This window comes from Epargyreus clarus, unplaced genomic scaffold (genome assembly GCF_041222505.1).
Source record: "Epargyreus clarus isolate Ecla_fem2 unplaced genomic scaffold, WU_Ecla_fem_2.2 ptg000017l, whole genome shotgun sequence".
In the NCBI taxonomy this organism is placed as follows: Eukaryota; Metazoa; Arthropoda; class Insecta; order Lepidoptera; family Hesperiidae; genus Epargyreus; species Epargyreus clarus.
The window spans coordinates 2,707,871-2,769,012 of record NW_027332225.1 but is presented as its reverse complement, the minus strand read 5'-3'; the positions used below and the strand labels follow the sequence as shown (position 1 = coordinate 2,769,012).

The 61,142-nt window shown below is 35.2% G+C and overlaps 1 protein-coding gene and 1 long non-coding RNA gene across 2 annotated transcripts; both read left to right on the top strand.

The window, feature by feature from the left end:
- Nucleotides 1-7,474: 7,474 nt before the first annotated feature.
- Nucleotides 7,475-43,580, top strand: LOC140748996 (organic cation transporter protein). Its single transcript, XM_073081994.1, has 7 exons — nucleotides 7,475-7,686; nucleotides 28,396-28,574; nucleotides 34,067-34,280; nucleotides 34,927-35,182; nucleotides 35,602-36,222; nucleotides 40,478-40,656; nucleotides 41,209-43,580. Exons 2-7 carry the CDS (start codon nucleotides 28,414-28,416, stop codon nucleotides 41,371-41,373), a joined length of 1,596 nt encoding a protein of 531 aa, XP_072938095.1. The 5' UTR covers nucleotides 7,475-7,686; nucleotides 28,396-28,413; the 3' UTR covers nucleotides 41,374-43,580.
- Nucleotides 43,581-44,473: 893 nt separating this feature from the next.
- LOC140748963 (uncharacterized) lies at nucleotides 44,474-48,610 on the top strand. The gene is made up of 2 exons (XR_012103008.1): nucleotides 44,474-47,174; nucleotides 47,468-48,610. It is a non-coding gene; the product is annotated as an uncharacterized LOC140748963 (long non-coding RNA).
- The last annotated feature ends 12,532 nt before the right edge of the window (nucleotides 48,611-61,142 follow it).

Sequence of the window (61,142 nt, the reverse complement as noted above, 5' to 3'; positions counted from 1 at the left end):
TATCTAATTATTTTATTGTGCGTATATTAAGCAAAATATATATGTCGGAGAAGGACGGCTCTCATCGACATCATTGATAGAATCTATGGGTTTTGTGGGCGTTGTCATAGGGTAGATGCAGGCACAAATACAGTAATCACAGTATTTATTGTTCTCTTAACATGATAACTTCGGATTTACAAAATAACTATACTATACTACTACTATTACTTTACAAACAAAGGATTTGAGCAGCAGGTTCAAGGTAGTGACTACACGCTCCAAAGCACAACGAAATAATGATCCACCTCGATCACTCACATCAGTTCTTATCAAAGTTTCCCCACCGCGCCGCCACATACCTCGACCCCACTAGAGACCTCTTAAAAGTCTCTGCTCTGATTCTAATACGAAAGCTATACAATGACTTCGATTGATCAAGTACCAATAACATTACTAAAATACTAAAGTAATCAGTATAGCTAAAGCTATATTAAATAACTCTGACTCTTCCTCCGACATATATTTCCAACAATAAATGCTATAACAATCTGAAAGTAGATGACAATATTATATTTTCATTAGTGCCCATGGGCTAAATGGGATGGGAGCTTCACCTGAGGTCGGCCACAGACGCATTCCCTTGAGAAAACTTTAGAACACCTCAACGGTGTTCATGCTCTCTAGAAATTATACAGCGCTAAACACTGCTGTTATAAAGCATGTCTCGAGAACCACCTCAGATGAGTAAAATACATAGATTGATCACTTCTTACAAGAAAGTGTAACCGGGTTTGAGAATTGAAATTGTGTGCGTAAATAAAGTGTTGCTGCTTGTCTCCGTTCTAATATGTCCCTAAAATGTTTGAAATACTAATTTATTTACATATATAATATTAGTTATTTATACGTAAAATGTCTCTAAAAATGCTCTTTATTTGTCAATAAACAATAAATGATAAAATCATTATTTTGTGGTTTCATTCAATTTCGAGTCGTTGAAGTACCTATCTTTCTATTTTACTTATCAAAGGCAATCACGAAAAAGTCTACTTTAAAAAAAGTTAAAGTTTAAATTAGGTATTTTGAAGTCCAACTAATTTCCATATACATACTGTAACATTCAGACTGGACGTATGCTCGTCAAGATAAACCGATATGAGTCAGAGTTGTGTTATATTTAGACAACACTGAATGGGTACTGATTATGGTACAGTGTACAATAGTGCAATCTACAGTAAATATTTATAAAGATAAATTTTGGGATTAATAATATTTTTTGTTTTTACATAGATTAGTACAGTACCCTTACCAGGAGCTTTTACGTTTCGAAAAATATGACTGTTTTGGTATTTGTTTACGTATTTGCCCATACAAATTCCAATCACCGCCCCTAGCGGATCGTGTCAGAACTAGAAAATCGTATGGGCCAATACGTAAACAAATACCAAAACAATCATATTTGTGGAAACGTAAAAACTCCTGGTAAGGGTACAGATTACTCGCTCCTAACAAGAAAATGTAACCTTTTGACAATTGTCATTGTCTATTATTTTCGTGTTTGAGAAATATTTAAAAAATAGTTTTTAGATCGTTTACGAATGAAACGATATTTCTTCGCACTTTTTCTTCGATTTCGTGTCTTAACTGCGCATGTCGGCAGTGTTCCGCGTAAATTACACCTTGACAACGGCTGACAGAATTGTCAGCTAATTAAGTCATTTAATGGCTTCCTTCAATTACAAGGCGAAGAGATATCTATACTTCTCTATGTTTTTTTTATTATGACATTACATAATGTATTTTGTTGAATCGTTAAAAGATTATCAAGACAAGTAAAAACAGATCACAATTTTTTGGAAATAAATTAAATAGATATCACATTTTGTTGTTAAAGAAATACCATTAAGAACTTAGAAACATATATTTGTAGTAGCGATTTTGTTGTTGGTTGGCAGAATGTTTATCGGAGTAAACAATTAACGGACTTCCGTTTTCATTGTTTTGCATCATCATCACAATTATCATTAGTGTCATAGGGGCATTATTAATTATGTGCTAGTAAAAAATAAGTAAACAACTTTTGACGACATAAATGTTTTTACCGCGTTTTTATGGTGTACATATATATATTTCGTATCAGCATTATTTTTATCGTAGCGCATCGTATCTTATTCGTATCGTGTCCTATATTATCTTAAAATCGATAACAATTAAATATTACTACCGTAACGTAGCGATCTAACGTAAGCACTTTACAAAAATCGTTCACTAATACTTTTCTCTTTAGGGCGCCTAAAGAAGTACTTATAACTTAAAAAAATAACCCAATTACTTATCATACAAATCCACAACACAAACTATAAGGACAGTTAAGTAAAGGGCCAGTTTTGTTAACGACAACGGCATTCATTCACAAGTGTACCTAAAGTAGAAGAGTGCCACCCTTGACCGAATTCACTCAAGAATTCCGAGCCCATATCGAGTAGGTTGTCCAAACTTGTTGTAAAGGTGGCCACTGACTTGTAGCGCTAAATGCGAATGTGGTTATTAACTAACTGAGCAATATTTTGTAGAAATAACTGCATTCCGTTATCGAAAAATAAGTTACTTTTTATCCAACAGCGTAGGGATACCTATGTACTTGTACAGTCAACCGGCTTGTCGAATTTAAGATAGTGTCATTGGATTCGTCTAAATTGAGAGAATAACACAGCCTGAGTTATTCGCAGAATTTTAAACAATAATTACCAAATAACAAAATGCTACGAGCCGCCAGTGGGAATTATTATAATAAGACCTGAACACTTAAACTACTTTGAACAGAAAATATCTCAATGTTTGCTTATTCATTTATTCACCTATTCACACCTAATTTAATTAGCTAATATTTTATATATTTTATGGAGTTAGAAAAAAGAACATAATCTGTGTTGCCGCTTTTTTATGGCTCATATCTAGATAAACTTAAAAAGTTAAACTTTATGTAGGTACGCATAACATTTAATCATCATCTAAATCCGAAATCATAATTCTTTCAGAAAAACCATTTACCATAATCACCAGTTGATGAGGTCACACTAGTGAAACCTAAAATAATTCTATTTTTACCACGCTTTTATTAGCTTGGGTTGTATGTATGTATGTATCTATGTAACAGAATCTTTGAACTCGATTTTTACCCACTTTGAACGGTCTGATTAATTCAAAATTTTGAACAATTATCAAGAACCGATGACAATACACAATTTTAATAATTGTATCCCATTCTCCACATCAGGATCGTCAGGAATCAGGATTAATGATTTTCCTTATGCGATTTTACCGTGGTTTTTAGTTTTTAAACTATGTATAATTATTAAACAAAAGTTCATTACTACAACTATAGTCTCTAAACACCTTTATACGTTTAGACGAACATATGGCGTAATAATGACAAATACATAGTTATCTGCCCTTATTTAGACGGAACAAGTAAACGTCAAACCACATCTATTCTTGTTTTAAATTTAAAACACCTTACCTACATGTGTCGTAGTAAATATTCATGAACTTCCGTACTTTGGAGGACACAATAGTCGTATACAGTTGTTCCTAGTAATTGTAGGTCTGTTACTAACCTATATGTATATTGTATACTTCTTAAATTCCTAAGCTCTGTGGAGTATAGTGTCTCACGCATGGATTTGAAGACAAAAGCATAAACTTCCGCGAAATGTAAATTGCATGCAATGCTAATAACGGTGTTAATGAGTTTAAATATGTAATAGAGTAGACAAGTTAATATGGTATCCAATTCTACATTATTAAATTTTAAATAGATGTAATTTTTTTAATAAAGTAAGCAAGCATAAGAATCAGACGACCATGCAGTCCACATGATGGTAAGTGGCTACAATAGGATAAAAACCCCAAATAGGATTAAATATTCCTACCTGAGGTCGGCCACAGATATAGCACAGCAGCGCTTAACACTGCTGTTATTAGGCAGGGTTAGGTCAAGCGTTCAGGACGGCCACCGGGGTGGTTTTAGTGCGGTAAAAATCCCACATAACCCGGCGTCGCTCCCACGTCGTCGGGTACCTTTTGAAGGTTTCCCCCTCGAGAAAAAAAAAGTGGTGCCGCCGGAGTCGAACTATAGAAGGTTCTACCTTCATATAATTCTACCTTTTCACGACAAAAAACGTATATAGACACAATACATATAGTGGTTTCATTTCTATTCTGAATGAATATGTGCACTTGTTTCAAGTGTGTTTATAACATCTACATCACAGAATTATTTATTATTACCTGTCAGTGTAGTCAGTGTGTTGAGCTACAAATCTGTTATTCTTAAAGTGGGCTTAAGTGCCCACACTCAATCAACCGCTGATCGACGTCATCGATCGTCGGTAGAATCGAACTTTGAGCCTCGTGTGTCGTTACAATATTATAGATCGACAAAAACATCGGAGTAGATTTTTAAAGACATCGTTTTTTTTTTTAAACTACCTTTAAACTCCGATCTAAATTACCACTGGTCAGAATTTGATGGATTATTGTAGTTGAAGGTAGAACCTTTTGTGGTTCGACAAAGGCGGCACCACCGCCACACCTATTTCTGCCTCATAACATCAGTGTTAAACGCTGCTGTGTTCTGGTTTGCAGGGTGTGGTAAGGGAGACTTACTTCTCCGAGGCGTCCCAGCTTAGTTCTTAGAGGTTAGCGGCGCATCTGTGGCCGTCCTCAGGTAGCAATATATAATCCTATCTAGTGTTGATTACAGATGTTCATGGGCGGCAGTAGCCACTTACCATCTAGACTGCATGCTGGTCTGCTACTCCTATATTATAAAAAAATCGACGTCGATCGGTTGGTTCATGAGCGTCCGTAGCTATCTAGTTAAGATTATAGTATTTTTATTTATTGCCACATATTAACGTGTCGTCAGAGAAAGTTTTAAGATAAGAATACATCGTCCGGTACAATATCTTTATCTTGGCGGTCAATGCTTTAAGAATACACGTACATATACATAATATACATTTTTGTTATTTATTAATTGTCAGATATCCCTGTGTCAATGCTTTCATGCATCCCCGTGCAAGGATTATTGATTTCAAATACCTAATATAATATGAACTACAATAAATGGAGAAAAAATACAAAATTTTATGCATTTATTTTATTTTTTAATCAGCATATGGAATTAGAAGTCGGTCACCAGCCTAACGCAGAGTTCAGGGTTCGGTCCTGGGCCAAACAGGTGTACCTATATTTAGGTTTAAAGATTATAGAAAAATCTAGATTTCTGCTAGGGGTTTGGGTCTGTGTCTCGCTATGTGTCTTTGTATGTCGATGACTCTAGGATATGTGTAGAAAGTATTCTATACTACCTATTTTAAACACATTTAAAAAAATGTATTTATTTATGTAAATAGCAGGTTTAGCGCATAAAGTAGGCACGTATGCGCCATAAATTGAATTAGTTAAACGGTCCTAATTGAATAAAAAACTTTTTAATTAACCAAAGAGCTTTCATGAACTCTCGCCAGTTCATAATGTAATTTTGAACATGTGCAAACAGGGACGTCTGGCTACTTCGGGGATTTGTATCTCCTATCATAATAAAGCTGTTACAGGGCTGTCTCTACTTGAATTTTGCAATAACTTTATCTAACTTTAATAAAACTTTTTATAATAAATAAATAAATAAATAAATAGCGTGAGTCAGAAGCGCCGCTACTTGATAAGTTTTTTTTTTTTATATAATATAAGAGTAGCAGACGAGCATGCAGTCCACCTGATGGTAAGTGGCTACTGCCGCCCATGGACATATGTAATCAACCCCAGATAGGATTAGATATTCCTACCTGAGGTCGGCCACAGATGCGCCGCTACCCCTGAGGACTAAGCTGGAACGCCTCGGAAAAGTCTGTCTCCCTTACCACACCCTTCAAACCGGAACACAGCAGCGCTTAACACTGCTGTTATTAGGTTGAAATAGGTGTGGCGGTGGTGCCACCGGAGTCGAACCACAAAGGGTTCTACCACCTTCAAAAAGAACCACCTTCAGTTGCAGAAAGTCGCCATAGCGTGCTTCAGAAGCGCCATCTGCTGACGAGTTATAGGACTATCTAGAATGGATTGCAACCCTCCATAAACGTCTATACTCTTACCCGTGAAATGCGTGCAAAATCTCAAAATATGTACATTCCAATTCAAATCCTTATTGCCCAATCTCTTTTCCACAAGTTACAAAGTTATAGACAATCTCAATTAAAATTTACCGTAATAGTTACTACGTATTTTTGGATCAAACGATGAAACTAACAATGTTAAAACAGTCTCGAGAACTTCGACGTTTATAAGAATTAAACTATCAGGTATTGTTTTAACAAGTATCTCGGTGGTATTTTTTACTGAGGAAACATAATACTTTTACGTAACAATGGTAGATCTATAGTATCTGATAGTTTAATACCAGTATAGAGTAGAAACATTATTGAGAAAATAGTAAAAAGTTGAGATTGTGTCACAGTGATTCTTTAAATAAAACAGTAATAGAGATTTCTATTGGATTTTGTCTAACCCTCTGTGGTTCGATTTTGGCGACACCACCGCCACACCTATTTGTACGTAATACTTAATAACAGTTAAGTGTTGCTGCTTGTGGTTTGAGGGCTGTGGTAAGGGAGAAATACTTTTGCGTAGCGTTCCAGCTTAGTGCTCAGCGATAGAGGCGTATTTGTTACTGACCACGGATAGTAGGTACTTACCGTATAGTTAATATAATCTTATCTGGGGTTGAAAACGGATGTCCACGGCGGCAGGAACAATTATCAGCGTATTGCAGCCTATCATGATTATTTTATTTTGCTAAATAAACTACTAGATTCCTAAATACTTCTATGTGTCTTTTAAAATTTTATCAACGAGCATTATTGTAAAAAACGATATTTCTAAAATATTTAAATAAAGTAATCTTGTGTAAAACTTGTTGTTAAGTAAGTACCACGACCGCCGATGGGATTCGCCCGTTGTACCTAAAACAAGCAAAAACGTATCATTATGCAGTATCGATCCACTAATACCAGTGGGGTTCACGGGTTTTACCGCTCACTGACACTTACCAATATTAGCAACCGCTCTCCAACAGAGTCGTTAGAAAATAACTTGACAGGTACTTACGATCGATAAAATAAAGCTTACATTGACTTATTAATAGTCCATCCATGTAGCACATTTAAATCCATCACCCGAAGCTTATCTCTAAACGCAACAAATGCGACATGTGGTGCATTCTCTTGCCAAGCGCATCGAATTTAAGCGAATAACAATAACAAATATAAAACAATAACCACTGAAGCTCGCAAACGAAATCTTGATCTTGCTATCCTACCAGAAACAGCAATGTACCCCGTATCATGAATCGTATCGTCATGGATAGCGGCGTACGCGCGTGGCGCGATAAATATGACGTTTCACGGTAGCGAGTTCGAAATGTTCGAATCGCGCGTCGTTCACTCAGCCAATGAGTGTGCTCGAACTCGCAAGTCACACGCGAAGTGGTCCCATGCCGGCCGGCTGTTCGAAATTCGATTTATAAATCGTGCAAGCTTTACTTTCCTCCAATTTCTTATTTTATTATCTGTGTTCTATACCACGTGTTTAGAAACTTTCGAGGTTACTAGTGCTGTGAATGGGATCGTGATTTACTAACACGTAAGTACACAATATGTATCAATTACAAGCTTTTCACTTAATCTGTAAGGAATGTTTAGTAAATATAAGAGTATGTTTATTAAAATAGCGGCCGAATGCTTCGATGTCATTAATTGGATTGCAATGTACACACGCCAACATGGTGGCTACTCCATATGTAAATCGTGTGTGCCATTTTTCGCTATAAGACTTTCACATATGAGCGAGATTCGCTTGAACATTCCCGACGTGCCGACTAACTGTGTCACTGAGTGTAAGGTACCCGACAGCCATCAGACCGAGTTCATAAGTCTTCTTCGAAAATATTATCTTTCTTTTCAATTATGATTTCTAAGAAAATTACATTATTGTCTCTGGGTCAATGTTAGATCGTAAATAGGATTATTGTAATGAATTACATCCAAATAAGAGGATAATTGTTTCAAGAAAAAATACTTCAATAAATAAAATTAGGCAAAAAGGATGTAAAAATGTGTCTAAAAGTAGGTAAAAATTATAAAAATATTAGTAGAAGAAAAGAGTTAAGTACTTTTTTAATGAAAATAACTTAAATGTCTGTAACCGCTAGTTCATAAAAATAAGTATCCAGGTAATGAAGAAAAGAACGCATTTTATGTTGAAATCTCTTAAAAATACAATATAATTACCTAATTTAAAATATGCGCATTTAAATGTGTATTTGGCAAAATTTTAAATATTTTATTTAAGGCCGCAAAATATTTGTTAAAATATTAAAATAAGGATTTGTTAAATTTCTTAGATTAAGGAGTATCGCCTATAGTTTAATATATCGCTTGAGCAACCGGTAGCTTTAACGATTTCTCAATAATCTCAACTCAATAATCAATAGTTGGTCAGAGACTACTTAGTACCTTATGCATATTAACCGACGATTACCCAATCGATGTTGATAAATAATTCGAATTAAAATAAACATGTGGCGCTCGGTAGCTCAAACAATAAATTGGTACCCCGAGCAGCAGCAGATTAAGCAACTGCTCAGTAGCTCAAGTTGCAAGATCGTAGCCCACGTAACTATCGCCCACACAATAGTAGCCAGCGGACGGTCAGCCTATTCTAATAATTAAGACCTTTCAGATATCGATTTATAATATTATTTATATTATGCTTACGTACTTGCTGAATGTAATGTCTGTGATCGCATCTTTCAATGAAAATTTAACGATACTGACGCCTTTTTGTTATGTCGAGTAGGTAATTAGTCATTACTCTTATTCTAAATTCAAATTTATTCCATAAATTTCAATGTTTTAAACGTTTACAAAGCTGTCACTAGATGGCGTTTTTGGCTCATAAAGAACGGTCATTCGTTCACAAATGTTGCAATATTCTGAAAAAAATGTTATAAAATTTTAACCTAATTTTTGCCTATTTTAAGTAGATTTTTAAAAGCTAACTTTAAACCCAACCGACGCGCCACATTTCCTCTACTTATTAAATATTGCTTATAATAATAGATTTCTCCTCATTTTTAGGCATCAAATAACTTTACCTACAAGCGAAATCAACATTATCCGTATGACAACTCCTCTTGACAGATCTAATAACCCTAAACACACCATCAGCTCGACTTATCAAGGAATGCACTCATCAATGTCTAATAAAATTGCACCATCAACGGTACTCTACTACTGATATGCCATAGAATTTGCCTAGTGCATCCATATTATCCGATATGTCAAGTGGAGGTATAACATCCGTTGTATGAATGAAATTCTTGAATCATCTTTAAAAAAATGAAAAGCTTGTTTGTACAGTCCGCGTAAAACTGATATAGTCGAACTTTTGGCGCGGACTATACTTGTGTTCTTATTTTTTTATTATTCAATTGTTTTGCTATAGTACAATATCATCATTGTGTCATACCTATAAATGTAACCTTGTACCGTAACAACTTCCGTTACAAACATTGTTTCATCAAAACGTTTTCCCTTATAACGCTAAAGATGTATAACTTCAAAAGCTAATTTTCAAAATGGGTTCAAATAGAAAAACCATAAAAAATAATAAAATATTATCCCCCTTTTCAATAAAAAAATTTGACACTGGTTACGCACAGGTTTTAGCTCACATTTTTGTGTCTATGGCACACAAGACATAGAGTATAGAATAAGTGTAGAAGTAATTTTATTATGCTAAACCATTAAAATAATGTATTCATCTAGACTCCACGTGGCTAGAAACTACCGCGAAAAATGACGTGATTTTTAATCGATATGCGCATGATAAATGCGTGTAATACGTGCATCACAATAAGTGAATACGTGTAAAGCCCACTCCACATTCTCACGAGAATCTCGCAAGAACGCGAGAATAACCCGTTTCGTATAGGCTCCACATTCCCGTTTCACGTGATTTTCTCGCGTTCTCCCGAGATTCTCGCGAGAATGTGGAGCGGGCTTAACACGTATGGTCTCTTAGGTATGACTGGCCCTACTGTGTTCACGTCTCGGTTCCGTAGGTCATCACTAGGAGGCTATGCCAAATAGAAATTCTACCTGAGAACACTCACAGATGCGTTGAATAAACAGGCACAAAACGGTTAAGAAATTCTTTTTAGTATGATAAATAAAAAAAAACTCAAATCTTTATTGATCATCATACATCAATCGATCACCAGATAAAAACTAGCGTTAGATAACCTTTGCAAATCATCATGACCACTACTTTCTTTCTACCTGTCTCTTTCTTTATATCTCTCCCTCTCTTTCTTTTTTTTTACTATACATTTTCTCTAGTTCTTTCTTTGTTCCATACTCTAACGAACTCTGCAGTTTGTATTCTAAAATTGAAACTGCATGGAGCCGTTGTAGCAGGATCGCCAAAATCTTTTTAAAATTATAATTAAAGTTAGCTTAGAGTTATTTATAACTCTTTTGTGGTGAATATCGTAAGATCTCAAGTTCGAGGTCAATGATCTCGTAAACCTTGGATTAAAGTGTTTAAGGCCAAAATTCTATTAATAAATTGGCTAAGTTTACTAATTTATAAACAATATTTTATAACTTTAGCTATCCAGATGGTTGATGTAATTTGAATTTGGTGAATTATAATTTCAAAATCGTTATAACTTGTGAAAATAAAAACCAACCAAGTTTGTGCAAGGACTGCAAGTACCAATTAGTAAGAAATTCTTACGTATCAATTTGATCGCAGTTTCTAGCAAATTTTTACCAAATATTTATTTTTGCGTTATAAAAACGCAATTCAGTCCCGTTTATATCTTATCAACATCAATATCAATTATTCAATAACAACAACAAAGGTATTTTTTTTCATATTTAACAGGTTTAGCCCAAGTTTGGGACGCTGTTGTAATTGCTCGACTTGACTTAATTTTTTATGACCCCAGAAACGTCAATACTCAATACATATTGTAAAGGAGATTACTTTTGTGTGCAACGGCACAATACATACACACTCAGATATAAATGAACCAAAGCCCGACATCAACTGCGTAAAACTGTATTCAAATTGCAACTCAACTGTAGCCTAAAAAACAACGATTTTATTGACTCTCTCTTTCTATTTTTTTACTCGCTAAGTTTACATAACATAAAAACATCCTGAGTATTATCTTTAATACAAAATACGACATAAAAATATCGAAGGAACCCTAAAAGTATTTATATGTTATGTGACCTGTTTAACTAAACAGCTGTCTTGAAATCCGTCAAAAGTATCGGTCGATTCTTTGTTCAAACTTTGTTACGTCGTTTTATTACAAGAGGTTTTAAGAAATATACAGGTTGATCATATATTGTATATATTACGCGTATGATATACCTAAACATTATGTTCCCTTTTATGTTTTACGTAGGGATAACATTTCTATAGTTTCTAAAGAATGCAAACATTTCCTATTAGGTCTTGCCTTTTCTTTAAATACATCCATCATTTCTTTATAACCCAAAAGGCGTTATTTTTACAAATAAGAATTATTTACATTGACGCGCAATCTTTGTAATGTAGCAAACAGGTGTGCCAATAAACCTTTATTTTTATTTAAATTCACAACCGAACATAATTAAATTAACAAACATTATAAACTAAGTAAATTCAAAGAAAAAAACACAAAATCTCTTTAGAACATCCTGTTTAATCTACTCTACTCACAAACAAAACATTTAAACATAAAATGTTCAAATAACATCACGCTGTATGCGTGTGTTGACAATGTATAAGGTTTAATTAATTCGTGTTGCCACATACATTACAATAATATCAAGGACGATTGAATTTACCTGCTCGATTCTACACCTTGCGTTTTCGTTTAAACTTTATTCGTAAAGAATTCTTAGCCCTTTGTTGCTCTATGTTGAATTAGTTTACATAATTATATGCATTATCTTAGTGACAAATGTTTCTTGAGTGCTAAATTCAAGAAAAAAACAATAATACGATAAAACACGATTACAATATGAATGTTTATACTTTTAGGCATACATCTTTTATCCTTTCTTTTATAATATAGGGAAAGCAGACGAGTATGGACCACATGATGGTAAGTGGCTACTGAAGCCCATGGACATCTGTAATCAACCCCGGATAAAATTAGATTATTTACTGAGGTCGGCCACAGTTGCGGCGTTACCCCTGAGGACTAAGCTGGAACGCCTCTGAAAAGTATTTCTCTTTTACCACACCGGTCAAACTAAAACAGCAGCGCTTAAAACTGCTGTTATTAGAAACAGGGGGCAGAAATAGGGGTGTCAGTAGTGCTGCCGAAGTCGAACCAGGGTTGTAACACCTTTAAAATATAACCTTTTGCTAATAACAAGTAATTATTTCCCTATAACTCATCGCTTATAGAAGTAGCTTTTTATAAGTGATTGCTTATAAAAGTCACAAAAAATTATCCGTCTGATATCTAAGCTTACAAATTCATTAAATAGAGAGATAATCACGTAAACCGTACTATTTTTAACAGCACCAGTATTCAACGTAAACAATAGCCCGATTATAATCGCAGGAAATATGAAATAACGTCTTACAATACGACTTGGGGACGAAGTAATATTATATTGTAAGAAAATAGATTCAGGGGTCACTGCACTCGAGTTAAAATGTCCGCCGAATGTCCAATAGAGTGACTTTTTAGTCAAAGCTCATAAAAAGTTGCCGCCAACTCTAAAGCATGCCGAAAACATTTACTATACATACAGATTGTATTTTACAAGAAACTATAGGAAATAGTTTAAATGCTTAAAAGAGTAACGGGGCTGACTTTTGTAAAAAAACTGCATCATTCATTTGTATTTTCCTAGCCGCAAACCCATTCACCGTTTTTAGGGTTCCGTACCCAAAGGGTAAAAACGGAACCCTATTACTAAGACTTCGCTGTCTGTCCGTCTGTCACAGGGTTATATCTCCGGAACCGTAATAGATAGAGACATGATTTTTTTACAGAGGATGCATAGTGGTTTTAATTTTATTATACGTTGTTTACGTATCATTCATCATCACTCCAACGCCATCTAGTTTTGTGTCATATAACTAAGTATTGTTGAAAATAATAAAATGAATAAAAATAATGAACATTTGGTGGTACGGAAGCCCCCATGTGCGAGTTCGACTCGTTCTTGACGAATTATTCTTATAGTTTTGGATATCAAGTTGCACTTTAAAAAATCACCCTGTAGATATATAATTTTATGTTTCCTTATGTTTTTGGCTAGTATGAAATCTATTTATACTTTCCAGAATTTGATCCTTAAAAGCGATGTTATTTTTTTCAAAATTAACTCGATTAATTCGCAGCAAGGGAAACGTATCTTTAAATCTAATGATGCTGTTTTGTGTTTTATTAAAATCGACCTCGTAAGTCGTTACTCCTTTCAGCATTTTATATTACATATTATAATTTTTGATTTCATCATTCACGGACATTTAAAAAAATAACCCTATAGAATGCAACAAATGTCATAGTTGAGTTGTAAATATCGAAAATACCCAAACAGTTACATTCAATTCATGTTAGCAACATGTTAACAGATATACCAATACATAAATATCGATACTATCACTCGTAAACAAGCCAGTTAATTTGAGATTGAAAATAAAGAGCTTATTTCAACCATGAATCGCCTATTTACCATATAAAATGATTTGCCTGAATAAAGCAATGATAACGGTTCAATCTCTCGATGTAATCGCTTCAATAATACGATCGTTTAATGCAATGTAGGGTTACCAAGCGCAAGGGTTAAATAGAAAAGCAGGACATTTTTTTACGCCTTACACACAGCCCAACTAAGATTGCTTGTGTGATATCATTGACACATAGAGACGAGCAAATAGACACCCAGACCCTAAATCTAAACAGAAATCTAAATTCATAATTAACACGCTTTTATTAGCTTGGGTTGTATCTATGTATGTATGTAACGGAATCTTTGAACTCGATGACAATACACGATTTTTATAATTTTATCCCATTGTCCTCATCGGGATCGTCAGGAATCAGGATTAACGATTTTAGCGTGGTTTTTAGTTTTTAAACGGTAATTATTTAGATTTTTAGCTGGCCGGGCATCGAACCTGGAATCATCTGCATGTCATTTAAAATTTTGCTTACACGTTGGGTTGGAATTTGAAAGACAATTCATGATTAGTTTAGTATCGTCATTTTGAATCCAATGTGGCGGACGCCCCAATTGGCCAATTATTATTCGTACCAATATTATCTACACTATAATATTATAAAGAGGAAAACTTTGTTTGTTTGTTTGGTTGTAATTAATAAGCTCAAAAACTACTGGGCCGATTTTAAAAATTCTTTTATCATTCGAAAGCTACATTATCCACGAGTAAAATAGGCTATATTTGATAGAGTATGTGATAGAATACGGAAAATAAATGTTTACATATCGTTTGTCTACGATGTCTTTTGTTGAAAACAGGTCTATGCTTTTGAATTTTATTTCTTTATTATTTACCTATGTCTACCTATACGATTTTCCATTTAGGTACATTATACTACATTCACCAAAAGAAACAAGATAAATGTATAACTATTTGATCCCCCGAAATTCATATACTTGGCAACCCTTATACCCCGTTATAAATGCTATAATATAGTTTTCTTTAAATTAAATACTAATGATATCAAATTTAATGCTACATTTATTTTATGAAAGTAATCTTTAATATCAACTTTATGAGTATGAAGTATTGTAGACAGTATGGAGTACGCTAAATACCTAATACGAGATGATGATAATGAAGAAAACATGTAGGGTTCTTATACTTTCATTTTATATCTATAATACCTATCATATAACTTGATGAGAGCTTATCACATGAAGAATTGTATTCTTAACTTGGTTTTTTAAAGATTTTGGTTCAAAATGACTACTTAGGTACTTTTTTATATGTTTTTGTTCACTTTATAGTTTTTTTAAAAACTTTTTAAGCTTTTAAATTTTCTGGTGATATGTTTGGTGAGGTGCGTACCGGGGATTCAAACCTCAGGCCTTCAGATTGAGAAGCCAAATTTCACAAGCCTAACACCTTTATCGCTTAATAGAGATCGCGCGAAATAAATAGAAAAGCCGCCATTTTGATTTCCAATCTTTATTGAACCAAGTTAAACGTTACGCCAGATGTAACAAGTGTTAAACAAAATATCGCCATTTTGCTGAACAATACGTATGAAGTGCAAATTGCCAGATTCAAGGAAACACTCGGCCTACTCTACATACTCTCTCACATGACTGACTATTGGAGCAGCATGGTGACAATGCTCCATCACTCCTTCAATAAAGGTAATTAAGAACTCGATGATATGAACTCTAGGTGACCTATAGTACAATGACATATTGTGATTAATTTTTCTACACGCAAGTTCCCAATCTAAAAGACAAAAGCTTAAGAACATTTTCCTGTCACGCATATATACGGATATGCAGGCACGCGCGTTCCACCCGTAAACGTGTCACTTACATGACATACATCCTATTGTTTAATACACAAACGAATCGCGAAGAGATTCCAGCGTGTATTCATGTATGCATGTGAGACGCGCGTGCGAGCGTAAATGTGCGCGACAGGAAAAGCACTTTTACGGTCCTTTTTCCTATCACGCCGGTCTTTACATGTGGGTCCATATGAGTGAATTTTCTGCTAAGCTGCAGTCTCGTCACGACCCTTCAAATCGAAAGATGCGTTGTTGAATTTGAGGACTACGCCTCGTGCTTTTCCTATCACGCGTGTCTGTGGGCTTATGCCCGCACGCGTGATAGCTTCTTAGCTGCGCTGCAGTCTCTTCGCGACCCTTCAAGATGCATTGTTGCCCTTGAGGACTACGCCTTGTCTCGTACTTACTAACTTTACCTTACAAACAGCAATTCTTTACACGGTTGTTATTCGGCAAACACAGACAGCGTTACTTGATACCTCGCAAGTGTCGCGTGATCCGACGAAATCGTGATCACAATCTACCGTGATCTTCATTATCACTCACGTGTTATCGAGGTTAATGCACCTGATTATTTTCCACCCAATTTCATCGATTGTGTTATCATTGACCCATTTTTTTTTGCCACTGCTAGGCAGATATTGTCCCATTATTCTATTTAACTTACCTCGTTAATATCTTGCACATAAATCTGAATTAATAATTTAAAGTTATAAAGCGAAGCGAATTTAAAGGTAGGAAGCGAGGGTGCTATTGGCCGACTTAGGGTAAGGTAAAAAATAATTTCGTATTGTTTTTATTGGTTTGTATTATTGTTTTACGGGACGATATGTTCACGCAGCAACAGTCTTTTAATAAATTAACCTACCTGAGCGGAGGGATCAAACCTGGGATCCGCCGTGTCAAACCGGTATGATGACCGCGTCGTTTTGCTCAAATCACTGCACATAAAAACCTAGATTCAAGGAAATTGTAATTTAATCGCATCCGAATCGGCCATGACCAAAGTTCAGGAGCAGTGCGCGTCAAATCAATTATTATCGAAACAGTGGCTGAGTGCTATAAATGAGTCAAATGAGTTGACCACGACGCATGTGTGTGATGCGTGTTATGACAGCTCTACACTCTCGCTCTTCTAAAATATAACTACGAGTAAAATAATCTGTGTCCCTCAACGGTGAAACTTAATGAGGAACAACGTGAACAAAGTGAAGAAAATTTCAACGAAAAAGCGCATTTAGGGATATTTTGTTTAGAAAAATAATTTTAATACGTGGAGTTAGAAATTAATAATTTATCTTGATATACAGGCTTAGTCCGCGTAAAACTGCTAGTCCGCTCTAAATATAGAAATTACTCGCGTCGCCATAGCAAATTCTATGATACACCTTCTCGCGACAACTTTAGAGCGGACTAGCAGTTTGGCGCGGGCTATACACGGTTCATTTTCTTTATTTGTGAGTTATGACTATCAAAACAGTGGTTGAGTGCTATACATGAGTCAAATGAGTTGTCCACGATATGTGTGATGTGTGTGTTACGACAGCTTTCCACTCTCGCTGTAAAATCATGTTTCAGTGATTTAGTACAGAGAGTGTGAAGATAGAGCGAAATAACACGTCGCAAAATCCTATGTATGATAATTTTTATTTTTTTTTATTACCGCCCAAGGACGTTAAAAACTCAAATGTTCACTGTTTTCATATTCATAGTATTTATCCACATGTTACTAGTGTCTACATTAACACACATGTTTCAATTTCATTAAAATACGATTTATATATGTGCTGATAAATTACATATCGATATGTGCAACAAAGTGTGAGTGAAACGCAAATACAGAAAACAGTTGGTCCTATTGATACATTTTATCTCGCTCACACCCCAACATACATGCAACTTCTTACGTGCGTACATAAGTACACACATGATTTTTAAGCATTACGTTAATATACTTCCTCGCTAGTCCGAGCGTTCGCTTGTAATATAACGACTAATGTTTCTAGTGAAAGAGCGCCCTTAAGTCATCTTACAAGAAAATACAATTGAAGTGTCTGTTTGTAATGTCAAAATAACAGCTGAATGCATATAACGTATATACAATATACATACGCCGGTACATATTGAACAATGATTAATTTTCTTGTCTGTCTGTATGTTTGTTCCGGCTAATCTCCGAAACGGCTTTACCTATTTTAACAAGACTTTCACTAACAATTAGCTAATGGTATAAGGAGTTTAGGTTTATTTTGTTTTAGAAAAAAAATAAAGGTGCCGCGCAAATCATGAAAAACTCAGCTATCTCCTCAATATTTGTCATTTAAACAGCAGTGTTAAGCGCTGTTGTGTTCTGCTTTGAAGGGTGTGGTAAAGGAGACATACTTTTCCGAGGCGATCCAGCTCATCAGCCAGTCCTCATGGCATCGGCGCATCAGTGGCCGACCGGTACGAATATCTATTCCTATCTGGAGTACAGATGTTCATGGGCGGTAGTAGCCACCTATCATCAAGTGGACTGCTTGTTTGTCTGCTACTCCATAGTATAAAAAAATGCGGTCGAAACCGCATGGCATAGCTCTTATAGAATATAAACAGTGTCATCATCAAACCATTAACGTCCCACTGCTGGGCACGGGTCTCCTGTCATAATGAGAAGGATTAGGCCATAGTCTACCGCGCTGGCCAAGTGCGTATTGGTAGACTTCACATACCTTTGAGATTTTTGTTTTTTTATAAATCTCTCAGGTATGCAGGTTTCCTCACGATGTTTTCCTTTACCGTTTAGCAAGTGATAATTAATTTCTAATACGCACATAACTTTGAAAAATCAGAGGTGCGTGCCTGGGATTTGAACCTCGGACCCCTCGATCGAGAGGACGAGTTTCTTAACCACTAGGCTATCACTGTACCTGTGGCTGTGTAACAATGATTAAAGATGGTGGGTGTCAAGGCATGCGATATGTAAATTTTATTTGCTCTAACACCGTATGAGGATTGTGACGAAGTAATCGAGGATTAAGTACACAAGAATGTCGTGAATATGGAGTTATTATATTTGTTTTAATAATAAAGATAACAAGACATACTTAAACATTATTTTGTACGTAAAATGACGTGACGAAAGAAATTACTTATTTACAGTTTGCTTTTAACACGCTTTTATTTGACTTGTCTTGTTTGTTCGTATGTATGTGAGGGTCAAATCTTGTACCTGAGTTTTAAATCAGATAACCCCAAGAGATAATTTTCACACCCTTTTGGCTTAGATGACAATGCATGATTAGTTTAGTAATTTTTATCTTAAAACAATATGGCAAACGCCCAAAAATGGAGAGCCATTATTTTTAGGTATACCCATGATACAGATTACAGATAGAACATATTTATTGTGCGAAGTAAAACAGTAACTTATATTTTTCATGTAAATTTTCTAAAAGACATAATAATTATCTATATGTAAATAACGAAAAAAAATCTATCTATACATAAAAAAGACTAAACATAGAACTTTTTTAATTATAAAAATAAACCATTTTGCATATACGGAGCGGATGGCAATATGATGAACAATAAAATAAGATTAATATTTTATTAATTTAAGTTATTTTTAAGATGTTACTTAATCACTATCGACAGTTTATCAGTCTGTTCCAATTTGTACAGACGGATGTTGCAATATAGTTACGTTGCAGCCCAGTTTTATAATAGGTCACTTTGCAATGTCCCTGTAGTCCCGGGACTAGAATAGGGCTACGGTATCCGCTGCCTATCGTAATAGGCGACTAAAAGGGGGCTTCCGGGGTTGCGGGCGGAAGAGTGGGAGCTCGATCCGTCCAGCAAGCGGCCCTGGAAAGGACGGTGGTATGTGTGGTCGCATCCCGTCGTAAACACCAGATGGTGTGGGAGGAGCGAATAGTACTCCCTCAGGGCAGAGCCCGATCGCGGAAGGGCATCGCGCTTGGAGGACTCCGGTTGTATTCCATCGGAGATCCCGGAGTTCTCCAACAAGCGTTGAGGACGGCCACCGGTGGGGTTTTAGTACGGTAAAAAACCCACATAGCCCGGCGTTGCGCCCCCGTCGTCGGGTACCTTTTGAAGGTTTCGCCCTTGTATAAAAATATCACTTTGCAAACCGTCTTGGTATTCTAGAAATATACGCTGAATCAAGACTAAATGACTGCATGCTCGTCTGCTACTCTTATATTATAAAAAAAAAAAACGATGGTCTGCATGTTACTTGAACCTTATCTATACTAATATTATAAAGAGGAAAACTTTGTTTGTTCGTTTGATTGTAATGAATAGGCTCAAAAACTACTGGACCGATTTTAAAAATTCTTTCACCATTGGAAAGCTACATTATCCACGAGTAACATAGTATATATTTTTATATGAAATATACTTGATAAATAATTTTTGAGGCGATACAAAGTTTGCCGGGTCAGTTAGTAAAAAATATTGGTCGACTTGTGTTTAAGCAACGTTTAGGTCGCTTGATCAATTACACTAGCTTTGCGTTCAATGCAATCTCAGCGTAAACGCTAATCACAGTCCGCCGATAGCAGTGACGTTAATTTGAGGTTTTTTACGTTTGATAGAGACAATCCTCAGTATAATTACCCTACGCCTACAACCAGCGTCTCATGCGAATCGTTTAGGAATAAAAAATTGGTAATATGCGTTTTAGACCGTTCTACCATCGACGCCCTATCGAAGCGCAAATAGTCGATTTAGTAGTATGAAATACAGATTTGATGTTTCTTATTTGAAAACTAATTTCATTATTGGTGTTGAATTTGTACGTTTCGATGGTGAATCAAGATCGACGATAACTCGATCAATCGAGGTGTCAACTCGATTGTATTGTATTGTCAACTGAATTGTAAACTGTAAACATACTAAAGGCACTAGTCGTTTTGCAGTTCACCCGATTGTACAACTCAATTGTAACATGTTTAACACGTGTAACAGACGTGTAGATATTCGCGTGATATGACATGTTTTTACAATTGTGCTACATTTGCGATAAATCGTGATTATCTCGAGATAGAGTGAATCTCTGGCTTATCTATTACTATTGGTATCTTAAACGTATTTGTATGGACTACACGGCTTAATCGACTTTTGCGTGGCTTTAACGCAAATATAGGGAGATCACAGAAGGGAAAGGGATGTAGATGATATTTCTGCCTTATTACCTGATTGTGGACGGTAATGTTTTTAGAGTGTATGTATGAATGAATGTATGTAAGGATGCCTTATTTCTTGGCATACAATACAGCTTAAACGGCTTGACGGATTTTAACATATGATATATCGTTAGATTCGTCTAAACAGTGAAAATTACATAGGCTACATTTCACCCGTTTTCAGGTAATTATTTTTAAGCGGTTGATTTTTTTGTTTTTGTTATAAATAATTACTATTATAAGAATTGTTAAGCGCTCTCTGTTCTGGCTTGAAGGATGTCGTAATAACAATAATGATGTGGAAAATAGGAATTCATATAATTCAGATCTTCTAAGATGCTTGTCATGTCATACAATAGCTTACTAGTACTCGTAAGAATGTAAACTGGACTAAATAAGTCATTTAAACCACAAGCAAAATCTTATTTATTTTATTGCGCACGACAAAATGTAAATATTTTATCTGTAACCACAACATATGATATAATTTAAAGTATCTACTTAACTACAATGTGTTCTTGTATGCCTATTTAATCTTATTTTTATGAATCGTGGCTAATAATATATTTTATGACCGTATCATATCGTAAAGTCATAACATGTTTCATTTATATTTAATTAAGTATTATTGATAGTATAGCAGTAATAGCTTGATGGCAAGAAATTGTGCTTCTCAGTCGGGAGGTCCGAGGATCGAGGCTCAGGCACGCATCTCTTATTTTTCAAAATTATTTAAGTAATATCAATCAATCAATCATCAAATCAATCGATCAATCAAGGAATCAATCGTTACCTATTTGCCATAACGGTGAAGGAAAACATCGTGAAAAAAACTAAATTTCTAAGCGTTCTTTAAAAAAAATAGAAATTGTCAATGTTGTCTGAAGTTTACCAATTCGCACATTAGTTTACCAAGCCCGTGACCAATAATGCAACAATGGGTTGACAACAACCATAACCCAATGATATAAATTTTGTCACACATTAGAATTCGGAGTTCGAATCCCAGATTCGCTTTTTGGAATTTTATCCCATACTATAAAATAATGTGTTACATCACCGTGCGTAAGCTACGCACGGTGATGTACCAATGTAATGTATACCTACGCTAAAAATATTATCTGTAGCACTACCATGAGTTGGCATAGAAACGCCACTATAGTAATTGTAAATAGAAAACTGTTGTCATTTTGCTAGTGAATAACATAACTACTATCGTTACGGTATTTCTTGACAACGTCTGTCAAATTAATGACTCATGGGACCGAATTTGTATGGCAATAGATCATAATGACATTCGCTAGCGATTTGATTTCGATAGGTTTTTTACGTATCGAGTTACGTCACTACGGATTTTAGTTCTACGAGTAACCACCAGAGGCGCTGTACAATTTTTCATACATTTATTTTACGCAGTCGCTAGCGAGTAATACTTTTGTAAACTCATGGTAGTCCTACTGATCTATTTACCGAAACGCTTACAGAAGTATACATATTATAATATAACAAAAAACACCGTATGTACCTATAAGGTATTTTATGGTAGTGTCTATAGGTCAGTAGTAACACATAGTAGTTATGACAAAGACAATAGTAGGAAACCAGTGGAGCGAAATTCCCCGATACAGTGGTGATCACTGTGAAGGTCATATCGCGTTACTGCGGTAAGGCATCGTATGGTGAGACTGATGACATACAGATGTAACACCAGAAGTAAATGGAACGACCACAGCGACACCTCATTTATATTGAGGTATCGAAAATTGTATTTTTTTATTATAATGGGAGGAGTAGCAGATGATCACCCAGTCCACCCGTAGGTAAGTGGCTACTGGCGCGGATGGACGACTGTAATCAACCTCAGATAGGATTATATTTTTACCTGAGGTCGGCCATAGATGCGGCGCTACCCCTGAGGACTCGGAAAAGTATAACACCAGAACACAGCATCGTTTAACACCGCGGTTATTACGCAGAAATATGTGTGACGGTGGTGCCGCCGGAGTCGAACCACAAAGAGTTCTACCACACTGGTGAAATACAGATGTAGAGAACCAGAAGTAAACGGAACCACAGCAACACCTTTTTTATAATATTTTAGTCAAACAAGCATATAGTCCAGAGATGGTAAGTGGCTACTGCCGCCCATGGACATCTGTAATGAACCCCAAATTAGATTAGAGTCCTACCTGAGGGCAGCCACAGATGCATTATTGACTGAGAACCGCGTGCATGAGTATATGCGTCACAGATCAATTTCCCAAAACAGGCTTTTGAATACTTTTAAGGGTTCCGCACCGAAAGGTAAAAACGGCAGATTTTTCGCATTGTCCATTGAACCATACTGTTGACATTTTCACAATTTACTTCTATATGTATTTTATGATGTTCATTTGTACCTATTTACACATGAAAGGTAAGGTAGGGAAACTCCTTTCAATATATTCGTACAATACCACAATAACTTGTGACCGTGACTTTGAAATTCCATACAAATTAGTTACACTAATTAACACGTGGCTGTAACCAATTGTTTATAACACCGTGTAGTGTTAACCGCCTTATAAACAGGGGTCGGCAATTAATTATTTTACTGGGCACTCATTCCTTCAGGTGGGTTGCACTGTAGGCCCGTTTAAAGTTTTCGTTAATGTTTACTATAATAACTTTGATAATAGCAATGGAACGTAACAAATGTGTGTTACCTACACCAAGTAAGTTGTCATTTAACCCAGAATAGTCATCATAATATGTCATAATAATAATAATTAATTATAACTAATTATTTGGTTGGACCACCACGACTTTTAGTCCACGTTGACAGATACAAAAATTGACAAAAACAATAACTTAAACCGACTAACATCGATTGGTTAACATTAAGTGTTAGTTATAACGTCATAATAACAGTAAACAAAATGGTTCAACCCACTATAATTAATTTACCGTAAATTGGCAGTTACTAATTTCAAGCAATTACTTTACCGTAGATATGTCGGCTGGTTAGGATTTGTTAACGTTACACGGTGCAACCCACCTAGCATGTGAAAATATAATCTGTGTTATCATTACCCTGATCAAGTGCGGATTACTCACTAAAGAATTTTTTTGAAATTTTAGAAATGTAGTTTTCTCATGTGTCCCTTTACAGTTAAAGCTTGATTATTAATTTTCGGACAAATAAGATATCCCTGGGTTTTAACCTAACTACTTGTGAGAGGTGGAAGTTAATAAAGTTAAGATTAAAACTACTTCGCAACAATCCGCTACAAATATGTATGATGGTATATATTTTAAACCATGCAGTATGTACCACCCTCCCTCCCTCAAATGATGCATGCAGATGCAAAAAATAAAAATATACACCATCATACTCGTACATGCCACCACCAACACGTGTTTCCCTCCAAAACGGAGCATCATCAGGGTAAGTTGACTCTACGACGGTTAACTTAGCGATTAATCGCTAAGTTATATTTTTAATTTTTGCATCTGCATGCATCCTTTAAGGGAGGGAGGGTGGTACATACTGCATGGTTTAAAATATATACCATCATACATATTTGTAGCGGATTCTCGCGAAGTAGTTTTAATCTTAACTTAGTAGCATGGATTTCCGCAAAGTAACGCCTGATACTATTAACTATGGAAGTTAATAGATCATTCTAATGTTTTATAGAGTCCCAAATCAAAACATGCGATATATATGTGTCGTTCTCGAGCTAGATATTTATTTGCCTAGCCTGGAATCAAACTCTGAAACGTCTACTTTCTATATGTCCGATCGATATAGAGACCGCTGCATACTATTTATTCACCGAAAGTGAATAAAGTAAAAAAAGTAAAATGGAAGCATTAAAAAAAGGAACATGATCAAATTAGCATTTTAAATACACAATCCAGATTATCTTGCTGCAATTCTGCTAATTCGATCTAGTAGGGTCAATTAAGAATTAACCGCTGGGTAGGTCGACCTTATAATCTCAATTGCAATAATTATGCAATTAGCTGAATTAATATAGAGATCTAAACGGTGGATATTTGCAATTACATGGGTGGTTTTCTCTTCCAATCGGTTTGAACCGGCTTAGGTATTTATTTTGATAAATTTTATGACACTAGGATTAACAATGACAGAAAAACTTAACAAAAATATGTAGGTCGCTGCTTGCAATTAACGTATATAAGGGCGGAAGGGGAAGGGTTCGGACCCCCAAAAATTTTTATTCTGGGTCTGGTTCTCAATATTATAAGAAATAATTATAGTTTAAACTAAAAACCACGCTAAAATCGCACAAGGAGAATCGTTAATCCTGATTCTTCGTTAATTCTGATCCTGATGGGATAATATTATTTTAATCGTGTATTGTCATCGAGTCTTGATAATTGTTCAAAATGTTTAATATATCGGGCCGTTTAAAGTGGGTGAAAATCGAGTTCAAAAATTCAACATACATACAATATACATACAGGTCAAGCTAATAAAAGCGTGGTAAAAATACTGTGGATTTCTACGGTCTGTGATTCTTCAGATTTGAAGAACCCTGTAGCTCGTCTCCGGCGGCACCACTGCCTCAACTATTGCCTCAGCTAATTCATTTGAAAGTCAGCTTACCGTCAGCGGAGAAAAAGCGGCGCTAGAAACTCCGTAAGAACGTTAATAAGCAACTGCTTTCCAAGCCTTAGAAACCAATTATCAATCGTATCAACGGCGAAGGAAAATATTGTAAGGAAACCTATACATGCTTTCCATGTTTTTAAATCAAATCAACATATTTTATTCAAAATAAGTTCTTTACAGAGCACTTTTTGAATGTCAATACAACTACCACCACTTCAGAAGGTGTTTCGTTATGGAAAAGAAGCGACGAAAGAAACTCCATAACACACATCATTTTAAAAAAATAAATGTTTTATACAATGGCACTTAACCTAATAGTACATGTGGAGCTGGAGCTACTTCGGACCACACCGTTTTATCAGTAAAATAGTCACTCAGACTATAGTACGCTTTTTACATAGCGTTTGTTTAAAGACAAGTTTGAACTTTTTTTATAAAGGAATGTGAAGCCTGTTAGCTCGCACTTAGACAGCTCGGTGGTCTATGACCTTATTGCTTATCATTCTAAAAGCCTTGATGCAGTACTTGGCTGATCATGAACGTCAACCAAACTTGATTTTTTATATAATATATGAGGAGCAGACGATTATGTAGTCCACTTGATAGTAAGTGGCTTTTACCGCACATGGACATCTGTAATACCACCAGATAAGATTAAATTGCGCCGTTACTTCTGAGGATTAATATGGAATGTCTCGGATGAGTATGCCTCCCTTACCACTTCAAACCAGAACACGGCAACGCTTAACACTGCTAGCAGGCAAAAATAATTGTGCCCAATAGTTACGTTTTACTTAGCCATAAAATGTTTTTTTTTTTTGTTGACGAGGGGGAAATCTTCAAAAGGTACCTGGTGCCATGGAAGTGAGACGGGGTTATGTGGGATTCTTACAGCACTAAAACTCCCCCGGTGACCGTCCTCGACGCTGCGTTGAGAACTCCGGGATCTCCAAAGGAACGCAACCGGAGTCTTCTAAGCATCTTGCTCCCGTCGGGCTCTATCCTGATGAGTATAAAACTCGCCAAACCATCAAGTGTATACGACGGTATGCGGCCACACATACCGCCGCCCTTCCTGGGGTCGCTAGCCGGGCGGTTCGAGCTCCCACTCTTACCACCCTCGACCCCGTAAGCCCCCTTTTAGTCGCCTCTTACTACAGGCAGGGGATACCGTAGTCCTATTCTGGTCCCGGAACTACAGGGACAAACCACGAAATATCCTAAAGACGTCCTAATCTTAAAATGTCCAAAAACATCCACGTTCTTATTAAAGTGTAAAATTGGCTGGTCACATAAGTACCGGTGTTTTATTTTATTGTCCCAGCGTTCCCACGGATGAGACAAACAATCGAGATTGCATTGTTGTCAGTTTCTCAGAAACACCTATTATTATAACTGTTGTGTATTTATAACTTAATGACTCACAGAATCACTATGGATTTATTGCGCAAACTTAGCACTGGGAGTTGAGTAAAAAACAATGATATTAAATAATGATAAATGCGACTAGGTAACGCGAAATTTGGGTGTGGTAAGGGAGGCATACTTATCCAAAACGTTCCAACCGGCCGATCAGTAGTAGGAGTCATATCTTGAGGTTGATGACAGATGTCCATGGACAACATTAGCCATTTACCAGGTGGACTGCATGCCTGTTTGCTACTTCTATATTATGAAAAAAGTTATAGAAGACTGTAATGCTATTTACAGACTACGGTGATTATAACCAGCTGATTGCCTTCAATGTTTCCTGATGAGGAATAAGTAACCAGTAGTAACTTATTGTTTATCAAAAAAGGCCTATTATCAATTGTGAGTTTAACTTTGTTTTGTTAAACGTTGTGACTTGTGAGATTCATTTTTAGTATACGTTTAAATGATGTTGTTCACACAAATAGATTTAAAGCGTTTATTAAAGATCTATAGTGAAGAATAATGAATATTAAAACTGAATTGAGTAGTTTACGTCCACACTCCACAGTTACGTGTAGCGGCCCTGACCCAAATAAACAATATGAATGAGTCAGATTTAAATAATGTATAGGAACTGGTTTTTCTTTACTAATGCAATATTTTACACTCATATTTGTTTATGTCCAACGCGAGATACAACGCATAGAATCCATCGTGACGACGTTTCTGTCACAAATTAGGATTCCATCATGATCATCATCATCATCAACTCATTACTGTCCCACTGCTGGGCACGGGTCTCCTCTCAGAATGAGAAGGATTAGGCCATAGTCCACCGCGCTGGCCAAGTGCGTGTTGGTAGACTTCACATACCTTTGAGGTTTTTTTTTTTAAACCTCTCAGGTATGCAGGTTTTTTCACGTTTTTTTTCCGTTTAGCAAGTGATAATTAACATCTAATACGTACATAACTTTGAAAAATCAGAGGTGCATGCCTGAGATTTGAACCTCGGATCCTCGATCGAGAGGCCGAGTTTCTTAACCACTAGGCTATCACTGCTTGATCTGCTGCTTGAATTCCATAATACTGTAGTTTTACGAGAAAAGCAACTAAATGATGCTGCGGGGGTTTCGTCAGATGTTACCTTTTCTCGAAAAACGAGATCAAAACCATTTTAAAGAAAAACATTTTAAAAGGGTTTTTTTAATTTTGACATATTAAAAAATACAATGAAATTTAATATGCTCTATTGAAGGATGTATGTAATCTAGTAATGTCTATACATTTTATTTAAAATGTGTGAAAATGATTGCATTCAAGTTCGTCCGCTTTACATACATAAACCCTACAATCTTACAAACACTGTTAGAATATAGACTCTACTTGTGAGAATATCCCCGATAGTGTATACACAAGATATACACAATATATACACAAAGAGGACGAAGAATATATACCCGATGTCAAATCACACTTTAAAATCGAATTTAGATTTAATTTTAAATTTCATAAAATGCAGCATGTTTAAAATCGACATAAATTTTCAGATATAAACGCTGTCCAAGATGGAAACGAAGAGAGAAATCAATTTAGACTCCGTGCTTGAGAGCTTGGGGCCGTATGGACGATACAATTTGCTGAATTTCGTCCTTCTCCTGTTCCCGGTGATGCTGAGTGCGTTCTACGAGTGTGGATTCATCTTTGAGGCGCAACAACAGACATATAGGTAAGTTTCTTAGGTTTAATTACGGTGGAAATGTTCGTCTTCATATGTATTGCATAAGAGATGTAGAAAATATGATGAAGAAATTTATTTGCTTGAGTGTTTGTAAGGATGTGTGATATCTGATAACTCTATAAACTAAAACCTCTCCCATGCTGATGGACTCGTGCCCACCAGAAGGATAGTAATGGTTTGACGACGGAATTTTCCACTTGATGGTTTGATTAACCTGGCGAAGAGATTCGTGGTTCGTCTGGTGGTAAGCAAATATTATTGTCAATTACCATTTGGAACATACAAATTTATTGCTGGTTTTTGGCAAAGAGACCTTTTTTTAAACCTTTGAAGAAACATGGTATCATGGAGTTACGAAAAGTAAGTTTTGTTCCACATATTAATTAGTAATTATTTTAATTCAATAACATTTTAATGGATTAAGAGTTTTAATCGATGTAAATGGCTATGGCATCAAAAGGATACCTGTCTCAAAATTCAAATCAAAAAATCCTACTCAAACTTTGACATTGCTGACCCTAAATATTTTATTTGACTCATAAATAAACATGTGTAACAAACTCCAAATAAATCAAAACACTTCGATTACTGAATTTACCCAATTTTCATCAAATACCGTAAGTATCAGACAGAACATGATCCACATAAACTAAAACTGAGTTACCATTTATCTTTTGAAATCCATATGACTAATCGCATAACCGATATTGATTTTGCTGATAAAGCTTGCCCGATAACGGCTTATCGATAATGATATCTTGAGATGAAGACATATTTAGTGGTATCATGTCCTCTCCAATAGAATTGATAACACATGTTCTGAAGATATGTCGGAAGAAGAAAGATTTCTGTAATCAACCCCAAAAAGCAGTGATAGCCTAGTGGTTAAGAAACTTGGCCTCTCGATCGAGAGGTCCGAGGTTCAAATCCCAGGCACGCACCTCTGATTTTTCAAAGTTATGTGCGTATTAGAAATTAATTATCACTTGCTAAATGGTGAAGGAAAACATCATGCATACCTGAGAGATTTATAAAATATCTCAAATGTATGTGAAGTTTACCAATACGCACTTGGCCAGCGCGGTAAACTATGGCCTAATCCTTGTCATTATGAGAGGAGACTCGCGCCCAGCAGTGGGACAGTAATGGATTGATCATGATGAATCAACCCCAGGTAGGATTAGATACCTGGGGTCGGCCACAGATGAGCCGCTACCCCTGAAGACTAAGCTGAGCACCAGAACATCAAACCACCCTTCAAACCAGAACACCAGAACCAGAGAATAGATAAAGAGGTATTTTAAATGTTGATGATTATGGAAGAAATATATTGTATGTTTGGAATCCCCTCTGAGCGTTTTAACACTAGTAATGGGCATTCTCACCAACCATTTTTATGTATTTATTTTTATTGTGTAAAGCATTTAGTACAATAGGACAATAACGATACATAAAGTTCACGTAAATGAAGCCTAAATGCTACCTTTACAGGTGTTACACATGTCAAAACTTAGTTAAAATGTTAGGATTAACAATAAAAGTATTAAAGGTAAATGATATTTAGATTAAGATGCAATCATGTCAAGTTAACAATCAATAATAATAATTAAGTCATTATATAATAATAGCAGGAAAATTATGTCAATTTTTATCACCAAAGTAATCGTATAGAAGCATTTTTTAGCTAGCCAATTTTTGACTAAATTTCTGAATTTTATATAGTTGTCGCTTTTAAAGTCCGGATTTTTATGATAAATGTTGATAGCCATATTAAAACTATTTTTGGCAGCCACTGATAGTTTTGTCATGGGTCGATATAATCTGTGGATTTTTTTTTATAATATGAGAGTAGCAGACGAGCATGCAGTCCACCTGATGGTAAGTGGCTACTGCCGCCCATGGACATCTGTAATCAACCCCAGATCGGATTAGATATTCCTACCTGAGGTCGGCCACAGATGCGCCGCTACCCCTGAGGACTAAGCTGCCTCGGAAAAGTCTATCTCCCTTACCACACCCTTCAAACCGGAACACAGCAGCGCCTAACACTGCTGTTATTAGGTAGAAATAGGTGTGGCGGTGGTGCCGCCGGAGTCGAACCACAAAGGGTTCTACCACCTTCAAGTTCCGATTGTTGGATGTTCCGATTACCGCAGGTTGAAAGATTATAACCCTGACCATGATTACCAAGTTAATAAATAAAGATTAGGAAGTGATACGGAATAGGTTTGCGGTAAGCGTGTAGCTTGCAAGGGAGCGCCAGCCTTAAATGCACCTTGACTTACGCACAGAAGGTTGTGGGTTCTCATTCTATTTATATAAGATTGCAGTGTGTGTAATTTTTTTTATAACCTCCATATTATATTTTTTTTTTGCACGCGTTTTATAAATAAAGCCAAGCGAGCAGACCGGCTACCTGATGGAAAGTTGCCCCTTTTTTTGAAGAGACCCATGTCACAGCCCTCCTGAAATTCCTCAGTGGGGAGTTCATTCCACTTGCACTTTCGTGGCAAAATCCCATTTTTATTATAGTATATTCGTATGATTTTTATGCAACAACTTATAGTTTGATTCATAATTAGGTGTCTAAAATGTAAACACAGGTTTTGTCCTATAAAGAAAATACGTTTCAAATGGTAGTTTCATATTTTTAACGATATTAAAGTAATACAACATAATAAAATAATAATCTAAATAAATTAAATTAAACTTCTAATATTTATATTACCTCAATTTCGTTCCATACAGTAATAATAGTAAAAACAAGGTTTATGGTAGAAAATTAAAATGGGATAATGGTAACACAAACGGGATCCAAAACATTTCTTGTGCAACCATTTTTAAGTTTCGTAGCTAATGTTATCTCGTTTTAATAACGCATTTGTTAAATTGTGTGTAGTTGTTAAAGTTTTTGTTTCTTGTTAATTTGTTAAGGTTTACAATACCTGTAATCGTATTTTGACAGTGACATTTCTTTGTTTACATTTATGACACCTAATTATGAATCAGACTATAGAGTCCTTTTTTACAATATAATAAATTACTTTTTATCCTAAAAGGATCTTTAACCTTTGTCTAAATATTTTGGCTTTCCAGCATTGCGTAAACTAAACTATTCCTACATCAATGACCGTAAGTGAATAGATCACTCCCAGTAATGCCTCCTCAGGGAACTGGGATGTGGTCGGGAATCTTTATTACCTAGTATGGGACCCATATGAGCACTTGGAGAAGTTCGGATGCAAGAAACAAGAAAGTGAGACACAAAATGTTTAATTAGTGACAAAAAGCTTTTAGCATTATGTTTTCATTAATGATAATATGGTGCTTATTCGTTTTTGTTAAGTGTAATATACGTTTGGAACGCGGGTTAGCTTTAACTGAGTCTTAAACTGCTGTTTAAGGTAATAAACAGAGTTAAAATACATCAAAGCTAAGTCATCAATGTCGCTCATCTCTAAAGACTAGGGCACATGTCACATGGGCACATGGGCTTTATAAGAGGGGAAGGAGATACTGCTTTGTTACCAAAACAGTAGCATAACGTGGGTCTGTATGGCCTGGGGTCGAAAATAAGAATCCCACATAACCCTGTCGCTCCCACGGTTTCCCCCTCATTTAAAAAAAGGTAAAATACAAGTTAATTAACTCTCCTCTGTTTACGTGTAGACGGTAAACAATATCTCGTTCCCCAGTAATGCGGCCCTTGGGAACATCGATGAACTCAGCAATCTTTATTGCCTCTATGTGCCCCAGGTGAGCGGTTAGGTCGAGCCGAGCCGAGCATTGGTTATGTAGACAGAGGCCAAGACGAAACAATAAACTATTCTACTAAAGGAAGAACCTTTCGTGGTTCAACTCCGGACGCACTGCACCTATTTTTCACTGATAAAAGCAGTGTTAAGTGCTACTGATTTGAAGGATGTGATAAGGGAGACATACGTATGCGAGGTGTTTCAGGTGCCCTCCGAAGCACGGAGCGCACATGACATTTAATCACTAGTGTTCGCCCATCCAGCTCCCGACCCCGCCTGACGTTGCTTAACTTTGTACGAGTAGATCAATTAAAATCTACGATATCTGTGCACATGACAACGATTATTACTGTATTTATTATGTCTTCTTTATTATAAATCCAGTTAAGTGTAAATGGTAATGATTACGTCATTTGCATGATAATATTACTTTAATATTATCCTGTATCATTTGCCGATTCTAAATAATTGACTAACCGTTGGATCTACTTATCGTATGAGGCATCACCTAATCGCCTAATGAATTTTAATTTGTTTCGACCGGAATGATCGATTGTCGATGATGAATTGTCGGTTCATTGATCTTTATTCGGTTCAAATTCAAATCAAAATTAGAATATTAAAGTGCCAAACCTTCATACAGGGATTCAGCTAATTTATTATTACCCATGTCTTGCATATTTATATACCCATTGGTTGTTTAAAGTTAGGGATCTTGAAACCGCCATTTAATTCAATATTTATTTATTCTCAATTTATTTATTCTCTCATTATACACCTCTAAAAAATGTGCAAAAGGGCAAACATAATGCCTGATGGCATTCTCTACCAGTCAACCCTGGGTGGATGTAGAGAATTTGCAGCAGGTGTTACAAAGCAAGAAAAAAAAAACGACAAACAATAATGAAAACAGCAGATATTATAAATATGTATTAGAAGTAAGAAAAAATACATATTAAAATGATTTAATAAGTATATATTATAATATATATATATATATATGTATGTATATATACCTATATATAAATACATATAAATAAACTAAATTATATAAACCAAATTTATTAAACATATAATTAAATAAATACACATAAATAGTAACGACAGGAGATTACGAGTAATATCTTAGATACCTAATAAAATTATCCCTTACGCACAATACGTTTGATGAATAAATATAATTTAAACTGTATCCTTTTCTATTTATTGATCGTTACTAATTAGTAATTTACAATTTCTATTACTTATTACTTATCACAGATGAATTCCAAGCAAACGGGGTCTTACTATATGCTCGGAATTTTGACGTTTTACGGGAATTCCATAATCATTCTAAAAAGCAGTGATGTCCTAGCGATTGAAACTCGACTTCTCGATCGAGGGGTCCGAGGTTTGAGTCCCAGACACTGATTTTTTGAGTTATGTGCATATTAGAAATTAATTATCGCTCTCTTTAAAGGCGAAAGTAAACATCGTGAGTAAGCCTGTATACTTAAGATATTTATAATTAAAAATCTCATAAGTATGTGATGTCTATCAATACGCACTTGGCTAGCGCGGTGGACCATGACCTACTCCTTCGCATTCCGAGAGGATACCGGTACCTTACACAATTTGCCACCGCGATGAACTATGGCAAAATTTTCTCATTCTGGAAGTAGACAATGCCCAACAATAAGACAGTAATGGGTTGAGGATGAAGACTAACGATAAACTTCTTTTCAGGTGCAAAGTCCACGGGTGTGAAGAGAGATTCAACGACACCTCTTGGGTGGAATACGCCATACCCCTAGCAGAGGACGGCGAGCGAGACCAGTGCAAAGTATACGTCCCTTTGAATGCTACTCGTGAATTCATGTGTGTCCCTGAAGACTTCTCCAACAAAACGAGGGAGTGCGACGAGTTTGTTTATGAGGAGGGCCAGTCGTTCATAAAAGAAGTGAGTATTCTTAATACTAGTAGTAAATGGTATGAGCAGCAGACGAGCATGCATTCCACCAGATGGTAAGTGGCTACTGCTGCCTATGGGCATCTGTAATCAACCCTAGATAAGATTAGATTCCTATCTGAGGTCAGCTACAGATGCGCCACTATCCTGAGGATTTGCTGGAATGCCTCATATAAGTATGTCCACATACCCCAACCTTCAAACCAGAACACTGCTCTTTTTACGCAGGTGTGTGGCGATGGTGCCGCCGTGAAACCACAGATGGTTCTACCTTCCAATGATGATGACAAAACAATGTGGTTGAAGTACCCTCTCGGTCGAGGGCTCTAAGTTTCGAATCCTAAGCCACTTCTCAGATTTTTCAAAGTTAATAGGTATTAGAAATTAATAATTAAAAGTAATATTATCACTTATTTAAACGGTAAAGAAAAACTTTGTCAGGAAACCTGCACGCCTGTGAGTCCTTTACAGAACTTCTTAAAAGTTTTTAAACTGTGAAGTCTAGGAAATCCCACTTGGATCCTCAAGGCTAGCAACAGTTACCTCTGGTAGCTCACATGTACTATTCGAGGTTGATTGATCCAGGTGTGTCAGCTGTGACCATTATCAGGAACTCATGTAATTTCCTCTATTCCAGTTCAACCTTGGCTGTCAGGAATGGAAGCGGGCTCTGGTCGGGACCATCCACAACACCGGTATGTTCGCTGCGATGCTGTTCACAGGAGCTATATCCGATCGATACGGTCGCAAAGTTGCTATCGGGATCGCGTCTTGTGCCAGCTTCATCTTTGGCATCTCGAGAGCATTCGCGCCAAACTACCTCACGTTCCTCGCTTTCCATTTCCTTGAAGCGGGCTTTGGGGGTGGGTTGTACCCGTCTGCATATGTTTTGGGTAAGCATCTTTTGTATTAAGTTAATTTGGCCCAGGGTTTCATTATTTTTGACTTCCATATTAGTGCTCTTATGATACTATGTTGCTCAAAAAACTAAGCTTTATTGAAGATCTGTTTAAACAAGTTACACGAATTCAATTTTCATCATTACATTAATCATTTCAATAGAAAAAATAATATTTGAAATAACATAGATAATATCTTTAGAATTCAAATATGTTGGAAGCTTAATAAATAATCTTTTTAGGATTAGTATAAGCCCGTTGTATTTTGCGTTGCTAATTAATAAAATAATAAACAGATATCTTAATCTATAAATCTTTTATATATTGTATCTCCCCGTTCTTATTTGATCTATCCTTCTGAGTAATTATTTCTGTATCTACTTCGTTAGTTCTAAAGTTCTTGTTTCTTACAGCCGTGGAGTTAGTTGGTTTGAAGCAGCGCGTCTTAGTCTCCGCTATGTGTAACATGACGTTTGTGGTCGGCGTTGTCCTCATAGCAGTAGTCGCTTGGTTCGTCGACAACTGGAGAACCTACATCCTCATCCTGTACGCACCAGCCATCATCGTTGGCGCTTACGTTTGGTTCATGAATGAGAGCTCGAGATGGCTTCTGAGTAAAGGAAGACGAGATGAAGCAATACGAATCCTGAAACGAGCTGCGAAGATCAACAAATTAGATCCAAGGTCGTTAGATTTAGACGCATTAGGAGATCCGTTGTTGAAGCCACAGAATCAAACGATGGACAAGAAATCACAGTTTTCGAAGGCGATACGATCGAGCATAATGTGGAAGAGGGTGTCAATATGCTCGTTCCTGTGGCTGACTTGCTCGCTAGTGTACTACGGGATGTCGATCAACTCGGTGATGTTGAGCAAGAACCGATATGTGAGCTTCATGCTGGTGGTGTTGGTGGAGATCCCGGCGTATGTGGTGGTAGTGATAGTGTTGGACAAGTATGGGAGGAAAAAGACGTTAATAGCAAATTACGTGACCTGTGCGGTGATGAGCCTCCTGTTTGCGTTTTTGCCGAGATGTAAGTATTATATTATTTTTGTTCTTGGTATGTTAAGTGCTTAACTTTTAGAATCTGTTTGACTTTTAGAACTGTTAGAGATACTGTCGCGCCTGTTTTATAAAATTTAAGTTGGAAATAAGCATACCTACGTGATAGGATTGGATTTCTGCCTGAAGTTGGACACTGGTACGTTGCTACCCCTAAAGTCTAAGATAGAACGCCACGTTAAAATATTTTTGCCTTAACACACCCTTCAAACAAGAACACAGCAGCGCTTAATACAGCTATTATAACGAAATAATATATTACACATATTTTTGCACTATTAGCTGTTGTGTAGTAAGACGAATTATTCCAATTAAGTAATCATAATACTAATTTAAAACGCATCCATCATCGATTCCAGGTAAAACTCAAGTTATATTAGTAGTTCATTACAGATGTCTATGAGCGGTATCGACTAGTTAAATCCAGTTAAAAATCTAAGAACCCGTAAATAATAGGAAGTACAGAAAGTTAATTTTGAATTTATTATCACTAATTTTATCTTCTGTGAAATTGTATATGATAAAGAACAATACCCCATGATAAATCTAGATGCGTGTTAAATCTGTATCGTTACAAATTCTTTATTATTGATGTATGAGTTTACGTAAAAGACGGTACTAATGTCATTTAAGTCGATAAACAAAATTCTTTATATTCAAGTTAACGGCCATTTTTATTTGATTTACTTGGATGGTTTGGTTAAAGCCCGTTTAATGTTTGCATTAAAGTTAAATATAACAATAACTTTGACGGTAGCAATGGAATGTAACCATTTCGTGTTGCACCTATTTATTTGTCACTAATGCCATTTGTGTCGCTGTCACCCATAGATTAGTAAAGATTACTCACTCCTAACAAGAAAATGTTCCCAGTTTTGAGAATTGAAATAGTTGCGTAAAAAAGTTTTGCCACGTCTCCGTGCTAAAATGTCCCTAAAATATTCGAAATAATTATTTATTTATTACGTAAATTACGTAATTATTACGTAAATTAGTTATTTATTTGTAAATTTTCTCTAAAAATGTTTTTATTAGTCAAGGATTCAAAAAAAGAACTTACTAAAATAAATGTTTGTGGCTTCATTCAATTTCAAGGCGGCGAAGTATCTTTACTAATCTATGCTGTCACCACAATTTTTAGTCGACGTTGACAGATGTTGACAGAAGTTGACAAATACAATAACTTTAACCGATCGAAATCGATCGTTATCTAAAGTAAAATGGTGCAACTAATTATTTTTAACCATGGATTTGACGGTTGGTTAGGCTTTCGTAAATGTTAAAGTTGCATGGTGCAACCCACCCTTTTTTCTGATAAATGATCTGTCTGTTGATCTAATTTTATAAACCCAAATGAAAAACTTTATAAACCCAATGTTTTGGATTCTGTCTGATAAACTGATTTTGGATACCACGCAATTCAGAAAAGATCAAAGTAAACACTTTTTGGAAGAGTAAAAACACAATCTGCTTTTATCTCGAAAATATTTTTGGTTTCTTGCGAACTAATCTAAAAAGTCACAGAATTGTGTTAGTAAATAAAAAAAAATATTGTCTGTGGCTGTATCGTCATAGATATACTAAAACAGTCTATAGTCTATGCGCGTGCTAAAACCATTTGTTCGTTTGGCGCCATTTGTCATTGTTTGTCGACATGTCGTGTGATGCAGACGTGTTATTGTCTGTTACTGTAATTAATTCAAGTATCACTGGGATTAATCACGATAATCTAGAGTAATTGTGTTATTGAGTGTTAACTATTAAACAATGATTCGCATTGACACACATGAGCTTAATAATATAAACAATATGAAATCTTTATATAGGTACTTTTTATGTGTTACAAATAGCAATGAGCATGCTATTAAATCAACCCATTTTAGTGTCCCACTGCTGGGAACAGACTCCTTTCAAAGCGGAAAGTAAAATGTCATAAATGCATGTATGTCATTTTACACTGGTCGAGAGCAAATTGGTAGATTTGACATACCCTGAATTACCCGAATTACCCTTATTTATTTGTTGAATAAATAAATACCCTTATTTATTAGTTAGAAACAACAGTGATATGATAGACCCTGATAGAGGTGTCCGAGGTTCAAATCCTAGGCACGCACCTCTGATTTTTCAAAATGATGTGTGTATTAAAAATTATTTGTCATATGCTTAATCGGTGAAGGAAAACATCGTGAGAAAACCTGCATACCTGAAAATTAAACAAAAACAATGGTATGTGAAGTCCACAAATACGCACTTGGCCAGCGCGATGAACTATGGCCTAATCCTTCTCATTCTGAGAGGAGACCCGTGCCCACCAGTGGGACAATAATGGGTTGATGATGATTTGTATAGATATAAATACATGTAATCATATTTGCTAACAAACAGCCCGCATGCTTGTTTACAACTAATACGTGTAAACTCCGTAGTACCATAGTAGTACGTAGGTGTAGTGTATACACGCGAGCTACTGAATGCGGGTTCGGTATATTTATTGCGTACTACTTTGAAATTAGGTCACGAATTGTCTTTTTTTGAGCGAATTCCGAACATTACTTTCAAATAGCTACTTATTAATTATTTATGAACATTTATTGGACTACTTATTTATTTTTAGTATTTATTTATTTCTAAAATGTATTTTTCAATGTTTTATACAACTGTCTTCTTATGAAAATAACGTAGCAAGCAAGCATGCAGTCAACCTAATGGTATGTGATAATTGCTAGTCATGGACATCAATAATCAATCCCAAATAGGATAGATATAAACACATCTAATCATATTTGCTTACAAGCAGCCCGTATGCTTGTTTACAACTAACACGTGTAAACTACGTAGTACGTAGGTGTAGTGTATACACGCGAGCTACTGAATGCGGGTTCAGTATATTTATTGCGTACTACTTTGAAATTAGGTCACGATTTGTCTTTTTTTACGTAAAAGTAACTTTATTTGCAAAATAAGTGAATTCCGAAAATTGGTTTCACCTGGACATCTGTAATCATCATCTCAGATCGGCATTGGATGCGTTGCTACCTATGACGACTAAATAACATTGCGTCTCTCTTACATCCTTCACCAAAACACAGCAGTAACACTGCTGTTACAAGGTAGAAATAGAATTCCGTCTGCGTCGAACCACGGAGTTCTAGCACCTGTATAAAAACACTTGTGACCTTCATAGTGATCGGTCAAGCGATATGTTATCTATAAATACAAGTATCATATGGTATACTAGCATCTATTTGTAAATATTAAAAGGTTGTCCGCGATATAGATTAATTCCCAAAACGTTATTTTAATTACTGTTTAAAAATTTGGCGTTTTTTAATAGATTGAAGCAGCAAACTAACATGCAGTCCATCTGATGATAAATGGACCTCTGTAACCAACTCTACAAAGAATTGGTCAGTTCTAGTTCACATAGTTCTACCTAAAATCACAAATGCGTCGCCACTCCTAAGGACTAAGAGGTCTTCTCTGATTGGTTTCATATAGAAATGTAGCTCATGGCTAACAGTGTGAGATCTAATGAAAAAAGTAGATGTTTCCGTCTTCAAAATAAATCGAATATTGAATAAATTAAAGAAAAAATACGTTATATTATTAGTTATTAAATTGTAACCATAATTAATGATAATAACGAATATGACGATGTTGATGATATTGATAATATGTCACAGCGGTCTGGTACTGGTGGTATAATGTGACGCTATCGTACAGTTCCGTCAACATTTACAGATAATAGATGTCCATGGGCAGTGACCACTTTCCATCAGGTGGAATACATAATCATTGACTACTTTAATCTTCAAAACAATTATGCTTCTTATGACCCACCATCAGAACTTTATGCTCGCTTATAAGACTTACAATAATTCGCCAAGTACGAGTCGAACTCGCACATGGAGGCTTCCGTACCGCCAAATGATTATTTTTTTACTTGTTTTTATTCATTTTATTCTTTTCAACAATACTTAGTTATATGAAACAACAATAATAAATAAATTTTCAATAATACCTAAGTATTTTTTGTCCCAACTCCATCCATTTTTGTGTGACATAACTATTTATGGTACAAACATATAGATGGTGTTGGGGTGATGATGAATGAAACACGATTATTATAAGATATGTGATTATTAGATTAGTGTGATTTTTGTAACAATGATGACCATCTAGACGATATTGATGATGATGATAATATTGATGATTTGTCACAGCGGACTGGTACTCAATCGCGTTATACCTGGTCGGCAAGTGGAGTGTGACGCTGGCGTACAGCTCCGTCTACATCTACGTGTCTGAGGTGTTCCCTACAAACATGAGGCAGACTCTCATCAGTGTGTGTTCTACGTCTGGGAGGATAGGATCACTGATCGCGCCGTTAACGCCGTTGCTGGTAAGTTTATTAATAACATGGTTAATTTCTGGCAGAAGCTGAGCTTAAAACCCTTAGAAACTCATTTTGGGATTAGCAAAAATTTAATAGTATAGTAATTTTAAAAACTTTTAAATTAAAAGGTTTATGTTGATTGTATGTAAAAGAATCGGGTAATAGTAAAAATATCCATTACAACTTGTTAAAAATGATAGTATTTAAAAAATAAAGTTAATTAAAATATAATTGGCGGGTCAAAACTCACAACAGACTGCGTATTTATGCGAATGATTGAAACCCTCGGTATAAGCTAAAACTTAAATCCATTTTGACACTAAATTATCTTTATCAATATGTCTAATTTTGATTACTTTTGTCACACTGAAAAAAAATATCAGTATCATTGTAATGTCTAATGTAGTTTTATTTTAGAACAACGTTCCAAATAACGTTATAACGTTATGCTGTAATATTTTATAAATATTAACAACGTTATAAATCACGTTACGTTATATATAGCGTTAGTACACTATAATATTTTTATCAATATGCTTAATCCAAACCATTTTGCAGTCACAGTACCACAAATCGATGCCAACAGTGATATTTGGAGGGATGTGCATCATCTCCAGTACATTGGTCCTCATGCTGCCGGAGACCCGGAATATGAGGCTTCCAGACACAATCGAGGAAGCAGAGGCACTCTCCAAAATGAAGAACAGGGCGGATATCTTGTAATTAGGTTAGGACAATGAAATTTAAATTAAAAATTGAAACTCCCGACGCGAAAGAGCTGACGATATTTTAATAGCTAACCGTATATTATACTTAATAGTATTAGTATTTCAGAAATACATCGAGTGAAATTATTATTTCACAATTATCCACTACCAACGTGTATGGTGGTATATACTCTTATTTTAAACCGTGCAGTATGCATCTATATACCAACACCATGATGTTTTTATTTAGTAATTGAATACATTTTGTACATACCCAAGAACATTTCATCAAGTTAGCTTTAAAACTAAATTATAACACACATGAATGTCCGATTTCTAGAAATCGTCAAATTTTGATCTTTGTAAAATATAACATCGCTCTTCTGGCGTCGGGGGTTAAAAAGATGGAAACTAAACCTTTAATCTCGTTTCTTAACCAAGACTGTATTAATATTGCTACTTAAACTTGTATAATATTGACACCCTAATTGTAAAATTACCAAATAAAATCATCTACAATTAGTCTTGATTATCCTGAGCAATTTTACTCGATAACAAAAATATTAAATTATTTTAAATAATTATCTTACAACTAAAATGTATAATATGTATATTATTATTATACGCACTCCTAATAGAACTGATTTTAATTATATTAAAATAAATAATAATATAATTTTGAAAAATGATAGCACTGTATTTATATTTAAATGTATGAATAATTGCACTTTATTGAAAAATAGGTTTCTTAAATTGAAGCTACTTAAGTAATAAAAATATTATTAATTCATTATTTTATAAATATGTGAAAAACATTAAAAATATCGTATGAATAAATAAAAAATGTCACGTTTTTTTATTGCAAAAGATATAGCTATAAATCTCAGTAAATTGAATTGTATTCTGTTACAATTAATTTTTTAAAGTATTTCATCATAATCCATCAATTATTATTCGTGTATTGTTCAATTTTCTTGCATTATTCTCCTAAATAGCAGATATTATACCTAGTGTAGAAATATAACGATATAGCAATTCAGACTCGAAGCAAATAGCAATATAGCATAATAAGCAGCAAATAGCAATAATAGCAGACCTGTTATAACGATGGTATTTAATATTTTATAACAAACTCTTTAGAATACTGAACGAGTTCAAAGTATTTGATCAAAGAATATCAGATATGAAGACCTTATTTATTATTGCGCTCAAAATAAATTAGTTTCAGCCATTATTATATATTAAAGGAGACGTTTACTTGTATAATAATTCGATAATGTTGCACTTTACAACCCTAAAAGACACTACTTGAAGCATCGATTCGCGTTTTAGCTTCGTGTTTTTGCGTCCAGTACCCTAAGTATGAGTTTTTACGTTCTTACAAAAATGACGTTTTGTTTCTGTTTACGTATTTCCTATATATTTCAAATCAGTTCTGACACAATCCTCTAGGGGCGCTGATTGGAAATGTATAATACGTAAACAAATACCCAAACAGACATTTTTGTAAGAACGTCAAAACTCATTCTAAGGGTACAGAAGTAGCTACGAAAAACAGCAATTTTTACGCCCCGCACATGACGGGGCGTAAAAATTGCATTATTACATTTAAATTCAGAAAAGCAGCTAAAGTCGGAAGCATAGTATTGAAACATCATATCCGATGAAGACATCAAGTCTACCTTGATAGCAAAATCCGAAACTATATGGATTAGTGAAAAATTCTGAAAGGAGTTTAGGGGCCGATTTTGATAAAAATTAAAAGCGCATTATTAGATTTCTAAATATGCCTTTTTAGGGTTTCGTACCCTAAGGGTAAAAACGGAACCCTATTACTAAGACTCCGCTGTCTGTCCGTCTGTCCGTCTGTCACAGGGCTCTATCTCTGGAACCGTAATAGATAGACACTTGAATTTTTACAGATAATGTATAACGGTGGCAGCTATAACACCAAATACTAAAAATACAAACAGTTGAATACAAAAAGGGGACCCCTTACAACAAACGGCTATTTCGATATTTATCGAACTAACTAATGATTCGTTATAGGTAGAAAGTTAACTTTTTACAATTTTTAGAATGTATGTACTTCAATGCCTGCTATAATAACAAATACTAGAATTTAATGAAAAATGAAAATTTGGTGGTACGGAACCCTCCGGGTGCGGGTTAGACTTGCACTTGGCCAATTATTCTTTGCCACTTACCTTTTTTCCAGAATGTGTAGGTTATAGATAGGATAGATAGGTTTAATCGGGTAATTTTGCTTTTGGAGTCCTTCAAGTATTACGTAAGCGTTTTTAGGGGGGCGGGGGGTCTTTGCTTTGCTTATTTTTAATGACATGGGGGGTAGGGGAGTCTAGATGATGATTACGTCATCGGTAGTTTGTTACTTGTTTACACGAATAGCAACCCTAACATTGCCTTTACTTGAAAACGAAACGCATTTTCGGGGATTCCCGCAAATCATGCATACGTTTAGGCAGTTTTAAAATTATAATTATAACATTATTATAATATATAAAAAAAAAATTAATTGAAAAATGTTTACGTAAGCATGGGGGAGGGGGTAAGAGCTTTTCTTATTTTTGCTGACAAGGGTGATCGCGGGGGGTAAATAATTGTAATAAATCTGCTTACGTAATACTTGAACGGTATCAACAGTAAGTTTCTGCCTTAAACCTTACTAATAATTTTGTGAAATATACTTTAAAAATCATCACCAATTATGTTATTACGATAAGCATTACATTTATACTATTTATGTTTAATTAAGTTCTACTTTACTGTATACAATTGTGTTGTCCTATCAAATGTGCTTTCGCCGTTTTTTAGTCTTTTAGATAATTGTGTTTAAGAGTTATATTTCACCTTGTAGATAACTAGACCACGGGCCTTCGAATATTTTTTATGATTAATAAAAAGTTTAAACTTCGCCTACTCTACAAACATTTCGCTTAATCAAAAGCTATGCTACAAATGTTTGCACACCTACAAAAACCAAGTCAAATGCAATCCATACGTTTAAATTTGAAAAAGTTTGGCAAGCATTCGAACGCGGCATATGTACGAGTATGTATGTCGATTTGGTTATTATCTAATACTTATACTTTACTTATACTTCAATCGTTATTTCTTTTTTTTTATTATATAAGAGTAGGAGACGAGCATGCAAACTGGAACACAGCAGCGCCTAACACTGCTGTTATTAGGTAGAAATAGGTGTGGCGGTGGTGCTGCCGGAGTTGAACCACAAAGGGTTCTACCACCTTCTTAATTAATCATAAAGAAATATTCGAGGGCCTATGGTCTATACCAAGTTCGATTCCCGATCAAATATTTCGAAATAACGAGCTTGATTTGATAACTTTCGACATACTATTTCTTAATTTCAACGACAAAATGGCGAACGTATATAATTACAAAAAGGCATTTTTCGTTCATATGCGAATAACGACAGTATTTTTAGCAACTAAGAGTCCTTTTCGAGTTAGAATAAGATTGTATTTATGGGACCAATGAAATCAAAAATACGGAAACATCAAATCCTAGCTGAAAGATGTGTTCGAGCTCTTAAGGAAATTAAAATGTTTTTGCCGGCAAAATGTTTTTGTTTTAAATATACACAATGGAGGAATATTTTTACGATATAGAAAAAGCAGCTGCCAGTGTTTTGCCAGCTTTGTGTTAAAAGTAAAAATGTTTAGAATATTTGAAAAATGTAATGAAAATGATAATCTTTATAAGTGTACAAAAATAATTTTCGATTATATGTATGTATTAGCATCTATTTTCTGACGTAATAAGGCAGTTTTTATACATACGCATAATTTATCATGTAAATGAGTAAAAAAGATATTTCTATAGACGAAATTGTATAGATTCTTAACAAGTCTTATACATATGTCTCATTTCCATTTTCACTACATGAAAGAGTATTTTGGTCACATAAATGAATACATAATTGTAATAGAACATAGGCATGCGCATTTTTTTATTTTGTACTTCTAGGACAAAATTCCTGAGATAAATATGAAATACCCATTAGAAGTTATAAAAGTTTAGATTCTTTAGTTTACCCGTCTCAAATGGCTATAAATGATAGCTATCCATTAGGCAACTCATTTGCCTGAACACAAAATTAAAAAAAAAAAGAACACTAAATATTATAAATAAAAAAACTTAGTTTTAATTAATTTACGGTATTGCCTAACTATTATACCGATTTTTGATAGTATGAAAAAGTGTAACTAACAGGAAATAAATGTATTATATGTCATTTACATCATTTTCAGATAATATTTCAAACAGTTTTCAGCGAAATTTTAGGAAATCAAAAACAGGTAATACAAAACGACATATTGGATTGTATTTTAGTTTAATTACAATGTGAAATACGTGGAATCCATGAAACATGATGAAACTAGCAGTTGCTTTAACTAATGGTCAATAAACCTTAAAATAGTAGACTTGAATACAATGTGCTTTGTTGTTTGTAACCACAGATCCAATGTCTAATAGAAATGGAACATTTGTTTTATATAATACTAGCTGACCCGGTAAACTTTGTACCGCCTCAAAATCTATTTATCAAATATATTTCATACAAAATATAGCCTATGTTACTCGTGGATAATGTAGCTTTCGAATGGTGAAAGAATTTTTAAAATCGGTCCAGTAGTTTTTGTCCATTACAATCAAACAAACAAAGTTTTCCTCTTTATAATATTAGTATAGATATCTATTATTATAAATAACTAGGTACATCCATAGTTTAAAAAGACATGGATATCTTAAAATATTGTGGTTAAGTTATCTTTAATGCAAAAAATCTTTGATAAAAATAATGAATAGAAACAAAAAATAAGATTTATGTTTTGTACATCACAATAAAAAATGCCATCGGAAATTTTACAATAATTTTACAAGTATGTATACAAAATTATTCAGTTGTCATTTCTGGTAGACATTTGCTCTGTGGCTTATATACATCTAGTATTAAGTGGTGTACGCACAGTTAATTCTGTTTCAACTATGTTATACACCTATGAGTATATTCGGATAGTGTAGAAACCGCTGTATCAATTTCCAATAATATCCTATAGTTATATTAATATTACGACTATATTTTACAACTTAATATATGCACATGTGTGATTATTTTGCTAACATTAGGTATTTAAAAGGTATTCAAGTACCTATTTTAAAACATAACTAATGATTTCAACTTAATGTGATTTGCCATTATCATACACACGTCTTTATTCGTCCAAACACGATCAAAAAATATAGACAAAGCCTCCCGAGTCATTGCATTTAAGCAATAATTATAAAACACTAATTAAAAACGAGTGACCATTAGTGCGATAAAAGAACAACGTTAGTAGTAGAATGTATTTTAACGCACAGAATACATGCATTTATATTTTTGATTTTATTATCATACAAGAAAGTAACTTCAAAGATTTTATATGGCATGACTGGAATGAGTATGTATGCGTCATTCGTTCGTTCAAATTGGCAAGTTAAAACATTTTGTTGGCTTTATCTTCTTTTTTTTATCTGAGTATTCTCAGACGGTTTTATTATTATGTCTTGGCACATCGTGACAAATGAGGTTCATAGAAATATAATTAACTTTTGTCGAGATACCTATAATTAAATACTTACCATAAAATCTGGTTAAAATAATCATACATATGCTATTATTAGACTCTCGTAATATTTATTATTAAATTTATATGGTAAATTAGACATAAGCAGTTCTATTTACAGTATTTTTACCATAGACTTATAGGAAAATATAAAAACCTACAGGCATAGATTAGTAAAGATACTTCGCCGCCTTGAAATTGAGTGAAGCCACAAACGACTTATTATAGTATAGTCTTTTTTTGAATTCTTGACAAATAAAATAATTTTTAGAGAAAATTTACGAATAAATAACTAATACTATGTAATTTACATAATAAATAAATAATTTCAAATATTTTAGGGACATTTTAGCACGGAGACGTGGCAAAACTTTTTTTACGCAACTATTTCAATTGTCAAAACTGGGTACATTTTCTTGTTAGGAGTGAGTAATCTTTACTAATCTATGCCTACAGGTAATAAATTAGTCACTTGGGTCATATAAGCCACACTTACGAATGTTATTTGTCAATTTTTGGCTTGTCAGAGACAAGTCATCTGCTTTTAATACCGAAAGTAGAAATACCTAAAATATATTAGTAAATTAATAAAAAATATTGTAACTAACAATTAGCTTAATAATATTAGTTGTTACTTTGTGCAAATTGTAAAGTTGAAACTACTATGACACATGCACAAGCAAATAATTGCGATAAACACCTAGGACATTTTTTATATTTATACTTAAAAATAATCACAAACAAATTTTATTGTGTCATTTTTCTATCTACTATGAATTCTTAATCGAAAATGAAATTATATTATTAATTTTGTATAGGCCCAAGGGCACCAAATTTTGTAAACATTATTTTGTGTTTAATGTACTACCGGATCCGAACACGGCCTAATAACATCTCGCAAAAAATGTGGTTCTTTTTTATAGTCATTATCGTTATTTTTAGTTCTACGTTTTAATTAATAATATCCGTAATCTACTTACCATATTATGTGGCATTACATTGATAAAAATAATTAATCTTGATTGAACAAACACGCCACACATATTTGAATTATTAATTCATTTATAGTGGTTAAAATCTGGATCTGAGGTTCAATCAGACAAAATCCTCTATTTTTTCTAATTATATTCATAGTAGTAAATAATATAAATTAAACGGTAAAGGAAAATGTCACTTAGATCTTTCAGTATCGGAACACTTAAAAAAGTTTACAAGAGTGTGAAGTTTATCAATCTATACTTAACCAGCGTGGCAGACTATGGCCTGAACCCTGAGAGAAGACCCGTGCCCAGAATGAGACAATAATTGACGATAAACTTATACTATATTGAATGAATGAAATAATATTATCTTTATAAGTCTATGGTAATTAGTAACCTTGTCTATGGTCGCTTATATTTTTTTTTTAAATTTTGTTTATCTTAATAATTTATGTTCACACCTATTACTTAAAATGCTACTTATTATGAACTCTAATTTGAGCAATTTACTGTAATAATGTTTTTGTCTACCTTTATTGTGCCCAAATATTCCTTGTCTACTATTTAGTACAAATACTTTTGTAAAATTCGCATTTTTTACAATAAACTTTTAAAATCATGTGTTTTATATTACCATATTTTACCCTTTTACGAAAGATGTTTTATTTCCACACTTAACACATTCCACTGCTAAACCTGGAGTTAAACCACTCTGCTCAAATGGATATTGGTGGAAAAAGGTATATAATATAGGAGTAGCAGACGAGCATGCAGTCCACCTGATGGTAAGAGGTTACTGCCGCCCATGGACGTCTGTAATCAACCCCAGAAAGAATTAGATATTCCTACCTAGGACGGGCACAGATGCGCCGCTATCCCCGAGGACTAAGCTGGAACGCCTCGGAAAAGTATGTCTCCCTTACACCTGTAATCAACCCCAGATACGATTAGTTCCCACTTGAGGTCAGCCACAGATGCGCCGTTATACTTAATGACTAGGCTGCAATGCCTCAAAAATGTATCTTACCACACTCTTCAAACCAGGACATAGCAGCGCTAACCACCGCTGTTATTAAGCAGAAATAGAGCCCTGTGAGAGTGGCAGACAGCGGAGGCTTAGTAGTAGGGTTCCGTTTTTACCCTTTGGGTACGGAACCCTAAGAACGAACACCTACTATATTAATTTACAGTGTTATTGATTTTCCCTACAAGTATGGTAATCGCACATAATGCTGGTGGAAGACCCTTGACAGATCATATTTTCTAATTAACAAAAAAATTGTGAGCCGTCACGGGACGCCTGGCAGATGTGAAACATCGACATTATTTTGTAAAAGTAATATGCAGAAAAGAACATATTGTGATAGGAACTAAATATGTCATAATGATAAAATAAAATATTACGATATTTTCCAGATAACGATGACTATTTATTGAATAAACATTTATTTTCATTAAATACAAAAAATTACGAATTTATTTCAAATCGTGACTACTTAATTCGCACAGTCGATTGCGCATGGCGACGCGTCGCCACACCGTACACACTACTGCATATAGACTGTATATACTCGTATTTACCATCGTATAGACGCATGCTGTGGCGCGTCGCCACGCCAGAAATCGGTTTTACGTGCGGCTATAGATGTTTCACATCAAAAAAAATACAGGTCCTGGTAAAGACTTCTGTTACTCAAATTTTTCTATTCCGTACAAAAGTTATTCGAAAACAAAATAGGGTGATTAATTTCGCGCCACCCTGTATTTGTAGGTACATACATAGAATAAGTAAGTAGGAACATCGGCAAGTGTTGAGGCGTAAAAATCGAAACATTTTTTGTGTATTGTTTGCTTTGCACGTGGAATATTTTTTATGGATACCTTCACGGAAATAACCCGAACACCATAACAAATTTCGTGAGAAATGTTATGTTCTTATAAGATATAATATACTGTACACTTAATACGTGAAACAAAGTATATTGTATAATGTTTAATAATTATTTGAAAGTTTTGTAGAAAAAATAAATATTTTAAGGTTTTTTTTTATAATATAAGAGTAGCAGACGAGCATGCAGTCCACCTGATGGTAAGTGGCTACTGCCGCCCATGGACATCTGTAATCAACCCCAGATAAGATAAGATATTCCTACCTGAGGTCGGCCACAGATGCGCCGCTACCCCTGAGGACTAAGCTGGAACGCCTCGGAAAAGTCTGTCTCCCTTACCACACCCTTCAAACCGGAACACAGCAGCGCCTAATACTGCCGTTATTAGGTAGGAATAGGTGTGGCGGTGGTGCCGCCGGAGTCGAACCACAAAGGGTTCTACCACGCTGAAACGTAAAGTTGAAGGTAAGGAACGATGGTATGTGAGGTCGCATACACTCGTGCATACCACACGGGGTAACGAGCGACGTGGTCACCCTATCCGGAAGGATACCTAGAATGATGAATAGAGGAATACCTACCTACCTACCTGAGGTCGGAATATCTAATCCTATCACAGCAGTGTTTTTAACTGTTGTTATTAGGCAGAAATAAGTGTGGTGGTGCCGCCGGAGTTGAACCACAAAGGATTCTACCACCATTGGAAAACATAATAATATCTTGCAATAAAGACAACGAAGTCATCTACTCTAGGTGTCTTTTCGTAACATGCTGTATCAATATTTCATACATATATAAATAAGGCTTAAATGCAGCATATACTTACCCACACGTTCGATACCCAGCACTAGTTGAGACAAAGTCACTTAACATTCATCTCGCTATCGTGTGAGCGTCTTAATAAATATAAATATTTAACTAAGCGTAAGTAACCATAATTATTCAGATATTCACAGGTAGGTAGGTATGTCTCATTTGTTACTCGATGAACTTGAGTGAGAACACTTAAGATACCTACTTCAGGGGATTTTACTATGTGCAACAGCTCTTTACACTTTAGTCGTCTTCCAAATATAAAAAAACACACTTTTCATTACTATATTGTACGTTATAGGTGCTAGAATTCTCTGTGATTCGACTCCGGCGGCACCACCACCACACCTCTTTCTGCCTAGTAACGGCAGCGTTAAGCGCTGCTGTGTTCTGGTTTGAAGGATGTGGGAAGGGAGACATACTTTTACGAGGCGTTCCTGTTTAGTCCTCAGGGATAGCGGCGCGTCTATGGCTGACCTCAAGTAGAAAAATAATCTTGTTGGGGTTGACTACAGATGTCCATGGGCGGCATTTGCCACTTACCTACCATCAGACGAACGAAAGAAAAAAAAAAAATTTTTGGCAAATTGCATAATAATTATATTATGCATTTTATCATGAAACCATTTCTGTACCACATGAGTTTTTCTGACTGTAAAAGTTTTATCCATGCACCAGACTGGTTAAGTGCGAATTGGTGGATTTCACACAATTTTTAGATTTACAAAGCTCAAGTTAGGTTTTCATGTTTTCCTTCCTTCATTACGTATATTAAGAAAACGTCATTTTGCAGTCATACTGTAGATTTAAACGATGTTTGCTAAAATAATAATCATAGAAGAACATGTTAACGAATTTCTGCGATTTTGAGTAATAAAATAAATAGAATATACCAACAACCAGGATTTTCCGCCTAAAAATCTACAACCGCATTGCAAAGGAAATATCCTATCTTTATTTTAAGGATTTAAAGATAGAAATGAAATCTTTAAAAGTTGAAAATCCGCAATCTCTTTGAACCCCGCAGAATCCAACTTAGTACTCAGTGTTTCGCGGAGATTGTAACAAAAATCGAAGCTCCCGCTAAAAACACAGATCCGCAATAAAACCAGCGGGAAATAACTTTTCAGATAGTGTTCTTGTGGACCAGTGCTTCCCAACCTGTGGTCCGTGGACCACCAGTGGTTTGTAGCAGCCAAAATATGGTCTGCGAACGATTTTAAATTTAAGAGGTGGTGTGCCGTTTCAATGTAAGTGATGATTTGCGTGTAGCTTTGAGTAACAATATAAGTCCTAGGATAGCCGAACTAGTGGAGAAGATGCAAGCTCAGAAATCATATATTTTATAAAAAAAATACTAAAGTTTATCCTATAATATGTTTAATTATTTTCATTTATGTCAGTATTGAGTTTTTAATTATTATTTTTTTAGTTTGATTATTAATTCCAATTTATTTTTATTACACCCACACAATGGTCTCTTCTGCTAACAAGAGTTACATAAAAGTGGTCCCTGATCAAGAAAAGGTTGGGAACCTGTTGTAGACGAACTGCAGCTACCTCTTTTGTGTTTAAGGAGTTAGGATTTTTAACTTTGCAGTAGTTATAGCGTTGTATTGTTTGCTAGTTACAGTGATGTTACAGAAGTGTGAAAATCTTGGTTATATTACCTGTAAATAGTTGCATTTTTTATGTTGTATGGTAGAATCAGTGATAGAAGGTGTTAGAACCCTTTGTGGTTCGACTCCAGCGGCACCGCCGCTACACCTATTTCTGCCTAATAACAGCAGTTTAAGCGCATCTGTTGTTATTATTTGAGGCGTGTGGTAAGAGAGATATACTTGTCCGAGGCGTTCCAGCTTAATCCTCAGGAGCAGCGGCGCGTCAGTGGCTGAGCTCAGGTAGAAATATCTAATCCTATCTAGGGTTGATTACAGATGTCCATGGGCGACAGTAGCAAATTGCCATCAGGTGGACAGCATCGTCTGCTTCTCCTAAATTATATTACAAAACAACACACATAGACACATTTATTTTCATTTGCAAAAGTGTCTATTTAGGTAAGTTATTATCGTTATAACAATATTTGTAACTAATGTTGAGTAATATGTATAATAGTAAAGTCTCTACGGAAGAGCCATCAAGAGCCAGTACTAAGCTAGTACCGCTAAGCTCTTGCTGTAGGGACGGGTCGCCGAAATATTGCTCTTACCTAAATCGTCCACTAGTGATGTACTAATGAAACATCGATAGATAATTTAACATACTTAAGTAAGAAATCCCCTTGAAATTACTGTTACTGGATACTTATTTGGATACTGTTAGTGTTGTGTGTCGTGATCGTGTTATGGAACCTAGAAAAGAAAAACGAACTAGACGTAGGGTAGATAGATTAATCTACCACTAGTACTTGTCAACCGTTTCTCCCCGCCACCTCAGCAATAAAAAACGGATATCGTGAGTACCCGTTACATAATAAAATGTCTCAATTCCGCGATAATTTTAGTCTAAAATCATATATTAATATAATGCTCGTGATGATAGTCTCATAAAAAAGTGTCTTAATTGTGTTATCATCGTTAATACGAAGCTTGAATATTAACGATATCGCATTTTTATATTAGTACTTTAAAATAATAAGTCACTCATTTGATTACTACAGTTCAAACATAGATGCAGTGGGGATGATATCATGGCGACGCCGAGTTAACAGAGAGCGACATTCTGGTCGGAGACTTCAGCAAGAACAGTTTAATAACGGGAATAGTTATAATACCTCTAATCACTAGTGTGTACTTACTTAAGTGTAATTGTAATATCGTTACTCTGTACCGTATATGTGACAATATTTATACATGACTACCTTCAAGAAGGCTTCGATCACAATTGCTACTTTAAAGGTTGTGGCCCTTTAACGTAACAATAATGATACAACAATAAAGAAATAACCCATTTTTACAATACTAAAGTTTATTACTTTCACCACACCACACATATTGTAAAAATGGGTCCACCTGATAGTGGGTGGTAACTGACTTCCATAAACATCTTTTAACTTCGTCACATAGAGAAGTAATGTTACAAGCCGATTACAGATGTGTTGTCTATACTAATATTATAAAGAGGAAAACTTTGTTTGTTTGTTTGTAATGAATAGGCTCAAAAACTACTGGACCGATTTTAAAAATTCTTTCACCATTTAAAAGCTACATTATCCACGAGTAACATAGGCTATATTTTATATGAAATATATTTGATAAATAGGTTTTGAGGCGGTACAAAGTTTGCCGGGTCAGCTAGTCACTTATAAGGACAGATGCGTTGCTCTCCGCCTAAATCACGTCTATCTCCTGTACTACAAGTTTTTAACCAAAACACAGCGTAAACACTGTCGTTATTAATGAGGAAATGGGTGTAATAGTGGTGTACCTTTGCAACTACATGGCTTCTACAATCTTTCAATAGCATTCAGTAGAATGAAATGCACGCTCATTTTTTGCTTGAATTTCTAAAAGAAAAATCATTTTACTTCCATACATGCTATAAAATTCTCTTTTCTTTTACAATTAGTTTTGTATTACATCACAAAGGAAAACTGTACTCACGACTATAATTCGATATCTTGTTAACTCTACGATTCCAAGAATTCTAGTGCTTTCAAATGAATATGAGATTTAGTATCTCGCATTTTACTTAAGGGCAAGATCAGACATGCTACTTTTAACATTTGAAAGGTGGTAAAATCTTTCGTGTTTCAACTTTCGAGGTACCACCGCCACACACATTTCTGCCTAATAGTAATAACTGCAATGTTAGAGCTTCGGTAAGGGGGATATTTTATTCGAGGCCTTCCAAGTTAGCCCTTAGGTAGAAATCTGATGTTGTCTGCATTGATTACATGAGCAGTATGTGGCCACTTAATTGGTAGACTGTAAATATCGTTTACAAGTTCAATATTAAAATAATAATTATAGTTTAAAAACTAAAAACCACGCTAAAATCGCACAAGGAAAATCGTTAATCCCGATTCCTGACGATCCTGATGAGGAGAATGGGTAAAAATTATTAGAATCGTGTATTGTCATCGGTTCGTGATAATTGTTCAATTAAGTTAATTTTAAATTAATCGGCCCGTTCAAAGTGGGTAAAAATCGAGTTCAAAGATTCCGTTACATACTCGTACATACATACAACCCAAGTACGTACGTACATACAACCCAACTCGTACGTACATACAACCAACAACTCGTACGTACATACAACTCGTACGTACTTACAACCCTAACTAATAAAAGGGTGGTAAAAAATCATCGGTGATCGAAAATAAAGCTGCCTTCGGAAGTTAGATGTAGCAATAAAACTCTGAACCCCTGCGCGATGAAAAAAGGCGATGCAGCATTAATGCAGTCGCTAAAACACGATTTTTCGATACTGCGACCGAACGCAGCTAGTAGCCAAAACGTGATGCAGTATCAATACAATCATCAAAACGCAAATCGCTGATAAAAATCGCCTGTCTGTTCCGGTCATAAATAGAAACTGTTCATGCACATTGTAATTTACAAAGGACCTACTTAGTTTGTACGCACTGCCTCATTAATTTATCTGTTAAAATTATATTAAATTTCAATTTAAGTTGCGAAGGCGTTGCAATATTGTAAAACAAAATCGAAATTGAAATTCGTCACGTACCTCCAATATAATCTACATAAGTAATTTATATTAATTTGACTACTCAAATAGTTTAGAAGTCGATCTTAATGTTAAAGGGCTATAAGATTTTAAAATTGAAGAACTTTTTGTTTCAACCTTTCAATTGTCGTGGAACCACAGAATCTTAAGTATTTGTTGCAGGGAAATGTTCTTACAAAGTTAAACTGCATTACGAACATTAGAATAAAGAAGGCAATAACAAACAGCCCCCTGTTTGTTAATGCCCCCTTTATTCTAATCTTAGTCCGACCTCAGTGATGACTCTTTCTTCCTAGGTTCACTATAGAATTGGCGAGTGCGACAAATTCTACTTACAATCAGATGGACTGCTAAGTTAGTTATTACAATTTATAGGATTATATTCAAATTATTTATTTTGTGTTATTTTTATAATTATAAATTCTCATTTAAATAGTCACTTGCTGGTACAATTGTGTTAATTAACATAAAAAATAATAAGAACGCGTCGGGCCGTTTGAATTGTATTTTAAATGGGAATAATAAGTATTGTTTTATTGTAAGTTAAATTTATTTTATTTACAGTTACAATATATTTATCGATATTGTGTAATATTGTGATGCACATCACTATCCGTTGACACGACATAAAGGATCTTTGTGTGATTGAAACGGCGCCGCTTCAAGATATCGCACAGAAACTGTAATCTACATCTCGCATTGCCACCGCTCTGCACTGAACCCGATGTAAGCATTGAACGAGCTTGCAGTCCATATGGTTTTCATGTCAAAAATCGTAAAATGACGCTTCATATAATCTTAACTACAAAAAGATTGAATGTGTCGAAGATACTTTGAAAACAAAAAATCTAGCCATCGCACAATGATCGAAATGGACTATAGTTAGTTATAAATTGTCGGATAATTTTAAACAAAAATCAAGCACGGCAATAGTTACATAACAAAAAAGGGAAAATGAGTAAATGATTAAACATAACAAGGCGTTAAGCTGTTTTTTGCCTATTTGTATGTCAATTTTGCAGGTTTAATAAATCGGCAGTCATATTGTAACTGCAATATGGCTATCGATATTGTGTATGCACATCACTATCCGTTGACACGACATAAAGGCTTTTTGTGTGATTGAAACGGTGCCGCTTCAAGATATCGCACAGAAACTGTAATCTACATCTCGTATTGCCATCGCTCTGCACTGAACCCGATGTTAGCATTGAACGAGCTTGCAGTCCATATGGCTTACATGTCAAAGATCGTGAAATGACGCTTCATATAACCTTAACTACAAAAAGATTGAATGTGTCGAAGATACTTTGAAAACAAAAATTCTAGTTATCGCAAAATGGTCGAAATGGACTATAGTCAGTTATAAATTGTCGGATAATTTTAAACAAAAATCAAGCACGCCAATAGTTACCTAACAAAAAAGGGAAATGAGTAAATGATTAAACAGAACAAGGCGTTAAGCTGTTTTTTGCCTATTTGTATGTCAATTTTGCAGGTTTAATAAATCGACAGTCATATTGTAACTGCAATATGACTATCGACATTGTGTACGCACATCACTATCCGTTGACACGACATAAAGGCTCTTTGTGTGATTGAAACGACGCCGCTTCAAGATATCGCACAGAAACTGTAATCTACATCTCGCATTGCCACCGCTCTGCACTGAACCCGATGTAAGCATTGAACGAGCTTGCAGTCCATATGGTTTTCATGTCAAAAATCGTAAAATGACGCTTCATATAAACTTAACTACAAAAAGATTGAATGTGTCGAAGGTACTTTGAAAACAAAAAATCTAGCCATCGCACACTGGTCAAAATGGACTATACTTAGTTATAAATTGTCCGACATTTTTAATTAAAAATCAAGCACGCCAATATTTATCTAACAAAAAAGGGAAAATGAGTAAATGATTAAACAGAACAAGGCGTTAAGCTTTTTTTTTGCCTATTTATATATAAAATTTGCAGGTTACTAAATCGACAGTCATATTGTAACTGCAATATGACTATCGATATTGTGTACGCACATCACTATCCGTTGACACGACATAAAGGCTCTTTGTGTGATTGAAACGGTGCCGCTTCAAGATATCGCTGCACAGAAACTGTAATCTACATCTCGCATTGCCACCGCTCTGCACCGAACCCGATGTTAGCATTGAACGAGCCTGCAGTCCACATGGCTTACATGTCAAAGATCGTGAAATGACGCTCCGTTTACACATTGGATAGATTAGTTATTAATAACAAGTAACATAACAGTGGCAGTGATAGCCTAGTGGTTAAGAAACGGCCTCTCGATCGAGCGGTCCGAGGTTCAAATTCCAGGCACGAACCTCTGATTTATCAAATTTATGTGCGTATTAGAAATTAATTATCACTTGCTAAACGGTGAAGGAAAATCGAGAGGAAACCTGCATACTGAGAGATTTATAAAAAAATCTCAAAGGTATTTGAAGTCTACCAATACGCACTTGGCCAACGAGGTGGGCTATGGCCTAATCCTTCTCATTATGAGAGGAGACCCGTGTCCAGCAGTGGGACATTAATAAGTTGATGAAGAAATAACTTAACAGGATACCAATTCTGTTGGTGTTTGAAGATGGTAGAACCCTCAGTGGTTCGACTCCGACGGCAGCACCGCCACATCTATTTCTGCCTCATAACAGCAGTGTTAAACGCTGCTATGTTCTGGTTTAGGAATTCTGGTGGAGGGAGGTGTTCTTGATGGTAAGGGATATATTTTCTGAGACGTTTCAGCTTAGTCTACCGAAGTAACAGCGCATCTGTGCCAAAGTCAGGTAGGATTCTAATCTTAATTGGGTTTGATTACAGATGAAAGCGGACGGCAGTGACCTTATCGTCAGATGGACTGCATTCTTTTCTCCTCTAGATTATTAGTACTTCAATCAACGTCTTTTACACATAAACAATATTCCCGCAAGATAAAATTACTTTATTTCACGAAAATCTCAGATAGAAAACGTGAAGAATAAATTACTCGCATGATGTCTAATTACCTCTGAGGCCTTCCCAAATTAATACAAGGCGCTGTGGCCACTACTGCCATTATATAACATTAATGCTGTAATAAATTAAGCAAGAACAACTGTAACTCTTCTGTAAATTATTACTAGATGTTCTTCTACTTTGTGTGTTCTATCTGTTTTATGATCAAATTGAACGTGATTTTGGAATAGAGATTTTAAATCTTCTGTATTCCTAAGAGAAGAAAGAAGAGATTTTTCTTATAGAAATAGTAGACGAGCACGCAGTCCACGATGCATGATGGTTATGGCTACTACCGCCCATGAACATCTGTAATTAACCCCAGATAAAATTACTTTCCTACCTGAGGTCAGCAACAAACGAGCCACTATCTCTGAGGACTAAACTGGAATACCTCGAAAAAGTATGTTTCTCTCACCACACCCTTCACACCAGAACACAGCAGCGCTTATCAGTGCTGTTATTAGGCCGAAATATGTGAGGCAGCGGTGCTGCCGGAGTCGAGCCACAAAAGGTTTTTCTACCACATTAGATCAGAGCAACATTTTTACAGTGTTGAAAGACAAACAGCCCGTAAAATACAATTAAAATCAAATTAATTACTTCGCTACAGAAAATCGTTTATTCGAATTTAAATGTCGTAAAATCCTTTATTGCAAATTCAACATAATCCAGTAGAACTGTATTAAAACCGCCATCAATTCCCCATCAATATGAAACCCGTATCAAGGAAATCTCTTTCTAATATCATTGAATATCGCTTTGTGGACGATGTGAACAGCTTGGCTTGGCTAGCTTGTAAACTCTGTATAGTATGTATTTATGTGTATACGACGACTTGTCTTTGTCATTCAAAAATCAGTATTAACGTTTAAAAATAATTCGCCAGGTACGAGTACGACCGTTTCGTAAATGTTCATTATTTTTTACTTATTTTTATTCATTTTATTATGTTCAACAATACTTAGTTATATGACACAACAATAGATGGCGTTAGGGTGATGATGAATCATAAACATCGTATAATAAAATTAAAATAACTATATTAAAACATGTTTTATGGCCCTTATTTATATTTATTATAATACCAGTTATAGTAGTAAACGGATTGTAAAAAATTCAACCGTCTTCCTAGTACGGTTTAACATTTAGATGAAAAAATGGAAAGATCCGGTTTGTTGTATCGAGACCCCCTTTAATATTCAACTTTATTTTATTTTTAGTATTTGTTGTTATAGCGACCACCGTTATGCATCTTCTGTAAAAAAACTGTCTCTGTGACAGACGGACTGACGGACAGACAGCGAAGTCTTAGTAATAGGGTTCCGTTTTTACCCTTTGGGTACGGGAACCCTAAAACGATGCAGGAAAATAATGTAAGAAAACCTAGACGCTTGGAGTTTAAAACTAGACAATTATGATAAAAGTAAAAACCCGACTGCTTAGAAACTGTCTACGTCACTCCCACAATTTAGAAGAATTTCATAAGAAAATACTTCATAAGTATGTTAAAATCCGACCACTTTGGACTGGATGACGTGCTATAGGATGAGATATAACTAGGTACATAAGCTCTAAATACATAACCCTTCGTAGTAAAAAGCCCTCAAAGGTGGTTGAAGTGTACAAATTTGTACCAGCGCAGTGGACTATGTTCTAAACCTAAGAAAGCTTCTGAAAGGAGACCCGTGCCCAGCAGTGGGACAGTAATGGGTTAAAGACGATGCCCATCATGTCAAAAAACACTAATATCATCATCAACAACCCATTACTGTCCCACTGCTGGGCACGGGTTTCCTCTTAGAATGAGAAGGATTGGGCCATGCCATAGTCTACCGCGCCAGCCGTGGTAGACTTCGCATACCTTTGAAAACTTATTTTTTTAGATTCCTCAAGTATGCAGGTTTCCCAACGATGTTTTCCTTCACTGTTTAAACAAGTGATACATAATTTCTAATACGCAAATAACTTTAAAAAAATAAGAGATGCGTGGACCTTGGGCCCTTCTATTAAGAGGTCGAGTTTCTTAACCACTTCTTAACACTTATTTAAAAAAAAATACTTGTTTTACATTTTGTGACGCAATTTAATTGTATTCAGTTGATAAAAGACAAAGCGAATCCGAGCATTTCACTGGCAGTACCAAACTAGTACTATTTAATTAAGGATGCTTAAATTAATTAATGTCCCGTACGGCACGACAGGACAGACGACTGGAATTTAATTGATTATTTTGCAGCTGTGATTATTGTTACGAATTTTTTGGAGCGAAAATAAAATTACTTTACATTAACTCTTATTTAGGACCCGAATGCGGATTTTTCTTCATAGTAAGTTTTGGTCCTATATGGTGGTGGTGACATGCTAGAACCCTCTGTGGTTTCACTCCGGCGGGACCACCGCCATACCTATTTCTGCTTAACAATAGCAGTGTTAAGCGCTTCTCTGTTCTAGTGCAGATAGGAAGGTTGTGGTAAGGGAGACATACTTTTCCGAGGCATTTCAGCTTAGTCCTCAGAGGTAGCGGCGCATCTTTGGCCGACCTCAGGTAGGAATCTAACCTTACCTCGTGTTCATGACAAATATCTATGAGCGACAGTAGCCACTTGCGGTAAGGTGGACTACATGATCCCCTGCTAATCCAACATTTTATAAAAACATGATCCTGATTTAAAAGTAATATGACCATAACTTGTAAACCTAAAGGAAACTAGATTCCCTCAAGTTAGCGCTTTCGAAT

What these genes read in the sequence shown, in the direction of transcription:
- LOC140748996 (XM_073081994.1), top strand. Translation starts at nt 28,414, where the DNA reads ATGGAAACGAAGAGAGAAATCAATTTAGACTCCGTGCTTGAGAGCTTG. An exon ending in GCCAGTCGTTCATAAAAGAA is followed by an intron (nt 34,281 to 34,926) that starts GTGAGTATTCTT and finishes CCTCTATTCCAG; the next exon opens with TTCAACCTTGGCTGTCAGGA. An exon ending in CCCGTCTGCATATGTTTTGG is followed by an intron (nt 35,183 to 35,601) that starts GTAAGCATCTTT and finishes TGTTTCTTACAG; the next exon opens with CCGTGGAGTTAGTTGGTTTG.